Source organism: Panulirus ornatus, chromosome 17 (assembly GCF_036320965.1).
Source record: "Panulirus ornatus isolate Po-2019 chromosome 17, ASM3632096v1, whole genome shotgun sequence".
NCBI lineage: Eukaryota > Metazoa > Arthropoda > Malacostraca > Decapoda > Palinuridae > Panulirus > Panulirus ornatus.
Window position 1 is genome coordinate 1,945,046 of NC_092240.1, and position 72,089 is coordinate 2,017,134.

Genomic DNA, 72,089 nt, shown 5'->3' on the forward strand with positions numbered 1-72,089 from the left:
TGGGTAATGTCCTCCTTATTGACGGTCGTTTAAGAGAAATGTTTCACCCATACTCCTCACCACGAAGACCACCCATACTCCTCACCATGAAGACCACACATACTCCTCACCATGAAGACCACCCATACTCCTCACCATGAAGACCACCCATACTCCTCACCATGAAGACCACACATACTCCTCACCATGAAGACCACACATACTCCTCACCATGAAGACCACACATACTCCTCACCATGAAGACCACACATACTCCTCACCATGACGACCACACATACTCCTCACCATGAAGACCACACATACTCCTCACCATGAAGACCACACATACTCCTCACCATGAGGAACGACCATAAACCACAGTAAAAATCTTCATCTAAACACCTCGTTGCCAGAGAAGGTTAGTAAATGGAAGGTAAATTCTCCCATCTTCTGCCAAGAATTACATTACGGTTTAATTAACTAGTCTGCATATGCAATAAGCTGGCACTAATGGACGGGAATAAAATTACAACCTCACGTTCTGGCAAATATTCAACCAAAGTCCTAAATTTGTGAATTGAAACCTACCACATGAATATTCATTTCAAATCCATTTGTCATGAGCTACATACACGCAGCCTTTTGGAAATTAATTCTATCCGGAATGCACTTACCGAGGTCTATGTTCACTGACGTCTAAGTTCTATCCGGAATGCACTCACTGAGGTCCATGATACAGGTTGGTATCCTGGTTGGTTTCATCTTGCGTGTACATAGTCATGTTGGTGATGGATGTGTATTTGCATCCCATATTCAACAGTTGTCTGATGATGCACGATTTTCAACCTCTGGAAAAATGTTGCTCATTATCACGATGATAGGATCATCAATAATGATAATGATATTGATGATAATGATCTTTATGATTATTATCAGTACCATTACCAATACTATTATCATTCTATATTATTATTATCATTATTGTCATTATTATTATCATTATCATTATTATCATTATTATTATCATTATCATTATTACTATCATTATCATTATTATTATCATTATCATTATTATTATTACAATTATCATTATTATTATCACTATCATTATTACAATCATTATTATTGTTGTTTTTGTTACAATTATCACTATGATGATACCATGCCATCACTATCTACTAAGTAATTCGAGACATTGTACAGTACTCACTTACAAAGCCACACAAAACTCATTACAAGAAGAGAAATGAAAACTAATTTCCCTTCGGGTTCAGACATCTTCCTTATCGAATCAGCTTTTCCATCTTGTGTTTGATTGTGTGTGATTCGCTCAGTGCGTGATGACGAATCCGTAAATCTATTTCTTTTTATTCAAAGAACCAAGATCGTATGATGAGTTGTGAGAAGGTGAGGTAGTTTACATGTTTTGTTTGGCTTATGGTGCACCTGTGTTTGATGACTGCTGTTTGTGACAATATAGGTCTTGTGGTCGATATGTAATGGGCCGCTGACACAGTGTGTGAGCCACGTCGATATACGAGACAAGCGGGAAGAGCGGGGCAGGTGTGTATGAGCCACGTCGATATACGATATAGGAGGGACGAGTGAGGCAGAAGGTGTACTATATAACCAAGATTGTGGAGGTGGATGATGAAGCGTCAGTCGATATAGTAATCTGATAAATTAGCTTGGCATACTTCTCTGAATTGATTACATAATTAGTTTCCACAGAAGGACATAAAAAGCTAATCATTCTAATTTACTATCAACACTCAGAAATCTATATTGCCAACAGCCAAGGACACGAGATTCAGTTCATAGACAAAGAAGCCAAAAGAACACTTGCGAAGAGTATGCATCAATACATATAGATTATCAATCAATTACTGCTCCTTAATAAAGATTTGAGGTCATTGATTATCATGTAACAAATAGACTTTGTGAATAACTTATAGATTTTTTTATTCGTTATATCATGATTGAATATGTAACACAAGAAATATACCGACGCCTGTGTGGGAATAAATCTGTTACATCATTATTCTCAAAGTTGTTTGTTTCTCAAAGAAGAAACATGTTTCTCCTCGTTAAACTTACAACTGATACTGACTTGGTGCAACGAAGGATCATTCCAGGCCAGACGACCATACTTTGCACTGAAACCCTTGCTGGATCCAACGAAAATTCACTTAGCCACAACTCCACCAACACATCAAGTGGCGGATTTAATGAAGAACTTCGTTAAAACTTTGAAGAGGATTTCAGAATCTCGGAGAAAAAGAAAAAAAATCCCTGCATTAGTGATGTGAGGAATCACTGTCAGTCCAGAAATATAGAGAAGTGACGACACTTGATGAGTCTGACAGAACCCTGGAGGTTAAGGAGGTCAGATCCTGCCAGTCTACCTGAATAGTTTACCATAATTTTTCTTGACAAAAAAAGAAAGCTGAAAGCTTTTCTGAGATGTTGAAGACTTTACTAATTATCGTGAGCTTGGCTCTCGAATGCCTCGTACGATACATTTTCTTCATCTCCACCTGTAACTCTTTCCTGGGTGATGACAGTGAGGGACGTGGGGAGAGGCTCCACCTGGATATTGCCAAAATGGAAAACAGAGCCCGAATATGATTGCTGGACGCTTCAACAAGACGAATCTGCTGTCAGCTACAAGAGACAGTCCAGGAAAAACCATTTCTAGCTTCATTATGCCAATGTAATTGTAATGTACTTAATATCTAGTGTATCTCAGAACATTATATTATTGCTTTAAGAACATGAAACACTAAGCAGGGAAATGATGGACTTTGCTGCAGTGAACAGTTCCTGAACGAGGCTCTGCTACTTTTCATCCGTTCACAATGATACAACCTCGATAAACTTAACCTCTCATCAGCGACTCAGCCACATGCAAGCGAACTCCGGTAACATTGAATTATATATATATATATATATATATATATATATATATATATATATATATATATATATAGAGAGAGAGAGAGAGAGAGAGAGAGAGAGAGAGAGAGAGAGAGAGAGAGAGAGAGAGAGAGAGAGAGAGAGAGAGAGAGAGAGAGAGAGAGAGAGAGAGAGAGAGAGAGAGAGAGAGAGAGAGAGAGAGAGAGAGAGAGAGAGAGAGAGAGAGAGAGAGAGAGAGAGAGAGAGAGATAGACTTAGCAAGTCCCCCAGAAACAGTTGAATGACAGTTGAAAAGATGTGCATTACTAGTGAAAACGTTTTTGCCTAAAATCGTGAGTCTGGCCAGCAAGTTTAACATGATCCTCCTCATAAAACTCAACATGCAGACAGACAGCTCAACGTAAAACCCATTTTATTTAATTTCCTGCAGCAACTCCTTCAATAGGACTCACGGGAGTTAAAGTTGTCGTGTTCCAGCTTACAGCTCAGAGGAGGGGACAATGGGGGGAGGGGGTCCAGAGGAGAGGACGATGGGGGGAGGGGGGTCCAGAGGAGAGGACGATGTGGAGGGGGGGAGGTGGGGAAGGAGGGGTGTGTACAGTCTGTTGTTGTTCAGAGGAGAGGACGGTGGTGGAGGGGAGCCCTACTGTCTGTGGCTCAAAGCAGAGGATTGATGGGTGGGAGGTGGTCCTGCAGACCCTAGCTAAGAGGAGAGGAAGGTGCGGGGTGGCGAGGGTGTCCTAAAGAGCAGGAGGGAGGAAGCAGCTCCCACACGCCCCGGTGATCACAGGGACCCAGAATATGTATGAGGGATAAGAACTTGTGCGGCGCCGCCCAGCCTGAAACCTGAGGCAGGTCGTCGTGTTATGAGTGTCCTCGTCATCTTCGTCGTCGTCGTCGTCCTCATTTTCACCGTCACCTTCCTCGTCGTCACGGTCATCATCGTCGTCGTCCTGGCCGTGGTCACGCAGGACTGGGACACAGGGCTCATCCTCACAGAATGACGACCTTACAACAGCGGCTAACCTTGACCCTAAAGCGGTCGATCCTGGCCCTACACCGCTTGACCTTGATCTTACAGTGGTCGACCTTGAACTTACAGCATCCGACCTTAGTCTCACAGCGGTCGACCTTGAAATAACAGTGGTCGACCTTGACCTTGCAGCATTCAACCTTCGTCTTACAGCGGTCGACTATAACCTACAGCGGTTGACTTCGGCCTCAGAGCAGTCGACCTCAGGAACAGATTTGCTTAGATATTGTAAACAATGATATTTTCCCAGACATATCACTCCAAACATCAAACTGACCTTTAACCTTACCCTCGAGCGTGATGGTAAGATGACCGACAATGAAGGTACGACAGTTGAGCACGACGGTACGATACTTGAATACAACGGCATGACAGCTAACCAAGACAATACGATCTTCGAGCACGAAGGTACGACTGTTGAGCACAATGGTACGATTTTTAACCTTGATGGTACGAAACTTGGGTACGACAGAGCGACCCTTCTGTGTGATGGACCTGGTGTTCAACCTGACTGCTAAGGATACCGTACCGTTGTGGTCAGAGAGTTAACATTTTTGACCCAGGAATGAGAGGTGCATAGCCCGGTTATATACCAAACTGATGTTGGGGCTCATATTTGACTTTTCTAGCATCACCCGTCGTCTGTTTATGGTGTAAAGACATAGACAAACAAACATAAACCACCCGGAACCAACCCCAGCCCCACCTTACGTACGAGAACCAAAGTGGAAAATGTTTGGGTCAAAATGTTTGGGTCAAAATGTTTGGGTCAAAATGTTTGAGTCAAAATTTCAAAATTTCGTTTCTTCATGACTCGCAAATCTCGTTTTCTTTCTTAATGTTTACATAGATGACTTGTGACCCAGTGCTTCCGCCTGCCACTGGGAGAGCAGCAGGGTAACATGTGTGATAGTTGACCTTCTCAGAGTCATGTTTGCTGACCACCACCCTGTGTGGGGCGTTGTCTCCTAACGATGATAATCAACACTGGGAAATATGCTAATAACACTAACATTTACCAATTGTAATTTATAACCATAATATCATTACCGAATTACTTTGGGAAGTTTGAATTCTGAACTTGTATGCTCGAAAAATTTTGGTCAAGTTTATGAAAAGGATAAGTTTTGTAAGAGCTTAAAAGTTCAAAGACGCCTCACGGGCAAAACCGAACTGAAGGTGAGGTTCGAGGAACAGATATATTGTATCCCCAGCGTTATAGGTGTGGGCTGGCCTCAGGCAGATAGAGAGGCCCTCAGGACTGACCAGACACCACCACCAGACACGATCAAGGACGTGGCTGTGGATCCGCCCCAGCAGGAGACCTTGGCTGACTCCACCCTCAGTAAGCCAGCTCCTGGCTGTCCTTAGCCACCACCCCGGCGTATAACGACCCATCATCCAGGTCATCACGCACTCTAATGCCACACTTACAATGACAGTGGGTCAACCCAGCCACCATCGTGATCACTCGCGCTATCGCTGCACAGATAATATCGTCCCCCGAGATATCACCCATGATATAAGAAAATAAGATGACACAAACCTGGGCGTGGTGCCCTGAGAGATGGTCTTCAGTGTTTGTGTTTGGAACAAAATGCTTCGTGTTGGGTTAAGATATTTCCACTGTCAGTTGCCATGTTTATCATACAAAGGTAAGTTTGCAGAGTTCATCTAATTACTATCGTTTCCCCTCTCCTCAAGATCACCATTTCTCCTCCCCATTCCACCAACAAACCCCATAAGAGCACCCATCTCCCCCCATCACCCCATACCTTGCCCTACCACCTCCCACACACCCATCCTTTCACACAATGCTCTGTTCCTCTAACACTTTTCCTCCTCCCCTTGTCTCTGCCCCTCTCTGACTTTTACCTATCTTCCCTCTCTTCCCTCTGTAGTCCTTTCCCATCCCTCCCCGAACCCCACTCTGCCCACTCCTCCCTCCCCATCCCCATCGTTGCATGACGTCATATGATAAATGGGCGAGGATTACGCTGTCGCTTCCCGTGATGTCATGGAAACTTCCTCCCCCTCTGCGGACTGATGTCAACGTGCGTATTGGAGCGATCTACGCAGAGACATCAACGCATGCCTTACTGACATCATTCTTACATCATCATCTCACCATGTTCGCACTGTGTATCACCTGCTCGTTAACATCATCATCTATTCACGGAACATCATCTCCTGTATAATGGACATTCTTATACGAGATGACATCCCTGACAGCACAACATACTTCATCATATACGCAAGTGACATCACATACTAATGCCTTATTTCGTTATCTTATCACTGTCATTGGACATCACGTTTGTGCACTAGAACATCCTAAACATCGTCCCTCCACCAGCGACCATCAACGTGGTCAACATCGTCTGCTTACTTCATATATCCTTTCACGTGGACTTACTACCCACTGCGCACCGATAGCGGCTTCTGCGCAGATGATCGTCAGGGACAAAGGAGAGAGAGAGAGAGAGAGAGATGGGGGGGGGGGATCAGGCCCCACGCTGGGTGGGTGGGTGCAAGGTGAAGGCAGCCTCTGGGAAGGTAAAGAAAGCCAGGCAGAAGAGTTTCGCTGTAGCGGCAGCAGCGTCTTGGCCGCTCGCCAGCAACTCCCTCAGGCGGGAGAAATATAAGGCTGCAGGACGTGGGAGGGGGAGGGATACGGCGGCACACGGGGAGAGGCCAGGAGACAAAGGAAAGGGTAAGGGATGGGAGAGAGAGAGAGAGAGAGAGAGAGAGAGAGAGAGAGAGAGAGAGAGAGAGAGAGAGAGAGAGAGAGAGACAGACAGACAGACAGACAGACAGACAGACAGACAGACTGACAAAAGAGAGACGAACAAACAGAGATATATAAGCAGATGGCTAGATAAATGAATTGATCATGAATGGATAGATAGATAGACAGACATATAGATAGATGATAAACTGACAGGTAGGTAGATATAGATTGATATGAAGGATATGAAAGAAAGGAGAGATAGAGAGTGAGAGAAAAAGACGTGGGAGGAAAGAAACTTTCACAAAGACAGACACACATGCGACGCAACAGAAGACAACAGACAGGCGCATCAACCAACACAACAGAAGACAACAGGCAGGGGCATCAACACAACAGAGCCAATGACATAATCAACAAAGCCATAGAAGGAAAGGAGGAAATCCTGATCAATACAGACAGAGGGATCAGTGACTGGGTTAGAGAAATGACCTATCAGAGCAGGAGGCCCCAAGCTATGGCCACAACACCAACAGACTCACAGCCAACTCAGGAGGCGAGCTTGTCTCTGAACTGAGATCTTAAATGTGTAGAAATGAAAATATAATCATAAAGTTTTTCTCGGAATTTAATTTCAAAAGGGGAAGCCTTCTCTTCCATCTCTGAATCACTGGAAAACGTTGTTTATAAAGTTAGAACGAAGTGAGGACGGTATCTTGTATGTGGCTACCGACGAACCTTACTTGTATGTGCTGGAGGCTCTGTCCCATGATAGTACTACACTGATGTTTTATAACATATCATTACTTTGAGTGAATGGGAAATGGAAATAATGACTTGGAAACAATAAGTCATCCACGCATGACAAAAAATAACACCCAGACACTACACCTACATGTATACGAGTGCTCTCGTGGTGTAGTGGTCAGCGCCGCTGACTGAATCAATGTGGGTCACCTCTAGGCTTCGATTCTTGAACAAGTAAGTCAGCTCACAGCCAGCCCGCTGCTCAGCCTTATCTCTGGAGTGGTCTATAGAATATTACCTGGCGTGGGCTGGGATGGATATAACAAAACCCAGATGGTTATGACTCAAGCATACAATGAACCATGGCATCTCAACTACCATGAAAAGAGAATACACGTATGATATACTCACACGCTGAGACATCTACACACACATTTATACATACCTACACACACACACACACACACACACACATACACACAAACACACTTAATTAGTGATTAGGATTCAGATTCGGTGTTTTGCTTTGAAAGTTTGTGCGACGAATCAATAATGTTTCAAACATGCGTCGCAATTTATAAATTGTTTTTACATTTGTTGTTCCGTGAGAGTCTGACTTGAGCAAAATCAATGTTAACTTTCTGTTCTTGGCTTATAACTTGTCTTGGTTATTGTCATTAAAGTTTACACACATGAATGTTGTTATTTCCTGTTGACTGAAAGGAATAGTTTCTTTTCTCTGAAGTCACAGCAACATACGTGATTCCTCATTACGTTTCCATAGTTATGACATCGGGTCGAAGGTTGTTAACCCCTTGAGCACGACCGCACAACACTTCAGAACGATGGCACGGCCTTTTATCATGGTACGACCCATGAGCACGACGTTATAATCCATACGTATAGTAACGCGGCCTTTAACCTGACCCTCCTGCTCAAGGAATTGATGAGTTACAGTTCAGAGTGGTCACAGTGTGTGGGGGAAGAAGGTCTGGATACAGCAAAGGTATTTTGTCAGTGTCATTATTTACATCATCAGTTACGTTAACAAGGTGTTTGGTATTACCTACACTCCCGCCTGTCTTCCAAGCTTTTAGTTTGTCATACACGTGACCCAGGAAAGTGTCATCCAGCTCTTATGTCTGTCTTTCTTCTACCATCAGGAGAGTCTTACGCAGCCCCAAGCTTTCGTGTTACGACTGACACACAATTGTCATTCAGTCTTCCAGTGTATCTTACTTGATGACACCTGAAGAATTCTTTGGTTCTCTCCATCTCAACATGACCTGCCCCTCCTCCTCCTCCTCCCTCTCCTCCTCCTCCACAAATCCTACAGTAAAGTATACGTTCCAGGTGAGGCGTAAAGTCTTCGACATACTGACCTGGTTCCCGGCGGCCGCTGGGGACGACAACACAGTCACTGATATACCGATAGGTTCTGTGGCGGCTACTGCCGCAAGGTGAGCGCCCTCTCTCCTCTTCTTCTCTGTCATTTTCCTCTTTCCTTCCCTGCTGTTGGAAACGTTGTTTTCACCATGTTTCCTCCTTTTTCTTTCTTCCTCTTTCCAGTAATCAAATGTTTTGCCTCGTTCCTTCATTCTAGGGTTGATTGACTTGACACACGTCAGACACCTATGATGGTTGAGTGCTCCCTGATACCTACATAACCTTCTTCATGGATTTTATTGGTCAAAAGTAAAAAAGATCCAAAACGTTTATCTGGCTTTCGTGTTGCCTACAGTTACAGTGAACTGTTACATAGTTTGCATTCAGGTACTTTTCACGTCTCATTTAAGACACAGGATACATTTGTGATATGAGTAATTTCTACTGTTCTGTAGGGGTTAAAGTTCACTAAAAGGTATGATACCTTACGTCCATTACTCAACATCACTCGACCATGTTACTCGACCATGTCACTCCACTATGTAATATGATCATGTTACTCGACCATGTTACTCGACCATGTTTCAACCAGTGTTCATGAACCTTGGCAAAAAGATGTTTATCCACATAACCCACATATTGATGATGACAAATCAAGGCCTTTCACCATTCTCAGCATTCTTCAGAGGTCAAAGGTTACCAACAATTAAAGTTTTTCTGCTGGTAGTGAGACTTGACACAAGGATAATTGCAGTGTATATATAGGCAAACATACTGCCTTCCCTCACCAATGTTGGCCCCTCCTGATTATGTATATATTTATTCACTGTTTCTTTGTCTTTTGTTCATTCGTCAGTTCTTATCCGCCATTGTTTATCTGCTAAAACAAGCCAATGGTTCCCCACTTTGCAGAACTACAGTTTGTGATACCAAGCTTGACCTAAAGCTTATCTTTAAGAGTAAATAACAATAACTGAAGAATTCTGCCACCACCAAGACCAATCGTACGTCACAGCAGTCCTAGGTCATGTTAGCAGGTTCCAGGTCACGACACTTCACAAGTCACGGCAATTTTCAGGTCACAACAGCTTTCAGGATAAGGCAATTTTCAGGAATTAGTTCAGGAACTAGCAGTTCCCAGATCACGACAGTTTCCGGGTCACGACAGTATTTGGGTCACAGCATTTCCAAGATCACGACAGTTACCAGGTCACGTCACTGTAACCTGACTACGACTGAAAGGTCTCATGTCATCGTAATCTATTCTACCTACAACCAGGACCAGCTTCAGCCCCTGCACGACGTAACCTTAGTCATGGTGGGAGGAGCAACCATGTTTGTATGGTGATGTGGTTGATGGTGTGGGTAGTGATGGTGGTGTGGTGAATAGTGGTGGTAGTGATGGTGGTGTCGTGGATAGTGGTGGTAGTGATGGTGGTTGTGTGATGGGTGGTAGTGGTGGTGGTTGTGGTGGTTGTGGCAGAAAGATGGGTGGTGGTGGTGGTAGTGTGGTGGTGTTGGTGGCTGTGGTAGTTTGGTGGTGGCTGTGGTAGCGTGGTGGTGGTGGTGGTGGTGGCTGTGGTAGTGTGGTGGTGTTGGTGGCTGTGGTAGCGTGGTGGTGGTGTTGGTGGCTGTGGTAGCGTGGTGGTGGTGGTGGTGGTGGCTGTGTTAGTGTGGTGGTGTTGGTGGCTGTGGTAGTGTGGTGGTGGCTGTGGTAGTGTGGTAGTGTGGTGGTGGTTGTGGTAGTGTGGTGGTGGTGGTGGCTGTGGTAGCGTGGGTGGCGGTGGTGGTGGCTGGCAGTAATTACAGCGTCAACAAGGTAAACAGTCAGATAACAGAGGCGGGCAGAGTGGGCCGCTATATATAGCTGCTCGAGTGGTTCAACACACATACATTTTCTTCAGTTTTCGTTTTGATATTTCCCTGGGAAGGTCATTTTCCCTTCCTGTCTGGGGTACATGTGATTATGAATCTTTTCTTCCTGTATACAGAAGGTCTGCGAAGAGGAGCAATCTCAGTATCGAACCCGAGAATATAATTAGGGACTCTTAGTGGTGAAGATATATCATTAGAACTCTGGCGTTAAAAGTTAAGTATATTTTCTGTGATATGATTATGAGTTGTATCACATACTGAAATTTGTTCTTCATTCTTCAACGTAGATCCTAAATCAGTCTCTTTTCCATACCTTAATTGGGTGTTTGTATTTGGATCATAATTCCATGTCGTTGCGTGGGTCTGTTTCTGCGCTGGAAGTCATCTCCTTCAACCGGTATGTTACCCAGCAGACCCAGCCAATACGGGAAGATAAGCGCGCTATGATGGCGCAGAATGTTGCGTGGTTCGTTGCTGGGTGACACTGGTCAGGAGAGGCCCTGGGTGGTGGACGCACATAGCTTCAACGGTCGATGTCATTTCCAAGGAAGTCTATACAAATTGGATAGCTTCATTGTTGATAGAATTTGTGAACAGTTCCCTTTCTTGTCCACATGATAAATTTTATGATACTTGAACGCACCCGGGCTCCGTTCGGGTAGTCCCTTGTTTACCAAAAGGCGTCCTAACTACGTCTCTTCGTTGTATATCAGCTGACTGTTATATTGCTTTCTTGTGTCTCCACTGATGATGTGATTATCACACAAAAGTGCACTTGGGAACTTATCGTGTTTCATTTCCCTGTGTTAAGTATGGAATTTATTTGACCACGCACTCAACTGCGATCTCTTGAGGTATATATATATATATATATATATATATATATATATATATATATATATATATATATATATATATATATACATATATATATATATATATATATATATATATATATATATATATATATATATATATATATATATATATATATATATATATATATATATATATATCAAAGAGTTAGGTCTACAAGCAAAGAGAACGTCACATTATTTTCTACATTATGCATTTCACTCACACTATCTTTCCTTTCTCTCATAATGACGAAAACTGGGGATTATTCTTGACCAGGTCAGGGCGATTACTACCATGAGATAATCGCTGAGCACACGCAGGTAACAGCTAGATCTGACGCTAAAGATGTGACCTTTAAACATCGCCAGCTCTTGACGTCAAGACTTTGAACTTTAAACATCGTCAGTCCTAATGTTATGGTTCTGACCTATGAACATCATCAGCTGACGGCGTCAGCATCCCCACCTTCAGGTATCATCACGCGAAGTGTTGACCATCTGCACGTGACACCCACTACGTCATCAGTCGTCCCTATTGACACATTATACAGAGTTGCACAACTCACACAACATTATACAACACCACACAACATTATACAACAACCACACAACATTATACAACACCAGACATTATACAACACCACATAACATTATAAAACACCACAACATTATACATCGCACAACATTATACATCACAACATTTTACATCACACAACATTGCAATCACACAATATCATGCTATACACAACACTATACAACATCACACAATATTACAGAACTTTCAATAGCATTACACAGCATGTCACAAGATCATACATTATACAACATCACACAACGTCACAGAACATCACACATCACAGAACGTCACAGAACATCACACAACATCACAGAACGTCACAAAACATCACACAACATCACAGAACGTCACAGAACATCACGCAACAAGACACAACGTCACATAACATCACACATTACACAACATTATGATCCTTCCTGGTTCTCGGTCTTTGAATTTCTGAAGGATTTTGTATAAATGCTGGAGCGTTACACGTCTGCTGTGGCTGTGGTGTGCCACAACCACAGCAGGACAACTGTGAGCCATAAGCCCTCACACCAAGGCTACTGCTGCCCCTGTTAGCGAAGGATTGTCTCAGTTGCCGTGGCAACGCAGCATTTCACATCTATATATAACGTTTTCAACTGCTATTTCCAGAGAACTAATAGTTTCCTTGAGCTGTTTAGTGACGTAGTCTGACCTCATTCACAAATTGTGTAGATTCTTTCAAGTCAACGCTTCAGTAATATATATATATATATATATGGTAAAGTGTGTGGAAGAAGAAAGTTAAGAGTAAATGTGAATAAGAGCAAGGTTATTAGGTACAGTAGGGTTGAGGGTCAAGTCAATTGGGAGGTGAGTTTGAATGGAGAAAAACTGGAGGAAGTGAAGTGTTTTAGATATCTGGGAGTGGATCTGGCAGCGGATGGAACCATGGAAGCGGAAGTGGATCATAGGGTGGGGGAGGGGGCGAAAATTCTGGGGGCCTTGAAGAATGTGTGGAAGTCGAGAACATTATCTCGGAAAGCAAAAATGGGTATGTTTGAAGGAATAGTGGTTCCAACAATGTTGTATGGTTGCGAGGCGTGGGCTATGGATAGAGTTGTGCGCAGGAGGATGGATGTGCTGGAAATGAGATGTTTGAGGACAATGTGTGGTGTGAGGTGGTTTGATCGAGTGAGTAACGTAAGGGTAAGAGAGATGTGTGGAAATAAAAAGAGCGTGGTTGAGAGAGCAGAAGAGGGTGTTTTGAAGTGGTTTGGGCACATGGAGAGGATGAGTGAGGAAAGATTGACCAAGAGGATATATGTGTCGGAGGTGGAGGCAACAAGGAGAAGAGGGAGACCAAATTGGAGGTGGAAAGATGGAGTGAAAAAGATTTTGTGTGATCGGGGCCTGAACATGCAGGAGGGTGAAAGGAGGGCAAGGAATAGAGTGAATTGGAGCGATGTGGTATACCGGGGTTGACGTGCTGTCAGTGGATTGAATCAAGGCATGTGAAGCGTCTGGGGTAAGCTATGGAAAGCTGTGTAGGTATGTATATTTGCGTGTGTGGACGTATGTATATACATGTGTATTGGGGGGGTTGGGCCATTTCTTTCGTCTGTTTCCTTGCGCTACCTCGCAAGCGCGGGAGACAGCGACAAAGTATAAAAAAAAAAAAAAAAAAAAAATATATATATATATATATATATATATATATATATATATATTTTTTTTTTTTTTTTTTTTTTATACTTTGTCGCTGTCTCCCGCGTTTGCGAGGTAGCGCAAGGAAACAGACGAAAGAAATGGCCCCACCCCCCCCCCCCCATACACATGTACATACACTCGTCCACACACGCAAATATACATACCTACACAGCTTTCCATGGTTTACCCCAGACGCTTCACATGCCTTGCTTCAATCCACTGACATCACGTCAACCCCTGTATACCACATGACTCCAGTTCACTCTATTTCTTGCCCTCCTTTCACCCTCCTGCATGTTCAGGCCCCGATCACACAAAATCTTTTTCACTCCATCTTTCCACCTCCAATTTGGTCTCCCTCTTCTCCTCGTTCCCTCCACCTCCGACACATATATCCTCTTGGTCAATCTCTCCTCACTCATTCTCTCCATGTGCCCAAACCATTTCAAAACACCCTCTTCTGCTCTCTCAACCACGCTCTTTTTATTTCCACACATCTCTCTTACCCTTACGTTACTTACTCGATCAAACCACCTCACACCACACATTGTCCTCAAACATCTCATTTCCAGCACATCCATCCTCCTGCGCACATCTCTATCCATAGCCCACGCCTCGCAACCATACAACATTGTTGGAACCACTATTCCCTCAAACATACCCATTTTTGCTTTCCGAGATAATGTTCTCGACTTCCACACATTTTTCAAGGCTCCCAAAATTTTCGCCCCCTCCCCCACCCTATGATCCACTTCCGCTTCCATGGTTCCATCCGCTGACAGATCCACTCCCAGATATCTAAAACACTTCACTTCCTCCAGTTTTTCTCCATTCAAACTCACCTCCCAATTGACTTGACCCTCACCCCTACTGTACCTAATAACCTTGCTCTTATTCACATTTACTCTCAACTTTCTTCTTCCACACACTTTACCAAACTCAGTCACCAGCTTCTGCAGTTTCTCACATGAATCAGCCACCAGCGCTGTATCATCAGCGAACAACAACTGACTCACTTCCCAAGCTCTCTCATCCCCAACAGACTTCATACTTGCCCCTCTTTCCAGGACTCTTGCATTTACCTCCCTTACAACCCCATCCATAAACAAATTAAACAACCATGGAGACATCACACATCCCTGCCGCAAACCTACATTCACTGAGAACCAATCACTTTCCTCTCTTCCTACACGTACACATGCCTTACATCCTCGATAAAAACTTTTCACTGCTTCTAACAACTTTCCTCCCACACCATATATTCTTAATACCTTCCACAGAGCATCTCTATCAACTCTATCATATGCCTTCTCCAGATCCATAAATGCTACATACAAATCCATTTGCTTTTCTAAGTATTTCTCACATACATTCTTCAAAGCAAACACCTGATCCACACATCCTCTACCACTTCTGAAACCGCACTGCTCTTCCCCAATCTGATGCTCTGTACATGCCTTCACCCTCTCAATCAATACCCTCCCATATAATTTACCAGGAATACTCAACAAACTTATACCTCTGTAATTTGAGCACTCACTCTTATCCCCTTTGCCTTTGTACAATGGCACTATGCACGCATTCCGCCAATCCTCAGGCACCTCACCATGAGTCATACATACATTAAATAACCTTACCAACCAGTCAACAATACAGTCACCCCCTTTTTTAATAAATTCCACTGCAATACCATCCAAACCTGCTGCCTTGCCGGCTTTCATCTTCCGCAAAGCTTTTACTACCTCTTCTCTGTTTACCAAATCATTTTCCCTAACCCTCTCACTTTGCACACCACCTCGACCAAAACACCCTATATCTGCCACTCTGTCATCAGACACATTCAACAAACCTTCAAAATACTCATTCCATCTCCTTCTCACATCACCGCTACTTGTTATCACCTCCCCATTTACGCCCTTCACTGAAGTTCCCATTTGCTCCCTTGTCTTACGCACCCTATTTACCTCCTTCCAGAACATCTTTTTATTCTCCCTAAAATTTACTGATAGTCTCTCACCCCAACTCTCATTTGCCCTTTTTTTCACCTCTTGCACCTTTCTCTTGACCTCCTGTCTCTTTCTTTTATACATCTCCCACTCAATTGCATTTTTTCCCTGCAAAAATCGTCCAAATGCCTCTCTCTTCTCTTTCACTAATACTCTTACTTCTTCATCCCACCACTCACTACCCTTTCTAAACAGCCCACCTCCCACTCTTCTCATGCCACAAGCATCTTTTGCGCAATCCATCACTGATTCCCTAAATACATCCCATTCCTCCCCCACTCCCCTTACTTCCATTGTTCTCACCTTTTTCCATTCTGTACACAGTCTCTCCTGGTACTTCCCCACACAGGTCTCCTTCCCAAGCTCACTTACTCTCACCACCTTCTTCACCCCAACATTCACTCCTCTTTTCTGAAAACCCATACTAATCTTCACCTTAGCCTCCACAAGATAATGATCAGACATCCCTCCAGTAGCACCTCTCAGCACATTAACATCCAAAAGTCTCTCTTTCGCACGCCTGTCAATTAACACGTAATCCAATAACGCTCTCTGGCCTAAATGTGTGTGGATGTAACCAAGATGTGAAAAAAGGAGAGATAGGTAGTATGTTTGAGGAAAGGAACCTGGATGTTTTGGCTCTGAGTGAAACGAAGCTCAAGGGTAAAGGGGAAGAGTGGTTTGGAAATGTCTGGGGAGTGAAGTCAGGGGTTAGTGAGAGGACAAGAGCAAGGGAAGGAGTAGCAATACTCCTGAAACAGGAGTTGTGGGAGTATGTGATAGAATGTAAGAAAGTAAATTCTCGATTAATATGGGTAAAATTGAAAGTTGATGGAGAGAGGTGGGTGATTATTAGTGCATATGCACCTGGGCATGAGAAGAAAGTTCATGAGAGGCAAGTGTTTTGGGAGCAGCTAAATGAATGTGTTAGCGGTTTTGATGCACGAGACCGGGTTATAGTGATGGGTGATTTGAATGCAAAGGTGAGTAATGTGGCAGTTGAGGGAATAATTGGTATGCATGGGGTGTTCAGTGTTGTAAATGGAAATGGTGAAGAGCTTGTAGATTTATGTGCTGAAAAAGGACTGATGATTGGGAATACCTGGTTTAAAAAGCGAGATATACATAAGTATACTTATGTAAGTAGGAGATATATATATATATATATATATATATATATATATATATATATATATATATATATATATATATATATATATATATATATATATATATATATATATGGGCCACTCTTTCGTCTGTTTCCTTGCGCTACCTCGCTAACGTGTGTGTGTGTGTGTGTGTGTGTGTGTGTGTGTAGAGGTTACAGTTGCCTGTAACTTCTCAGCTAATACAATACCAAATTCTAATCACGGTTATCTGAGTACAGCTTTGTGGTGATTATGATACAGTGTTAGTAACTGTATGACCAGTGTAGACAGCAGTATACCTGTATACTGACTCTACTGTAAACCGAGCAGTGCACATCGAGGACTCTATGTGAGAAGAGGAAGGGCGCTGGAGGAGGAGGGAGCGCCACACAGTGTTTGCCAGACCTGGGAACTGTGTTGATGTTCAGAACATTTTCCTTCCTGAGAATCAGCTAACATTTCCCCCGTGAAAAGTTCGGCGGATCTTTACACTAAAGTCCTTCACGTGGTCTTCCCCCACCTCTCTCTCTCTCTCTCTCTTTTTCTCTCTCTCTCTCTCTCTCTCTCTCTCTCTCTCTCTCTCTCTCTCTCTCTCTCTCTCTCTCTCCAGTCAACAGTCCCGAGAATCCGAGAACAAAACCCTCTTAGAGCCGTCAATCCCACAATTCCCCTCTACAGTCAACACTTGATAATTATGGCTCTATTCCAGCTGCTCATATATATATATATATATATATATATATATATATATATATATATATATATATATATATATATATATATATATATATATATCCTAGCAGCGAGCAAATTCGTCCCATACACTGGTTATTCTGCAACAAAAGTTAGAGTAACTTGGGAAGATTGTTTACAAACCCAACACAAATATCTGACAATTGACCGACCAAGTATCTTGAAGGCGAGAGTTTCGTCTTGACTGCAAACAGCTTTTATGATACTTGCATAAAGGGAGGTGTAAACATGGTGCACCGATACATTATCTAGCATGATGACCTCTCGAAGAAACAAACTATCCTGGAGACGTGGTATACACCAACTCGTAAGCTGGGTCACATAAGTTCACGTCAGAGGTGCAAAAAAATGAAAGTTTACACACACGAAAATACATCAGTCCATTATGATGTGATAGTCATACCAGATATCCAGTGAGGTTTTGTTTATGTGAATATATAGCTTGATATCATTGTCCCATTGTACGTCCATGCGTTTGATAGCCATGCAACTAAAAATGAGAAAATCAGGCGAGAAATGTGATATAATATTATTGCAAGTGGTGAAGGGAACGCCTTTCCAAGGCAAGACGTGGGAGGAAAGATGAAGAAATCCTTTTGTAGCTGCGCAGCAGAAAGCATGAGACGGAAGCTATAAATCTGATATTGCTTCTTAACACGTGAAGAGTCAAAGGCGAGGCAAACGAGGCAGAAAGTGGACATATTCGGAAGGATTTGTTGAGGACGAGGCGAACTGAGGGAGGAAAGCAAGGAGGCAGGAGCTGAGGTATCCAGAGGGTAACAGTGAGCTGAACTATCCCAGTTTAGATCATATGTTAGAACTTCCAATGTTTTCTTTAACGAACAATAACTCATTAATCATTGTTCACCATACAACACGTAACTGCAAAATCTGAGCCGTTCAAAATGGTTCACCATGAACAAGTGGGTTCAAGGCAACATCAGCCACCACAGACAAATTACTTGTCATAGTAAAGAGAAAAATCTCCCGTCGTCCTGACCGTCTCACCCTTGCAGTCCGCCGGCCGGGCTTGCTCCTCCTCCTCACCTCGCGCTCCACCTGGTGAGTAATGAAATATTCAAGCAGGTCTCCTAGTGGTGCCCCTGCGCTCCACGAGTGGCCCGGATATTTATAGCAACACCGACACAACACCCGGACGCTGGCAAATGTTTAGGACGACGTGACACGATAACAGGAGGATGACAAACGTTAAGGACGATGTAACACGACGACTGGACGATGGAGACGATGTAAATAGAACACCTGAGCGCTGATGAACGTTAGACATGACCAAACATTCAGGACCTGGACGACGATAGACCTTTAGAACGACACTGTCTCAGAATGAGGGAAGCGACAACCTGGTTAAATTCAAGTTTGCGAAGATGCAGTTCCTACCTATGTCTGTCTCTAATTGTCAACTCTTTTCAACACTACAAAATTTGTTTCCCAAAAGTTTAGGAATGTTGAGCAGGTGTCGTGATCCTTTTTGTGAACAGTTATTCTATATCTATACTAGTCTTAATTGTTCCTATATAGAGTACTGTTCATCTCTTTGTGGAGACTCATCCTCCATCTTATTATTAGCCAGAATGGAATCAAAAGCCTTCCATCTGATAAATTTTCCAGACATCACCTCTCCCCAAGCAACCCTCTGTGGTCGTTATAATGATGCTTCCATTTCCCTATTCGATAGGAATCAAACATTTTGAATACCAAGTCTTACACCTGTGACCCACGTCTGGCTGCTGCTTCTCATAGTTTCTGTGCGGAGGCCAGCCACACGAGGACTGACCGTTATGATGTATCCTTCTTCCCTCAAACTGCGAAGATACGTCGCTCTCATCTGTCTATGATTACTGCTTCTTCATACAACCTTTCAGTATTTCACAGTCAGGTCTAGAAACACGAGAAGCCCTGAATAATTCCTGTATTATTCTCATTTTACGTTCCTTTCACTCGTGCCATGTTGGTCACGATGTATATATATATATATAAACACAACAACCTGATGCTTATGAGTATTTGCTATGGTATGTACGCACCACAATGCCGATAGTCTTTTAAAACAACGAGCACGCGACACATCGACTCTGACAAATATCTTACATCAACACGACACGAGACTTCCAGGATAATAAACATCTGGAAAGATACAAACACAACAGGTGGACGCTCTGCTTGCTCCTGTTGTCCCTCCATCTTTGACGGAGCGGCTACGATGCATGTTAATAGTGCAGCTCCCGCCCCGGGTGCTGGCACAGGTGAGGAAGGCGAAGTTTTCCCTGGTATATTGCTAAAGCAAAGGAAGGAAGGAAGGAAGAGCGAGTGGTGGGGAAAAGAGAGAGAGAGAGAGAGAGAGAGAGAGAGAGAGAGAGAGAGAGAGAGAGAGAGAGAGAGAGAGAGTGTGTGTGTGTGTGTGTTTGTGGAGGGAAGAGAAGTAAGTGGAAGTGTTGATATAAAGAAGTGAGACTGGAATGTTGGAGGAGAGGGAGTACAGAAGAATGGGGTGAAGGAATGATTAGGAAGGTGGGTGCAGAGAGTGGTTGGAGAGACGTGAGAGGGGTTAGTGGGGAGGGAAGATGAGTTAGTAATCACCAACGTGTTACCACAAAGTTAGCAGATTTAAGTAACAAACCTGATGGCCACCAAATTCAAAGACTAAGAAAAAATTTACCAAACTTTCCCGGTTTGTGTACAAGAACTTATACATAATGATTAGCGTTAAAAGTATAGTGAACTGATCTACTGCATCATCAAGTGGATCACGAATGAAAGATGATGGTGTTTCATGAATGTTTGAGTGGTATGTATTGTGGTACGGGGGCATGGTATGTGAATGAGGGGTAAGGGAGAGACTGGAGCTGGACCCGGCTGGTACCGTCACCACCAGGAGGAGGTACCAGTAAGGGAGGGAGACATGAGTGGGCCAGACAGTGTTGCAGCTTGATCACTCCCGGTACAGTGTTGCCACTTGCTACACACGGCACAATATATAGAGGCAACACGTCATCCGAGCATAGCATAGACATCAAACACCATCACATATGCTGATGTCCTCTAAGTGTTAGTAAACATCTAAATCTGAACTTATGCGACGAAATCTTAACATGACGTTTATGATAGACACTAACCATGAGGCAGCCTAGGAACTGTCACACGCATGGTAACACTATGGAGGGCGAGGAACCGCCACACACTTGAGTTAACCTGTACTGGGCCAGTGACACCACCACGTGCACCACCACGTATACCACCACGTGCACCACCACGTGCACCACCACGTATACCACCACGTGCACCACCACGTATACCACCACGTGCACCACCACGTGCACCACCACGTGCACCACCACCTCACATCAGCTACTGGCAAAATCTTAGTCTCAGACAGGCTGGTCGGTCACTTGTTTGGGCTTCAAGCGTAATAACCGCCAGGGTCATTAAGACCGTCGCCACCAAACTATATCCACCAACCACAATACTTGTAACACTTCCTCCAGTTGTTAAGGATGAGTTTACAACCACATCACACACTCTCATTATGTCTGTGGCCCTTGATGAGGCAGGTAATGATTGATTCAGGGCCGAACGAAGCTGTTGCGATTGAACTACCTGAATGCTCGTCACGTCGTTGGATCGTTTGGCGCCTACACCCCCCCCCCCCCACACACACACACACACACGACGCCATACAACCGCCACTCGTGGGCTGATCATCACAACAGACAACACATCAAAGGAAGGAAAGTCTGACATTAGAATTTAAGAACACATGAATAGTTTTATGACATTAGAGATGCCAGATATTAAGATCTTCCACAAAAACGAAACAAAAGCGCACGTGTGTGTGTGTGTGTGTGTGTGTGTGTGTGTGTTACCAGCTGTATAGCGTGTGTTGCCGCCAGAATGTGTCACACATGGGACCAGGTTGTGGCTGGAGTCCAGAAATAGTTCGTCACGCAGGTACCTTCACGGAGCAGCTGGGCTCTGGCACAGGAGGCCAGGACAAGGGAACTGTCGCACCCTGGCTGTTGTGTCATGGCCACGGAGAATCAAGAGGAGGTTATGATGATCATTATGACAGAGGACAACGTTTCTTGGGAATACATCATGAAGGGCAGTCTACCTCCCCCTTGATCAATACTTCACCAGGGGCAATCCACCTGCACGCTTGATTAATATATCAACAAGGGTGACACCACCCGCACCCTTGATCAATACATCAGCAAGGGTAATCCACCTGCATCCTTGATCAATACATCAAGAGGGGTAACACCACCTGCACCCTTGATCAATACATCATTAAGGGCAACTCACCTGCACCCTTGATCAATACAACAGCAAGGGTAACACCATCTGCACACTTGATCAATACATCATCAAGGGTATCCCACTTGCACCCTTGATCAATACATCAGCAAGGGCAACCCTCCTGCCGTTCTAATTAATATATAACTTGACAGAAACGTCCATTAATCAATCAATGTCATTAATATGTAAAACGTTGAAATGACTTTCAGGAAAAGTTATGACCTTTTACCCTGACATTAAAGAACTAATTTTAAAATGTCTGGTGACGACAGAGGGGATTACGTAAGTTGGTGGCTGGTCAATACCAGATATATATAAGAACAGAGGACTGGGCCTTTGAGGGAATATCCTCACCTGGCCCCCTTTTCTGTTCCTTCTTTTGGGGAAAAAAAAAAAAACGAGAGGGGAGGATTTCCAGTCCCCCGCTCCCTTCCCTTTTAGTCGCCTTCTACGACACACAGGGAATACGTGGGAAGTATTCTCTCTCCCCTATCCCCAGGGATATATATATATATATATATATATATATATATATATATATATATATATATATATATATATTAGTGTGTGTGTGTGTGTGTGTGTGTGTGTGTATGTGAATGGTGTGTGTAATTGCATATTTGTATTGTATGGTGAGGGAATCTTACCCTCGTGTATGCGTGTATATACATGTATGTATGCATGTATGTATATATGTATATTGTTGAGAATCTGGGGCCACAGGGTGTGAAGACTGCCCCCAGGGAGCCACCGGGTGTTGAGTCTTCTCTCCCACGTCTCCAGTGGGTCACGTTGTGGGCACCGCCCCACCACACGTGTCCCAGACAAACAGCGTTCCTCCTGGGAAAACACATCCTATCTCACGTGTTTCACTGTGACTCACGTTATGTTGATGAGGTTATCAGATGACACAGCTGCAGGATACAAAGACAGTCCCTCCGCTTTCTTCAGGTTGTAGGTTATGGCTTCCTCTTCGATGTGTAAGTTGGCGACCTGACTCACCTACGTTAGTAGCCTACATGGATTCTAATAGAATTCTTGCGGATCTTTGTTAAGCTCACGACAGTGATGAACTTAGCAAAGTTCAGAGCTATCAGTTATGTGTTTACCTTGTAACGTTCAGATCCAGTGTAGTCTACACTCTACTGGTATCAGGAGTCTAGTCTACACTCTACTGGTGTCAGGGCTGTAGTCTCCTTGGACAGCCTTGATACATCCCTCTGTGGGTCACGTTGCATCCCACACACCGCTGTGATCGACCTGGTCCTACCAGGTCCAACACACTAGCCTGGACCAACAGACTCCTGCAGCACCGCTGAAAACCTCGTGTTCCTCCTCTTCCTGCTCCTCCTCCACCAGCCCCTCATCCTCCTGCCTCTCCTCCTCTTGCCTCTCCTCCTTCTGCCCCTACTCCTCCTCCTTCTCCTCCTCTTCCACCTCTTCCTCAACCTCCTCCTCCTTCTCCTCCTCCTCCTCCTGTTGTTCCAGACTCAGGCCATCACTAGACCGGTAGCCACCCTTTATCCCTGGAAGTCTTGGAAGTTAAGAGACGCAAATACAATAGGAGTAATTACGACCCTTATCCCACTCTACCGTAGAGACGTGTATCCCGGTCAAGAGGGTTTGTTTATCACGTTCCATAATTGCAGTAGATCCTCAGCTCGGGTTAGTGACGTCACAGTCCCTCAGCTGATGGTGGTTCTTTCCTGTTATCTAGAGAGACGATAGAGACGAGGTACTCTGGCGTTATCTTATCAGACAGCTGTATCCCTAGTGATCCTATCTTTCCAGTGGAATAACTGGACTGTCCTCTTTTCCGTCTTTCTGCCCAGAATGATGCAAGTAACTTCTTACAAGTCTGATCAATTATCGGGAACTTCTGTTGTGAGGGAAAAGCTTTTATAAACATCCATTGTTTCTGATCATACAGGAAAGATGGCCTGTCTGACCTGATCCTTAACAGACCGACCGAAGAAACTAGTAATAGATAATGATAATGATGATAATGATAATGATGATAATGATATTGATAACAATAGCAATAATGATAATGTTAATGATATCAATAATAATAACAATAACAATGATAATAACAATAACAATAATGATAAAGATAATGATAGTGATGATAAAGGCAATGATAATTACACACACCTGGCTCACCTTGCTTCAGCAAGGGCCTTGACCTGATCCTCAGATTCTCAGCTGATCACCGTCGGGTTCTGGTCTTCCACCAACCTTGCCTCACCTCCATCCCTCCCACACGCAACCAGGCCACTCCCTCCCTCCCTCCCTCCCTCCCCCGCTCCCTCAACCCCTCCATCGCTCGATATGACCAAGAGTGACGTCATGGAAATCACGACGTCATGGTTGTGAAGTCACTCGTGTTTATGATGGAAGAAGGAGGAGGAACTCTCGCCTGACGTGTGGTGGTTGGTTGGTGGAGCCTGGGGCGGAGCACGCGAGCGTGAGGCGTGCTGGCGGGAGGGGGATAATGGTAGGGGAGGGGAGGACAAGAGGGTGAGGGTCAAAGGGAATCAATTTAAGAGAATGAGAGAGAGAGAGAGAGAGAGAGAGAGAGAGAGAGAGAGAGAGAGAGAGAGAGAGAGAGAGAGAGAGAGAGAGAGAGAGAGAGAGAGAGAGAAATAGAAGCTGGGAGAAGTAACAGTCATCAAACTGATACGCTCAGTTAGGAGTTATAGTTTATATATGGATTATGGTGAGGTGCCTGAGGACTGATGGAATGTATATATAGTGTTACTGTATAAAGGCAAGAGTGAGAGAGCGCAAACTGCGAAGGTATAAGCCAGTTGATTGTTCTTAATGAGCTGTGTGGGAGGGTAGTGATTGAGAGGGTAAAGGCATGTACAGAGGATCAGCCTGGGAGGAAGCACTGTGGTTCCATAAGTGGTAGAGGATGTGGGAATCAGGTGTTTGCTTTGAAGAATGTGTATGAGAAATATCTAAACAGGAAAATGTGTATGAAAAATATCTAAACAGGAAAATGTGTATGAGAAATATCTAAACAGGAAAATGTGTATGAGAAATATCTAAACAGGAAAATGTGTATGAGAAATATCTAAACAGGAAAATGTGTATGAGAAATATCTAAACAGGAAAATGTGTATGAGAAATATCTAAAGAAACAGAAGGATTTGTAGTAGCATTTATAGCTCTAGAGAAAGCATATGATAGGGGCGATAGATGTGCTTTATGGAAGGTCTGATGGATATACGGTTTTGGAGGGAAAGCAGTTAGAAGCAGTGAGTTGTTACTTGTTTATGGATGGTGTGGTGAGGAAGGTAAATGCGCTGCTCTAGGAGATGAAGGGGTCTGGGAATGAGTCATTTGTTTGTAAATGGTACAGAACTGGTGGCAGATTCGAGTGAGAATCTGCAAAAGTTGGTGACTGAGTTTGGAAGAGTGTGTGAAAGGAGGAAGTGAGAGTAAATGTGAATAAAAGCAGGATATTAGGTTCAGCAGGGTTGATGGTCAGGTTAGTTGGGTGTGAGTATGAACAGAGGAAAACTGGAGAAAGCTAGGTGTTATAAATACCTAGGAGTGAACATGGCGGTGCATGGAACAATGGAAGAAGTGAGTCATACGATGGGCAAGAGGACGAAGGTTCTAGGAGCAGTGAAGAATATGTGGAAAAAGAGGTCGTTGTCTGGGACAGCAAAAATGAATATGTTTCAAGGTTTATCGGTACCAACAATGTTATATGGATGCAGGGCATGGGCTTTACATGAGGATGTGCGGACGAGGGTGAAAGTTTTGGAAATCAAATGTATGAGAACAATGCGTGGTGAGTACGTAATAGAATGGCAAGATAGATATGTGGTGATAAAAAGAGTGTGGTTGAGAGAGTTGAAGAGGATACGTTGAAATAGTTTGGACATTTGGAGAGAATGAGTGAGGAGAGCTTGATAAAGAGGATATATGTGTCAGAAGTGAAGGGAACAAAGGAAAGGGGTTGACCAATCAAGAGGTGAAAGGATGGAGTAAAAAGATTTTGACCGATCGGGACCTGGACATGCAGGAGGGTGAAAGGCATGTAAGGGATAAAGTGAGGTGGAATGAGTGGTTTCACAGAAGTCGATGTGCTATTACTGGACTGAACCAGGGCATGTGAAGCGTCCAGAGTAAACCATGGAAAGGTCTGTGTGGCCTGGATGTGGATAGGTGGCTGTGGTTTCGGTGCATTACACATGACAGTTAGAGACTGGATGTGAGCGGATGTGACCCTCCTTCTTCTGTTCCTGGTCCTACTTCGCTAACCACGGAACAGCGATTAAGCACAAAAAATCAACAAGGAAGTTTTCCTCAAACATCTACAGACTGATTTGTGTACTTCATTTCCAGATGATTTCTCTCAGATGTCATGATAATATCCTTAGTGTACTGCTGCTGTTTCAGGCATTGCAAGGTTTTTGGTTATTCACAGTATGTAACATCCAGTTATTAAAAGTGACAAATAATTGCCCATAAAAAACAAAGACTTTGGGTATCACGTAAATCCTAATTAGCTGTTCAACTTGAAACAAACTGAATGATAAGAAGCAGAGATCATGAAATTATGGAAAACATGAGAATAACGAAAATAAGATGTATCATTGTAACAGTGAGACGTTGTGGTACACAAGAACATCCATCACTCATGTCGAAATCCATTGAAATAAAAGACGCAATTTCTAATTTTCTTTCCCTCACATCGTCTTTCTACAAATGATGGCACAGTGTTTCTTCCTCTCTTATCTCTTCTGGGACAAACTTCAGATGGACTTCTTTTCATCACGAAGGAATTTCCAGAGTTTCAAGCTTTACGTTTTCTGAGTTCCAGACCTGGATCTACAGCTCTGGAGCCTGAACATCTTCCAGCCGATGCCGTCATAGGAAAATCAAACTGAAAAAAAAATGGCCAAAGGATATAAGGTCAATAGGGTTACGTAACAGTCTCGTTTCAGTGTTATGTAACGTCAATATCTCGTATACTTGGCAAGTTAGATGTGGGGGATTGCCTGTGGCTTAGCAGAAGAGAATTATGCACAACTTCTTTACTCTCTCTCTCTCTCTCTCTCTCTCTCTCTCTCTCTCTCTCTCTCTCTCTCTCTCTCTCTCTCTCTCTCTCTCTCTCTCTCTCTCTCTCTCTCTCCCATACCTGAGTGCTACACTAGCTGTATCATCCAACAGGAGTGACACAATCAACTCCCTTAGTTTTATTGATCACCATCAAGGTTTGGGTAACTTGTGGTACTGATTTTCCCTGGGCTGGTCATCTCCTACGTCTGTGTGTGTTTACCGCCTGTCTGACACATGCTAACATATATATGTAGCATAACTGACTCATAGTGATATGATTATAGCAAATAATTAATGAAAAATGAATGGCATGCGCGTATGTGTGTGTGTGTGTGTGTGTGTGTGTGTGCGTGTGTGCGTGTGCGTCTGACACATCAACCCAAATGAGCCAATAGACTCCTGATCTTCTATTAATCTGATTAATATTTGTGATACAATGACTTCTGGAGTAAGAGTAGATGTAGAACTCACTCTTTATATTTGTGGTTCTTTGATTTCCGGGTCCATACACTCAGCATATAATGATTATAATGTGTAGCTGGAAGGTTTCTAATCTACTGAAGAAAATGTGTCCTGTGGATGACCTGGCCCTTGACCCTGACCTTGACGTGTCGGTTCTAAGATAAAGTCCTCGAGATTGGTAGCTCAGAACATATGATTTTATGTAGAACTTTCCGACCTTATAGTTTCCATTACGATTGTTTGTATTCCATGTCATTATAGATGCTATCGTGAATCTATTTACTGATTTGACTGTTGTTATGACCTTCTCTTTAGCTCTGTCTTATTTCTCCGAATCATGTTATGATTTTTTCCCCTCGTAACGTGTTCTATGACAAACAGGTTCCCTGGAGATATGAACCGCTCATAACACCCAGTACTGGCGATACCCACTGCTGGAGACACCCACTGCTGGAGACACCCACTGCTGGGGACACCCACTGCTGGAGACACCCACTGCTGGAGACACCCACTGCTAGCGACACCCATTGTTGGCAACACCCACTGCTGGAGACACCCACTGCTGGAGACACCCACTGCTGGGGACACCCACTGCTGGGGACACCCACTGCTGGAGACACCCACTGCTGGGGACACCCACTGCTGGCGACACCCACTGCTAGCGACACCAATTATTGGCAACACCCAGGGCTCTTTTGGTATCCACCTCTTCTCTCTATTCTTCTTGAGATCATTTCCATACAGAGGATATGCTTATACCAGTCTTCCCTTCACAGTGTTCACGCAAGATCGAACTTCCTGTTTACCTTCCTTGTGTCAGCTGGATCCTTACATCGCTCGGGGGAAAAATTTTATCAGCGAATCATTTTCCTGTGGTGTTAGTCTGGCTGCAAACATCATCATCTTTATCATCATAATGAGTTTCCCTTCCTGCCTCCTCGTCTGTTTTTCTCATTTATCAACTTTCATCACACTTCTCTTAATGTTATAGTTTTTCAGGCACTGTTCTTATATAACTTCTGACAGATGGTGTCCCTGGTCTGATCATACAGGTGGTCATGTGGCTCTAACAGAGTCATGATATACTAACCTCTTCATCAAGGTCGTCAACCCAAGATATGACTGCTGTATGAATCAGGAGTCCTCATGATTATGATGAACCATTCCATGATCGTGCATCATCAGCTTATATCATAGGCTTTAGCCTCATCAGCACAACGGTACGATCCCTGAGCACGACGGTACCATCCCTGAGCACAACGGTACGATCCCTGAGCACAACGGTACGATCCCTGAGCACGACGGTACGATCCCTGAGCACGACGGTACCATCCCTGAGCACAACGGTACGATCCCTGAGCACAACGTTACGATCCCTGAGCACAACGTTACGATCCCTGAGCACGACGGTACCATCCCTGAGCACAACGGTACGATCCCTGAGCACAACGGTACGATCCCTGAGCACGACGGTACGATCCCTGAGCACAACGGTACGATCCCTGAGCACAACGGTACGATCCCTGAGCACGACGGTACGATCCCTGAGCACGACTGTACGATCCCTCAGCGCGACGGTACGATCCCTCAGCACGATGGTACGATCCCTGAGCACGACTGTACGATCCCTGAGAACGACGGTACGATCCCTGAGCACGACGGTACGATCCCTGAGCACGACTGTACGATCCCTGAGCACGACGGTACGATCCCTGAGCACGATCGTACAATCTTTGAGCACGACGGTAGAAATCTGGAACAAGACTGGTACGAGCATAGCATATGATGACATAGCGTTTGGCCTGACCTTGAATGGTTAGATCAAAGGCTGTACCATCAAGGCCAGAGGTCATACCAACGTGTTCAAGGGTCGTACCGTCTCACACAAAGGTCGTAATGTCGACCTTCATGATACTGGTGGACCAAGTTACTCATGTCTTATTGTAGATGAGAAACAGATAACGTATGTACACCAGACGCAATGGCAGGAAGGGCGCAGGGGAAGTGACAGTGAGCGAGGTAAAGGCTCATAACTCAAGGTCAGAAATGGTTAAAGATTATTAGCTCAGGACTAATGACTGCGTCTTATTAAGGTTCAGTACAGTTCAGTGTTCCTACCTGTAATAATGTTACCTCACTCAAGAGAATACGAAGTCATTAAGTGATAATTGTGTTAATCAAACGATAATGATTAGATTATCTGTCATTAGATTCTCTAATCAAGAATCTGATCACACGATCTTGTACGATACTGAGTCTCCGAATCATATTGAATATTTGTTATATTATTTGATTACACCAGATGACATCTTTCAAGAGGCCGTCAGTACATTTATTTAAACTTTTCGTCATTTGATATTCTTTCCGTGTTTACTTGTCCCACCTAATTAGACCAAGTCTAACTAAGTGTTAATCAAGTTTTTGATTACACGATTTAATTAGTACTGTGATCAAGTCGTATATAAACTTCTAATGCTTCAAAGATTAAGCTTTCCACGGAGATGAAACATTTTCGTACCAAAGACTCGTCAAATATCGCACACAAGTTATGTATGTGAATATATTCGAGCCTATAGACATGAGATCACTCTTAAATGTACTTACCTTCTGCTCACAGCTGTGTTGTGGAGATGGACGTGTTGAGACCAATCGTCGTGGCCAGTGGTCGACCTCACAAAAGTAAGAATAAGAATGAAGCAGGGTTAATGGCGATCTATTTTCACAATAAAGACGATTTGTTTGTACGGTTAAGAAATCCATTTGTCTTGGAGGGTTGTAGATGGGCAGGAGGCAGAAACAAAGGATAATTCTACGAGGAAAGAAATGAGTTACTTCTGTTACACCTACTGATTCCCTTACCAAGTTCGTCACTTACTGGAAACACACAGAAATGTAATCGATTGCGTTAACGATCCGTCGATCAAGTTAATTCTCGTGTGGATCAATGAGTTTGTAACCATATACGGCGCCAGAAGTATTCAAACTTCATTTCCATCACAGACAGTGAAGGTTCTCTTCTCGAACATACTGATCTTGCGTTTGTATCTAGACCTCGTCCACCTACGTCAAGAGACCTTTACTGCAGCACTGCTGGACATAGTTACCAACAGCAACATTCAAACACACACAAAACGGATCGGGAGAAATAACAGCAAATTGCTTTTTGAGTGAACACAAACCCTCGCCCCTTCAGTAGCATATATCAGTTGAGCCAGACAATTGGCAGCAGGGACACGCCAGGACCATGGCCAGTGGCTACACTGCCGGGCGTATGATAAGGAATATGACATGTGTGACCTTCCACTTTGACCTTTTAATCTGAGAATCAATAAGGTGTGTGTCTGTGACCTGTAGGCAATACCTACACCAACTTCGGCGACAACTGAATTATTCTGACAAGAGAAATAATTTGCGGTGTGATGTGGGACGGACACACGCACACACCCATCGACCGACCGAGATGCCCTCGTCCACACCTCGGGTAAAAATGTGAGTCAATACCGCAACCTTTGACATTTCCGCCTCTCCCTTGAGTCGGTGTGCGGCGGTGGCCGGGTGTCCGCCGTGGGTACACCCTGGCCAAAATGGAAGCCTTTGAACTGCTCGTATGATACATTGGTTAAGTTCAGGTGATGTACTTCGCTGTATATATATTGATCTAACATTAACGCTTCAACTCCTCTAAAGTCAAACATGTCTCTCGGTGACGTCACTGCAGAGTGAGCTAAAGAAACTCAAGCAAACGCATCTTTCCTCGTTGTTTGCCTCATTATTATCTACAGACCCTTACCACCTCCAGTCATGATCAGCGAGACTTATTCTACACGACACTGCAACGTTAAGAAAGTCATTCGTGGAGGTAATTAGCGGGCAGAGCTTGAGGGTGGCTGGGAGGAGGAGTTGGGCAGGGAGTGAGGAAGGCTGGGAGGAGGAGTGGGCTGTTGCTGTTAGGGTGCGAAGGAAGAGTGTGGGAGACTCCCCACCAGTGTAGTAGGTCCACCATAGGTCAGGGGTCACAAGCCAGGTCGTGGCTTGGTAGTCATTGCTCAGTAACACACACACACAATATATATATATATATATATATATATATATATATATATATATATATATATATATATATATATATATATATATATATATATATATATATTACCTGGGGATAGGGGAGAAAGAATACTTTTCACGTATTCCCTGAGAACAAAAGGGCTGGAAGCGGGGGTTGGATATCCTCCATTTTTCACTTTTCCAAAAGAGGATATAGAGAAGGGGGCCAAGTGAAGATTTTCATGCTAAGGCTCAGTCCTCCGTTACTGACGCTACCTCGCAAACGCGTTAGCAAGGTAGCGTTAAGAACAGAGGACTGGGCCTTTGGGGGAATATCCTCACCTGGCCCCCTTCTCTGTTCCTTCTTTTGGAAAATTAAAAAAAAAACGAGAGGGGAGGATTTCCAGCCCCCCGCTCCCTATTTATATATATATATATATATATATATATATATATATATATATATATATATATATATATATATATATATATATATATATATATATATATATATATATATATATATATATCCTTAGACATTAAGATACTTATGTATCCTTCTACCACCCACCGTCATCACCCCCACGTCTTCTAGTGAAAGCTTCATAGGTAAGGCTCTCCCTGTAGCTGTCTGTCTGGCCTGTCTCACTCGGCTGTCTTCGTGTGGCTGTCTGTCTGGCCTGTCTCACTCGGCTGTCTTCGTGTGGCTGTCTGTCTGGTGATCACATCAAGAGCTTGACCCAGAACCTATCAAGTTTTCCGGGTAGATCTAGTACGTGATACCATGATAAGCTTTTCTTCCTTTCTTTTTTTTTTTTTTTTGATTCCTAGAAAGGTTAAAAGTTAAGGCGAAGGTCACGGGGTCAAACCACGTCCCGCCACCACAGAGTGAGTGAAACTTGTACTAGACTCGTTCGTACAAGTGAACAAGTCTAGTAACGTTTTTGTAGGTCGCTGTCTGTCAGACAATAGTTCATTCTTTTGTTTTTCTCGTCGTGTTGGCCAAACGCAAATATCATTCACCGTCACTGATTTATGGCTAGGATACTCGGCCTTTATATGCCGGGATGGTGAAGCTTTGTACACACTGTTGTACGTAATGTAAGCAGGAGTGAGGGTGTGAGCTGGGCAATATGATCCAATCCACAAAAAAGGGATAAAGGAAATATTTCTGTGATAGTACAGGAAAGACACTCAAACAGCCACATAGACAAAGACAGGCACACAACAAAGGCAGATAAACAAAGAAAGCTAACCAGACAGCCACACAGACTAGATAAGATATGGAAAACAGGCACACAGACTAAGGAAGATATAAAGAGAGAAATACAGAGTAAGAAAGACACACAGACGGGAGTAGTACAGACCGGAGGAGGAGGGGGGCGCTGGTGCTACAAGGTGGAGGACGTAGTTTAACAACCGGGTTGGGTTGGTGTAGCTTAAGTCACTAGCTTGTGCTGGAGGTTACGTCAGCGTGTAGTTCACTCGTTGTGTTGACCTCTGTACTGCTGCAGGGTCAGGAGGAGGAGGAGGAGGAGGAGGAAAGTGATCTGGTCATGACGGGAAGGGAGGAGGAGAGGAGAAGACAGCGGGGGCAAGATACATGAGCTGGGTGAGAAACTTTTCGTCCGAGCGTTTCGTGAGGAAGGTGTGAGAGAGAGAGGGAGAGGGAGGGAGGGAGAGCGAGGGAGCGTTCCTGACCTTTGACCTATGGCGGGTCGACGCTTGAGGGAGGGATATTCTCCCCATGAAAGCCTCGCTATTGCTGGAAGTTCAGCCGTGTGACCCCCCCACACATACGCCTCGACTGGACCAAGATGGTATAAAGGTCAAGTCTGAGGTTCTCAGAGCGAGTCATGGAGACTCCACGTGTGTTAAACTCCCCTGCTGTACAGTACAAGTAGGTGCTTACTAATACGTACCTACGTGCACCACTCCCTCCCTCACAGGCTCGCCACACTGGGCCCTCCAGGTCAGCAGTGGGGCGCCCACCAGCCAGTGTTGCTATGCTGACTCGCCCGTGGTCTCCACCAGTTGCCCGAGGCTGAGGCTGGCCGCCTCTCCGCTGTCTGGAACCCGCTCGATATTCCCTTTATTTCATTCTCCTTACTGATCCGTCACCCCACTCTCTCTCTCTCTCTCTCTCTCTCTCTCTCTCTCTCTCTCTCTCTCTCTCTCTCTCTCTCTCTCTATCTATCTATCTATCTATCTATCTATCTATCTATCTATCTCCTACACATACACACACATTATGTTATTCGCTCATTGAAATGCATTTATTGATGTACGTCAGCAGATTACAAAACCTGCTCATGATATTGAGAAGAGAATGAAAACGAAAATCATGTACACAGAATCAAGATTATGGAAAAGGAAGAAAGAGACATGGAGAAAGCAAGAGAGATAAAAAGGGAAAGAGAAAAATAGAAAAGAGAGGAGGGGGAGAAGAAGGAGGAAGAGAATATGGGCGCCACTTACCGTCAGTCGACAGCTGAAGCTACGCTGACGGTGGGTTGACGCCTGACAGTGGGCTGACGTTTGCCGTTGGGTAGAGAGCTGACGTTGGGCTGACAACGTCACATATGCAGTGATGAGTTATGACCAAATATTCCCTGCCAGACTCAGCGGCTACAGACGCAGTGGTAAACCTTGGCTTCCACTGTTAGAAACAGAAATATATGACTTTTGAGAAACTATAATGATAATAATTATATTGATCATAAGAAAATGTTAACTCTCATATTATTCTTATTATAATGTATCAGGAAAATTGTATTGGTTAATATCTTGACTACAACAGACGATGTGTCTTGTTACCTCCTCCCGGAAGACGATACTTGTTCTGTTCATGTTTGTCATTATGTAAACAAACCAAACACCCACTGTTGTTCGATAAACAATATCTCTAAGTTTAGATATGTTGATACATGAATAAACATTGTAAATATATCCTCTCCATGTTCATCAGTTAGAATACCAGTTACAAGGATATGTAGTGAGTGTAATATTCATAATTCTCTTATCTTTTTAGGCAAAAAGGAATTTAAATCACAAAAAAAATAACTACAGAAGAGAATAAACTTCATAAGGAACTTGATTAATGAATAAGAATAGAGAAAAAGGAGGAAGTCTGACGATGATGAAGATGGTGATTATCTTCCACAAGGACTGCAGGAGGAAAACCTTTGACACTAGGATGTGTTCTGAAGTGGACGAGAACTTTGGACTTTTAACTGAAAAGCATCCCAAAAATTCAGAGAATGACTGGGCTGTCTCCGAAGTCTAGAAATGCTAGGTATAACTACACGTGGAGATATTGGATAAAAAAAACCTGTATCTTTAAACAATGAAAAAGGAACATATTGTCCCCGGACACTGAGGCGGAACAAGAGGTCCAATGACGCCGGCAAGATTTAAAAAATGTCTCCCGACATTAAGGGAGGCAAAAGATTTCACAGGACAATGGCAGACATACAAGATGTCGTGGACATTTGAGGACATAACAGATGGTCTCGAACACACTGAAGAACTCGTAACAGATCTCCAGGCACAGAATAGAGAGGGATCAATGTATCCCTAGAAACTGCGACAGTAATAATGAATATTTTCTTTTAACACAGTCTCCGGTCTCAGTACTCCGGTTTTCAGTTACCTCCATTTTCTACGGGGAAGAGCTCATACTTAATGTATGCAACGACGCTTCGGTAATCTTGCATTAATCTCGAGTCGATTACATAATGATGTTTTCCGTTGTTTTGTCACCAAGTGAGTAGATAGAAAAGGGATTGTAGTAATTCCACCTCTCTCTCTCTCTCTCTCTCTCTCTCTCTCTCTCTCTCTCTCTCTCTCTCTCTCTCTCTCTCTCTCTCTCTCTCTCTCTCTCTCTTATACTATTTTCTCTCATCCTTTGGAAAGGAAAAATATTGGAAATGTGTGACGACGGGAAGCAAGTTGAGGGCCAGGTGTCTTATAGTGTCTGTGAGGTAAACATAACAAGACCAAGCCAGCAGCTCAGTGTTTAGTGAGACGGAGAACTAGACTAACATGGAGGGTGAGGGATGATCATCCCTCCCTGACGTCACGTGTACACTCATGAACCAGGATGATGGCAGCTTACTACATGGTGGCAACTGCTGGTAGACATACTAGAGCTCCAGGCAGGAATATTATTATCATAGTAAGCGGGAACAAACTGATCCTTCTCAATGGAGTTCTGTTCTGGCACATTTGTTCTTGATTCATGTGAAGTACTTGCCAGAAGGACTGGACATCAATCTGAACATATGTGCGAACTACACCAAGGAAATGAACCAGCGAGGAGAAGTGCAACAACCTACGAGGAAGCCAGACCGACCCAGTTCTCATGTAAGGTTGACCATGTTTATGAGAGAGACCCGTGAGTCGACATTGTCCTTAACCTGTAGCCAGAATCCCTCCTGAGGACAATAGGAATAGGAAACAAACGTCTGTACACAAATATATAAACTGTGTTCTGATAACTGGATCAGGAAATATCTAGCATGCTCCTCACGTCCAGCATCAAGTCGAATTAGAATATGTTGCTAAAGTTCGGTTACTGAACGTAACGAAGCTCAAAGTATTAACATAGTGGGTCGAGGGCGACGATCATGGTACCAGAAGTAAGAGCAGAGATACAGGAGACAGCTACTGGTCTTAACTTTATCCATCGTGGAAGTGAGACGAGCAAATGGTGATCCACCACATCGTGTAAGTCTTCAAACTAACTTGATGACGTAGACAATGAACAGGTCTTCCAAAAATGCAAGGATGAAACAAACACAGACAGTAACACACACACACACACACACACACACACACACACACACACACACACATATATATATACATATATATATATATATATATATATATATATATATATATATATATATATATATATATATATATATATATATATATATATATAGATATATATATATATATTCCTATGAGTCCACGGGGAAAAATGAAACACGAAAACTTCCCAAGTGCACTTTCGTGTAATAATCACATCATCAGGGGAGACACAAGAGAGGAATATAACAGTCAGTTGATATACATCGAAGAGACGAAGCTAGGACGCCATTTGGTAAACATGTGATTGTCCAATCACATGTGTGTGTGTGTGTATTACTGGTTGGTTCAGGTCACGTGGTGTACACACATAGTGTCTATCTTCACCTCCTTGAGATGACAATGCAGCCGCCTGCTTACCCAGCGAGTGTCGTGGATCGGATGATCAGAATCTGGCTGCTTCCTTTGTTATAGGTCACACTTGGTTATGACTTCACGGGAAATGTAATTTACGCTTCGGTGGTCCAGTACAGAGCCTGGACGACCATGAAGGGTGTGATGTTAGATCCGTTTCCGTTATGTGGGAATTTTAGAATTCACGAGAAAGAAGGAAGACGCTATTTGAGTGTTCCGTTCCAGCCCCACAGCTCCCCTTTAAGGGCATTACAAACAGGACTCTCGGGGGAATCAGGGCCAGGCCTCCCATTGACGTCAGTATCGATCTATGACGCCTCTTGGAGCACGCCACCAGTTTCCTAAAATCTGGTTGGCGGTCGGGTGATGGGGATACTCTGCCCGGACCAGGCGATTGGCTCTAAAATAATGACGTCAGCGATTGCAATGTTACCATTGGAAGGGAAACTATGACGTCACTGAGGCTTTTCCCGTGTCCTCATTGGTTCCAAGAGGTATGACGCCACACGGGGGAATGATTTTCCACCAAATGTTTTGGGAACTCCCGAGTTTTTGTTTATTCTATGTATTACCAAACTTCTGGACGAACAAATACCTTCTGAAAATTCCCCACAATACAGCATTTCCCTGAAACAATTATCGTGCAGGTATGACCTACAATAGTCATTAATGATATAAGTTTAGGCGGAATAACTTATAGTGTGTGTGTGTGTGTGTGTGTGTGTGTGTGTGTGTGTGTGTGTGTGTGTGTGTGTGTGTGTGTGCAAGCAGGACCTTGCGTTAAAGCCGAGGACACACGAGTGGGAGCCCCAGCCTCCCAGCAGGCAGCTCAGGACCCCCTCGGAGCGTGCCGGTGTACGGCAGGAGAGCAGACCCAGGGGACTGGACACACACACACACACACACACACACACACACACACACACACACACACACACACACACACACACCTCACCAGAACCGGTCCATCTGGTCCAGACGATTCGTGTGCCGCGATCTTAGGTTGTGTCCACGGTGTGTAGTGAGGACGGGACGACTGCATCAGGCTCGTAGGATCTGACACGCACGATGGATTTCAAGGTCGTGACTGTCTTCCTGACGATTGAAGTGCAGACCTTCTATCTATCAGACTTCTTTGCCGTGTCTCGCGTCAGACAGCCAGCAACAGGAAAAGACAAAGACTAGCCCGGCCCGCCACAGCCACTGTCTGGCTGGCATGTATGATGCGCCCACCCAGATCCCTCTGTACACAACCAAGCCCCGCAGACCCTCACGTGGTTTCCTCTGACCACATCATACATCCTGGCTCGGCCCGCTGACAGTACGTCGCCCCCCGCATGTATCTCCAGTCTTTTCCTCTACCCAGGGCACGCTTCTCACCCCCCTGCACGTTCAGACCCTGATGCTACAAAGACTTACGATATCCTTCCATCTCCTCCTTCGTCTTCTGCCCCCACTTCTTCCCTCTTCTTTCAACACGTATATTACCTTGGTTTATCTTTACTCATCCTTTCCATATTTTCAAAGAGTTTCAGCACAACCTGGCCAGCCCTCTCATACTCCGGTCACTACCACTCCTTCCCTCACTCTATCATCCAGAACATAATCAACAGTCCACACACTACGTATGGTCCTCAAGCACATCATTTCCATAACATCTGCCATCTTCCTTCTCTTTTTTTACATACAAATATCTTACATACAGTCTTCAAAGCAAACTCCTGGTCCACACACACACACACACACACACGAGATATGGTCACTCTGTATCATTTGTCAACAGAATATTTGTCATCTCATTCAGTCGTGTACCAAAATAGCCGCAGCTCCACCAAGTTGCTGGATGATTTATGTTACCTGGAGCGGGATCGATTCCCGCCGTGTCAGGAGCTGGGGTTCGGTGGCAACACATGCCAGGCGCTGCTGCTGCTGCTGGTGGGTGGTGGTTGTGGTGGTAAGGGTTGTTGTATGTGGTAATGATAACGACAGTGGCAAAGGTGCTGGTGGTGTGGTTGTGGGTAAGGTTGTAGTGGTGGTGGTGGTGGTGGTTGTGGGTAAGGTTGTGGTGGTAGTGGTGGTGATGGTGGTGGTGGCTGTGTTTGCGGTGTTGTGGTAATGGTACTTACTGGTGGTGGAGGAGGAGGCTGTCAGGAACCACACATCTAGCCTGGACCTGAAGCAGAGACGTCGCTGAGGTGAGAGGCCATCTGGCTGGTCCAACAGGGAGATCTCCACACGAGGGACTGGTTAGTGAGGTAGATCCTGCAGGGATGATGGAGGTGAGGGGTGGAGGTGGTCATCGTGGGGGATCATTATGAATGAAGTAGCGATGGAGGGAAGCCATCATAATTATAACCCCAATTATTCACTTTCCGTGCAGGATCTTTTTCAGTCACGAATATTCCTTAAATTAAGCTCATGAGGAAGATTACAAATAATTCATATAAAACTACCTACAATATATTTGTAGGAAAAGGCTAAATAATTAATAACTATGCACTAACAATTAAGTTGTTTTCAGCACAAGATGCCACTGTCAAAGTATAAGATCTTAATTTTCTTCATTACTTCTCTGAAATCCTACACACAAGCAACATGACGTAAACTGGGTTGAAGAACTTCTGGTATTTACCACAGTTGGTGGTCATACATATTAACTCAGACTCAGAGCTTATCTGTCTGGCAATACATCATACACTTGGGCGGTTAACTGAGCTCATAGGTTGGAACTGTCAAGGGTCATACATACAGTAATACAATCAAAAAAGCTCAAATGTCAGTTATGTAAATTAGGGCACTACATGCTAACACTGGATCCGCCAACGCCCTAGCCCCCACCCCCATCTTCCCCCCTACACACACACACACACACACAGTCACAACGACTCCAGGAACTGCAGTTAGTCAGTTCGCTTCCGTACTGCACCATCTGTACCCGTAGCCTCTCTGGCGCAGGCCTCTCCAGTGTGGCCTCCATCCAGCACTCGACCACGGAAACAATGTCAAAACACGTTACTCCGCACAATACGTGGGAGCCCAGCAAGGAGACACCACCTCTAATACAAGACAAAATGTCACACACATTTGGAGCTTTTGTTAATAAGAATTCAGTTCTTTAGTCACGTAGCCCTTTCCAAAACCCCGAGTCAAACTACCTAACTATCCACTTGCACTTTCCCAAGCGACGCGGACGCCTTCCCCCACAAACATTTATCATACAGTTCCTATTGTCACAATGTTTTCGTGACACCAGACATTATATTACGTCTTTCACAAGCAGCACATAATCCACTGACCTCCTCCGATCATACTACAACTTTCGTACCTTCTTCTACACGGGTTCATAAGTTGTTGTTGTTTTTTAACCCTTCAGCAACAATGAGAGAATGCAAGCACATTAGGACACTCCCGTGGCTGTGTTAATGGATGACCATTATGAATACAAGGGCGGGACACAGGCTCCTGAAGGACGACCTCGTATTAGGAAGACTGACTATCGAGAATGAGGTCAAGGTTTCTGCCTTCCAGAGTGACCATATCTGCGATAAGTCAGGTGCGTCCCAGACGCCCAGACGATGTTTCCAACCTTTTTTTTTCCACCGTCGGCTGGGCTGGAGGACGGCCAGGAATTTGGCGTCGTCGTTTTCCACGTAAGTGACCTCGTTCCGGCAGTCGTGTCTTATGATCATAGTGACCTCCTGCTACCCAGGCCAGACCATCACTCATCTCGGGCAACGAGATCTTGTCATTTCTTAAATATCTGTCATTGTTAACTGGTCATTTTCAATATCTTTTATTATTGTTATCATTATTATCATTATTATTATTATTATCATTACTATCATTATTATCATTATTATCATTACTACTACTACTACTACTACTACTACTACTACTACTACTACTACTACTTACTACTACTACTACTACTGTTATGACTACTATTAGTAGTAGCATTATCTTTATTTGTTTATTTGTTCGTCGACTCCCGTGCTAGCTAGATAGCGCCAGGAACAGACGAAGAAAGGCCGTACCCGCTCACATCCATTCTCCAGCTGTCATGTGCAATGCGCCGAAACCACACCCCACACACCTTGCCATGCTGTACCCCCGGCTGCTACACATGCCCTGCTTCAGTCTACTGACAGCACGTCGAACCCCGTCTGCCATAATGTTCCAATTTGATTTATCTGGTTCATAGCTTTTATGCTCTTGCATATTCAGACCCCAAGCTCTCCAAATCTTTTCATTCCATCTTTCCATTTCCAGTTATTATCATTCTTGTCATTATCATCATTATTATCATTATTGTGATCATTATCATTATTTTGTCAGCAGACGCCCCATAGAACGGGCCATTATGTTGTCCAGTGATAATATCTATAAACTTAAGTGTTAATACGCTCTTTATAGATATTATTTTCATAAATCAAAATACTAATCAAAATTCTCAAAATCTGATGTAAGTTGGAGAAACATTCCTCTGAAAGTACTCATCACCGTCTGCTCACACAGCCAACAGTAGCACAGATGGAGAGGAAAACTCAAATGTGAAATGATTGATTCTCCAGAGTCGGCATAACTCAAGGTCAAAATAGTTTCCCATCATAGATTCAGACATCAATGAACAGTATTTTGCAGGTAGAGATGCAGCACATCATCGTCTTTAAACTATCTTGAGGTTAAATTTAGATTCAATGCATATTCAATTAAGGGAACGGGAGTGCAAAATGTTCTAATTGGCAACTCTGGTGAAGTGAGTTGCTGGTTGTGACTTGTTAACTGAAGGCGGAGGAGGGGCGTAACCCACAGCCACATGTCGACCCTCCACATGGGCGTTCTTAAGACCTATAACTTTGTCATCATTATATCTGAAAAATGATAACATATTTTAATTCCTCTTTCTCTAAGGATCAATGATCAGGGAAATAATTCATTTAGGAACTGCAAAGCCAAAAGAACGACAGCTCAAATGATGTGTCATAGTTGGCTGTGTCATGTCTCAGGCTGAGGTCAGGTAGTGACGAGGCGACAGTTTGAACTAGAACACAACGTTCACACTCCGTCTCCTGCAGCAGTCATGACGATGACCAAGACCAGCTGGCACACTTGGACACTGCAATAACCACTGTCATCATCACTTCACATTATCATACTTAAGTATAATTATGGAAACAGAGAATGAACAAGAACACCAAACAATGCAGCTAGACGTGGATATGAAATGTCAGGCGGTGTGTGTACCCAGGTACAGGCAGGGGTGCGATGACGGGCGTATACAGTTAGCTGAGGTTACAACTGTACATAACTTTTTCCCTCTTTCCATCATAGTTGTGTCAGTCAAAATGACAAAGAAAAGTTGAATGTGACTGTTATTATATGTAGATGCTTAACGAACTAAGAATCATGTAGGTATTTAACGAACTAAGAATCATGTAGGTGTTTAACGAACTAAGAATCATGTAGGTGTTTAACGAACTAAGAATCATGTAGGTGTTTAACAAATTCAAGTTATAAGGGTATTAAACCATATGATTTTACATAAGATATATCATCATACACAATCTCACTTAAAAACTAGATTTTTACCTTTGATAGTGAAAGAGTTATGAACTTTTCTTCAAGGTACAGATGACACGTATATGTTATGTGGAAGACGACCACGTATCCTCTGTGGTGAAGCCTGGACGGGGTATGGGCGCTGGCAGGGGGTAGTCATGACCGAGGGGAGGCAGGGGTAGGAGGGGCTGGGGGTCACTACTACCAGGTGTTTTATAGTGGGGGTACCACATGGAGGAGGGTACCTCGTTGGGGGGGAGGAGGTACCACTGATTCTTTATAGCGGGTTTTCGTGAGGGGTTGTACCATCAGGTGTTTGCTGTGGGGGTACCACGAGGTGGGGCACCACGTTGGGGGTTGAAGCCAGCCAGCCAGCCAGCCAGACGGAGGGAGGGAGGGAGGGAGCAGGCCCAGACGGGGGAGGGAGGGTAGCCTGGGGATGGAGTCAGTGTGGTTAAAGCTGGAGTGCTGGAGGTGCTAGGAGGGGGAGGCCCTGGGGGTAAGGGAAGAAGGGGAGGAGAAGGGAGTTGCCAGGGAGAGTGAATAGAAGGGAGAGGAAGAGAAGGGAAATAAAGGGAGAAGAGACAGAAAGGATATAAATGAGAGAGTTGGGGAGGCCACTAAGGAGGGAGCGGAGCAACAGTGGTAGAACTATCAATTCACCATGATGGACGAAGTGGACCACAGGCACCAGTATGGTAGCTGGTGTCGTGTGGTGTGTTACGTGCGGGGGAAACAGTTGTATATAGCAGCGTGAGGAGATGATTCCCACGCCTCAAGTTATGACCAAGGTTATGTCCAGAGCCGGCAGAGCCATGCGTCTGGTCTGGGGATGTCTTGTTTATATGTGAGCGAAGAGGGAAAGATGTATCTGAAAAAAATAAACTGGAAAAGGACATAGAAATAACAGAACGGAAGCATTACTCAGAGTAAAGGATGAAGTAGAAGAAGCTAGTAAATAAGAAAGAATTAGGAGAAACTCAATGAAAATATAACAGGAGAAATAGGTGTAAATGAAGCATAAATATAGAGAAGTCTCCAGTGTGTATCTAATTAGGTGTGAGAGAAGCCTGGGACGTTATATGAGTATAGTGAGAGGAAGAGGAATGAGTAGTACAGAGGAGAGGAACGGTGCGTGAGAGAAAGGCAGTGACGAAACAGAAGATGGGAACTCTCAGAGAGAAGTGGACACAGATGGTGGAGGAGAATGGTGACGGAGGATGATACTCTCAGGGTGACGGAGGAGAGGACATGTGACGCTGTAGGTGGAAGTGACGGTGACGGACGAGGGATTAGATTGTGTCTGGAGAGTGAGACGACTTCTACTCTATTTGGAACGTGGCAGAGAAATGATATAAGCTATATATGGATTAGCTGATTGTTGCAACCGAAAGGATACCATCAGATCCATGTCGTACCAACACAGACCAGGTCTATGATGTTCACCAGGACCGGTGACGCCTTAAACTAGTGTAGGATGCACAGATCAGTCTGTCTCCTGATGGAGACCGAGGGTGGACGCGGACCTCCCCATCCGCCCAGGGTGGTGACTTTTAGGTTGTCTGTGTGTGTGTTTGTGTATCACAACCTACTTCATCACCACCTGTCTTATTGCCCCCCTACTACCTCCTGCCAACCAAAACCACCTCCCAGCCAACCCACCACCATCTGCACATTAACCCACTACCACCTGCCCACTAACTCACCGTCACTTGCACACCAAACGACCACCACCTGCACACAAACCCACCACCACCTGCACACCAACCCACCACCACATGCACACTAACCCACGACCACCTGTCTTGACTGAGGCACGTGACCTTACGCTCCATGCTCTTGGAATATCGATTCCCCAGGAGGGGTCAGAGGAAGCCTGGAAACCTCGCAAAGTCCCTGACACTGAGTCTGAGTTAGCCATGACCCCAAGATAGCACAGGTCACGCTGCTCAGTCTGGAAACATAAAGACACCAACACAGAGGTCATAGAGGCAAGGTCACTACTGCTGGGGTGAGAAGGGAAGGTCACATGATGGAAAGATTATAATGCTGGTGTCAGATGGTCACAGAGAGAAGGTCACAATTCATCATCATCTTCTCCCTCCAACGCCCTCATCTCCCCCTGCTCCCTCCCCCTCCCCCACTCCTCCATCAGCCACGCTTATCAACTCTAGATCTTCCCACATCTTGAGGTAACCACACGCTCATCCTAGGCCCTCCTACTCCTGATGACGGCTACACTCATATATATATTCATATATATATATATATATATATATATATATATATATATATATATATATATATATATATATATATATATAGTTTCCTTGGATTAACTTCTCTTTGTCGATGATAAGATTATCAAACATGTCAGGAATTTTGTATATAGGATTAGATTTTCTCTGAGCTTGTTGTACTAGTGATATTTTGGCTTTCTCGGTGGCGGCTCATATAAGGCGAGAGGAAACCTTATTAATGGCTGATGTGTCTGTGTCTTTGTGTCCGTCATTTCTATTTTTGTGTTACGAGAAATACACTCGTGTTGCATTGTCCTTAACCTTGTATATATGTACCATGGCTTTACTACTGTGAGTTAGGAACACGTTTATCAACCAAGTCCAAAGGAGGATTCGCGCCTGAGGTGAGTGTGGGCCGACTATATATTACTGTGTAAACCTCTGGACCTGTATAACATTATGTGAGTCTCTGGACCTGTATAACATTATGTGAGTCTCTGGACCTGTATAACATTATGTGAGTCTCTGGACCTGTATAACATTATGTGAGTCTCTGGACCTGTATAACATTATGTAAACCTCTGGACCTGTATAACATTATGTAAACCTCTGGACCTGTATAATATTATGTGTGTCTCTGGATCTGTATATCACTCTATAATTCTCTAGAAAGTAAAACACTATACGTTTTAAGAGCTGTATAGCACTGTGTGTGTGTGTGTCTGGACCTATATAGTACTGTGTGTGTGTGTCCGGACCTGTATAAACGATGCATGAGTTTCTATAGCTGTATAATACTGTATAATATCGTATACCATTATAACGTGTGCACACATACTGGAAACTCTGGAGCTATCTGGCCATAAAGCGCCCCACCTCAGGTGCGGCTCCGGTCATACGAACATTTTCTCTTTAAAATGGAATGGAGTTGTGAGGGGATTGCTGGCTGGTCCTGTAGTATGCTGCTGAAACCGAGCCTGCAAAGCACGGGTAGTAAAGACAGACAGACAGATAGACAGACAGGCAGACAGACAGACAGACAGACAGACAGACAGAGACAGTCAGACAGATAGACAACGGGACAGATAGACAGACAAACAAAGAGGAAGAGGAAGAAAGATTTACTTACGAGTACATAGACGAGGATTTGCCATATGGTAGCGCTAACTCGTAGTAGCGATCAGTGCAGGAAAATCAAGTTACAAAGAAAAAGTCAAGTGAATTATGCGTTGTCCAGTGTTGTGTGTGTGTGTGTAACAGGGAGGTTATATGTTTGGATCTCAGGAGCCCAAATGTGGGTGACACAGGAGGAAAAGACAGCAACCTGGCCCAGAGGTAGGAATGAGTCTTAACAGCAACTGCAGTGCAGGCTTTCTGCACAGCCGTCTCTAACCCTCCAGATACCGTATTGGCTGAAACCTCCCTGGTCAGTGGCTGCAGAGAGAGAGAGAGAGAGAGAGAGAGAGAGAGAGAGAGAGAGAGAGAGAGAGAGAGAGAGAGAGAGAGGGGGGGGGGGTGGGAGAGATCAGTAACCCTAGAACGTCATTGGAGAGCCTATAAGTTCCTGGACGGCTGGGGGGCAGACCCAAGTCGCCACCGTAGCCAGTAAGTCGTGTGTCACCACGGCTAACATCAGATCGACCCCAGAATTTGAATAATCTATTGAGTTAGAGCTCCACCTTCCCCGCCATACAAGTGCAGTCTTGCTCTCTTCATATTGGAGGTGATTTGTAACCACACACACGCACACAAACAGGCGCACACACACACACACACACACACACACACACACACACACACACACACACTGCTAACTGCTAACTGCCCAGTTCCTGTTACGAATTTTGGAAGAAGTGACAATCATGTCTTTTGAAATGTGTCAGGTCATAGTTACTGGGAAAGACATGAGATGATAGAGAGCTCCAAAACTTCGAGGTGTAAGGAAAGAAACAGTTATCAAAACAGCCCACCATAAAGTTACCAAATTCCACACAGTAATCATGAAACGCAGCAGCTTGCCCAGTATTACGTGGTCCAGCTAACGATGGTGGCACACAGGCAGCCAGCTCTCGGGAGCAATATCCAAAGTGATGAGTGGTCAGCGGATGAGTGCAGCTGGTTAATCGTGGAAGAATGGAAATCTTTGATCAAAAGGGGGAAAATGTAGGAGACAGGATAGAACCTTGAGGGAGACCACTGTTGATGGAGGAGAGGGAAGAGGCTAATGCATCAACAACTACGGAGATAGACCGGCCGGAGAGAAAGCTAGAGATAAGGCATTACAGTGAGGGAAGTAAGCCAAAAGAGGCAGGTTTAGAGATAAGACCCAGATGCCACACCCTGTCAACAGCTATGGATATATCAAGGACAACTACGTAGGATTCCCTAATATATCTCAGGGATGATGACTAGACATTAGCAAGATAGGAAAGAATATCACCTGTGGATCTCGCCTTACTGAAGCCATACTGGTGATCAGGGAGAAGACTGAGATTTGATATGTCTGAGAATATGGGAGCTGAGGAGGGCTTTAGCAGTTCCTTGTTCTATGTATCTATCTATATATCTAGCTGTCTATTTATAATCCCTGTGGTGGTCATGGGGCACATCATAACAACATCGTTGCAGCTTTAAAGGAACGACTGAATTTTGAATGGCACAACCTCCACGGAGGGAGATTGTTGTGGTTGTACCTTGATGGTGAGGGCGGGTCAAGGGGGCACTGGAGGTGGCCTCACAAGTGTGGGTCTGGGATACAACGATGAGTCAGTCAGCAGTGTGGAGGGCTGGTGATGCTGAGCAAACATGGTGCGTGTGTGTCAGGGAAGCACCGCAAAGAGCATATCAGTCCTGCCAGGCTTATGACTGTGTGTTTAGACACATAAACCACAGACGCGACACGACTGCATTTATGGTTCTTTCCTCAAGGTGGATGTACCGGGGGAGGCTTGTGATGTACCGGGGAGGCTGTTGATGTACCGGGGGAAGCTGGTGATGTACCGGGGGAGGCTGGTGATGTACCGGGGGAGGCTGTTGATGTAACGGGGGAAGCGGTTGATGAATTATGTAGACCTTATTGACAAGAGTTTTAAACTTTGCTGTGGTGACAGTCACGGGAAAACTGATCCTCCTGCATGCCTGACACACACACACACACACGCACACACACACACACACACACACACACACACACACACACACACACACACACACACACACACACACACAACACATATCATGCTCTCTATAACAGGAAAAAGATCATTCCATTACTGGTAATCCAATACCCTTCATCTCACGTCCATGAGTGACAGGATCTCGATCGGTCACATCTCGTCATGATCACATTACCCAGCAGCCACCAGTTTTACCGATCTCACTGTCACACGTGCAGTGTAGGAACAAGAATATAGCGCAAATGTACGCTCACTGTCATAGAACACATACAACACCTACCACACAAATGGTATGGGGTTCGAATCCTTCCTGCTGGATATAATATATATATATATATATATATATATATATATATATATATATATATATATATATATATATATATATATATATATATATATATATATATATATATATATATATATATATATATATCCCTGAGGATAGGGGAGAAAGAATACTTCCCACGTATTCCCTGTATGTCGTAGAAGGCGACTAAAAGGGGAGGGAGCGGGGGGCTGGAAATCCTCCCTTGTTTTTTTTTTTAATTTTCCAAAAGAAGGAACAGAGAAGGGAGCCAGGTGAGGATATTCCCTCTAAGGCCCAGTCCTCTGTTCTAAACGCTACCTCGCTAACGCGGGAAATGGCGAATAGTATAAGAAAAAAAAAAAAAAAATATATATATATATATATATATATATATATATATATATATATATATATATATATATATATATATATATATATATATATATATATATATCACATGTTTACCAAATGGCCAAGTGAGGATGTTCCCTCAAAGGCTCAGTCCTCTGTTCTTAACGCTACCTCGCTAATGCGGGAAATAGCGAATAGTATGAAAAAAAAAAAAAAAAAAATATCACATGTTTACCAAATGGCGTCCTAGCTTCGTCTCTTCGATGTATATCAACTGACTGTTATATTCCTCTCTTGTGTCTCCCCTAATGATGTGATTATTACACGAAAGTGCACTTGGGAACTTTTCGTGTTTCATTTTCCTCGTGGACTCATAGGAATATATATATATATGTCACATTATCGAGATAAACCTTATCACTTGGTCGAGCGTTACAAACTTTGCTGGAATTCGCAATTGGTAAAAGGTAACTACATTCATTTCTATATATTCTCAGAACAGACAGAGAGATAGACAGATACTCAAGCAGGCAGGTGGAGAAAAAGAAAGAGAAAGAGGATGGTGATAGAGCAAGAGACATGAGAGAAGGTGACATCCACACAACCATCTTTACATCATGAGTGCCTCACCAACTCATATAAAGCTCACTTCTCAGTGTCCTCTCTCGGTCTACCTCAAGGGGCATCATCGTGAGGGATGACCCACCTCCCCTTGGCCACAGTCATCCCACCTGATCATCCTCACGATCCACTACACTGTCAGTGAAATATTCATAAACTAAACATATCGACCTTTACCCCATATAGTTGGAACAACATTTTGACTCTTATGTGTCACGTTACAGGCAAGAGGTAACCTCAGTTTGGAGCCGCTAAACCACCTTGTCGTCACAGCGTTGGTCGTGATGATCTGGGCTTCATTCTGGAACATTAGTCACATAACCTGTGACACACAACAGCTGTGACATACAACAGCTGTGACACACAACAGCTGTGACACACAACAGCTGTGACACACAACAGCTGTGACACACAACAGCTGTGACACAGGAACAGGAGGAGCAACAATGAGGTTTTGTCTTCGTGTGACCTTTACAAAATACTCGAATACCAGGTCTGGTAACAGTTACCGTGTCTACTCTCATTGACGTTATCTGGAGGGGGGGTAGGTGTCTGAGTCTCGTTCCGATGATCCATCTATATACAGTGTTTTATCTCGTGCTGATGATATGTGTCATGGGTTTAAGACAACGTCGAGAGCCAAATAGGACATGTGGTGAAAAGGTCATACGTTTGCATTCATTGAAGGTCAATACTAAATACCAAAATCAGGTATTCTATTCTCAAAGGTTGGCATTTGTAACTTTGATTCAGCAAGAGAAAGAGAGAGAGAGAGAGAGAGAGAGAGAGAGAGAGAGAGAGAGAGAGAGAGAGAGAGAGAGAGAGAGAGAGAGAGAGAGAGAGAGAGAGAGAGAGAGAGAGAGAGAGAGAGAGAGAGAGAGAGAGGTGGAAGTTAAGGGTGTCACAAACTGATACATACAAATATCTTACGCCATACTGTGCTCCACCGTCATGAAGTTACACAGGGACTGAAAAGTCATTTTTATCGACGCTGTAACGCTGGATGTACAATCCCTTCAAAGAACTTCTTGCTTCAAAGATTCCATCATTCCCCTGCCACTGGAGGGAGAGCAACCATGGAGCTGCCAGGGCGTCTAAAACACGGATCCTGGGTAACACCAAGACTTTTTTCCCTGGAAAGTGACCTTGGACAATCATGAATCAATAACAGAAAATTCGTACAATTATCTTTACTAAGAGAACGCTTGGGAAATGAACGAATTATTTCATCTTTTGATATCTTTTCTTTCTCTTTTTTCCTCGGTCTAGGCCAGCAGGTCGTCCTCATCCACAGAGGAACATGACGCCGATACGTGGGTCCCTGCCTCACCTGCAGGTCATGACAACAAACAAAGGAATACCTCGTCGCTGGTCTCTGACCACTGGTCTCTGCCTCGCCTAACAAAGGTCGTCACTGGTCAGTGTGACCACTGCCCTCCGGAATATGATCTACCACCACTTCGAGTGGTATTTACTCTTCTGTGTGAAGAATGATGTCTCGCAGGTGGATCTAGAGCCATACAGAAGTCGATACGACTAAGAACAGTAAACGTGGGTGGAGGAGCACCGGGCTACATCGTCCGAACCTGTATACAGGGGCAAGACACACACAAGCCTTCGTCCTCTGTATCACCAGGAAACGTGAAAGGTCAAAGGTCAGAATACCGGGCTTGCAGGGTAAAGGTCCTCGATATAGAATTTGGACGCGCTGCAGAATATATGTCTGACCACAGCAATCATTCAGAAAACAAGTGGAGAATTTCATGTACCAAGGGAATACAGAAAATGTCAAAGTTTTTTGATATCTTAAGATTGCATCGTAAATCTAGGACGAGATTAGTGAGTGCCTCTGCTTTATCTTAGTTTGCTACCTTAATCAAGGATTGATTAACATATAGAGTTGAATGATTAAGCAGCATTATTGATATGACACGTCAGCATGAGGACCAGACTAGGTTGTCGCAACAGAAAATGCATAACGAAAATACGAGAAAATAAACACATCCTTCTCATCACATGCCCGTGACCCGATGTTGATATCACATGTCTTCACGGAAGCAGAGAGGGTAAGGTAACACTGCTAGGCCAGTCCTAACCTCTGACCTTAGCTGAGGCCTCATGATGGCTCTACTGCGGTGAGCAAATTATCCTTTAGCAGGGAGGAAAGGTCAACTTAGTCAGAGGTCACGTCACTTGATATTTCTGCCTGGCTTGTTCCATGCACGGGGTTAAGGGAAGTGTGCATCCTTATGACAGCACGGAACCCTGTGCTATTGCAGGATAATCTACGGATGTCTGATTCCTGGATCCTGACCTCTTTTATATATCTTTCTTGGGCCTTGCATGGAAATATCCAGACTCTGCGATTAAATGCACATACACTATATATATATATATATATATATATATATATATATATATATATATATATATATATATATATATATATATATATATATATATATATATATATATATATATATATATATATATATATATATATGAATTTTGAGGATGTGAAAGATGAGATTTTTGATATGGTAAAACCAGCAGATCCCTGCAAAATCACACTACAAGATCTCATAAACTGTGGTCAAGGTGATGTTGTCAGTAGCATTCTTATTGATCTCAATGGATTTTGGACATACGAAAATCGAGAAGTTCTTGTGGCAGACAGTAATGAAGAAACAGCCCAAGTTTAAATTAACTGTAAGTTGTTACATTCAACCAATTTTTTTTTTTTCCTTCTCTGCAGTCTGTCATAAGCATTACTGGAGATCCCCAACTTACGAACAGGTTACATGACTGAACCCTGTTCATAAGTTGGAAAATGTAAAGAAATGATAATTCACATAAAATTGGAGTAAATACATTTGCTTGATCATCAGTGTATTAATTATTCTATTCTGAAATAAATATATTTTTTTTATTATACTTTGTCGCTGTCTCCCGCGTTTGCGAGGTAGCGCAAGGAAACAGACGAAAGAAATAAATATAGTTAATAAAACATTATGTTCATGTTATGTATGTTTCACTGAAACTAGAGCCCCCTATCCATAAACAAGCCTCACAGACCATTCCATGGTTTCTCTCATAGAGGGGAGAAAGAATACTTCCCACGTATTCCCTGCGTGTCGTAGAAGGTGACTAAAAGGGAAAGGAGCGGGGGGCTGGAAATCCTCCCCTCTCGTTTTTAATGTTCCAAGAGAAGGAACAGACAAAGGGGGCTAAAGTGAGGATATTTCCTCAAAGGCTCAGTTCTCTGTTCTTAACGCTACCTCGCTAACGTGGGAAATGGCAAATAGTATGAAAAAAAAAAAAAATATATATATATATATATATATATATATATATATATATATATATATATATATATATATATATATCTTTTTTTTTTTTAAACTATTCGCCATTTCCCGCATTAGCGAGGTAGCGTTAAGAACAGAGGCCTGGGCCTTTGAGGGAATACCCTCACCTGGCCCAATTCTCTGTTCCTTCTTTTGGAAAATTAAAAAAAACGAGAGGGGAGGATTTCCAGCCCCTCGCTCCCTCCCCTTTTAGTCACCTTCTACGACACGCAGGGAATACGTGGGAAGTATTCTTTCTCCCCTATCCCCTATCCATATATATATATATATATATATATATATATATATATATATATATATATATATATATATATATATATATATATATATATATATATATATATATATATATATGTTGTTAAAAGTCATTGCATATTGAGTTTAGTCATGAGGAATTAGGTCAGTGTAAGACGGTGATTGTATTTGGCCGTACGTGCTCAAGTTGTGTGTAGTCGCACTCGACACACCACTCGAGACGCTGTCCAGGAACTTACTGGAGGGAGGAGGGATGTGTGTCACGAGGGAGGGACGACAACCAGTGTTGAACTACGTATTCCCGCACAGCTGAGAGGTTTTCCCCACGACTTTTGGTAAATGATATGTTATCCAGGAGATAAATAAGTGAAAGATCCGTCAATGGATGAAATGATATCTTCAGAGTAAGGAACAGTGACGTACCTCAGGGATGCATAGGAGAAAGAAACAAATGTAGTTCCGCAGAGCTCTTCCTCCGACCCACTATCGTTCCTGATCTATGTTAACGACCAGGACCAGGGGCTCGGATCATGCATATGTTTGCAAATATTGCTAAACTCATGATGTATTCAAGACTGAGTTCAACTTAAACGGTAGATGGACGAAACTGAACACTAAACTGGTGCGTGGCTGATGATATTCAACCCAAAAAGTGAAACGTTATGAGGACAAGACGCAGCGAAACGAGGTCGAACCATAACTATCAACCCACATGGTATAATGCAGCCATGTACCTGAGGGAGGGAGGCTAGCGATGGTGCACTACGCCCTCTGTCACCAGACACCCTCACTACAAGGATGGTTCAGAAGGCAAACAATCATTGGACAATGACATTATAGCCATTAAATTCCTGGTCAAAGAAATTATCAAAAAAGGAATCAAAAGAACATGTTAGCTGCAAACTTAAGGTCATAAAGATGAATATTGGTTGCAATGCTGGTGGACAACTTCCCCCCTCCCCCCCTGCTCCATCGTCCATATTGACCCTCCTCAACACAACTGTGTATATGACGCCTAAAACCTCCTTAGGAACTGGCCGTCTTGCACGTGCACCTGCCTACCATCAAAGTGGCGCGTGTCTGCCAGCTAGAAGGGCGGGTCTAATTTCTACCTCAACATTTTCACTCAGTGTTGGATGCAAATGTACCGTCCATGCAAAAAGCTTTCACGCATTCCATGAATAATGGTTCAAAAATAGACTGTTAAGCTGCTTTATTTTAGGATTCTTTCTATCCTGCGTATTGTTCTATATATACAGAGTAATACAGTGTTCCAAAGACTTTTCCTCTGATGCCGATTATTTCTATTTTCTTTATTACCCCGCCAGTAGCGGTCCTGACCCGTATAGTACAAAGGAATTATATGTGGAAACAATTACATGTATGAGGAAACTTTCCAAAAGTTTCCCTGCAACAAAGAGACTTGAGCAGGGCAGGGAACCGGTGATATCAGGCTGGCTGAGGAGGAGGAAGGTCAGGGTCAGGGTGTAGCTGGGTATGAGCTGCCAGAGTCCTGATCAGAGTGTAGCTGGGTATGAGCTGCCAGAGTCCTGGTCAGAGTGTAGCTGGGTATGAGCTGCCAGAGTCCTGGTCAGAGCTTAGGTGGGTATGAGCTGCCGGAGTCCTGATCAGAGTGTAGCTGGGTATGAGCTGCTAGAGAGCAGTGCTAAACTAAGTGTGGCAGTAGTGTGAAGGGGTCTGTCTCTACCTCATCCTGATATGTACTACCAAATGTTGCACTAGATATAGACAGAAATTTCTCTAACATTTCCCATTGTTCTTGTGTACAACTATCGTTTTATGATCACTATAGTTTTACACTCGTGTTTTCTGTGTGTATGTGTGTGTGTGTGTGTGTGTGTGTGTGTGTGTGTGTGTGTGTGTGTGTGTGTGTGTGTGTGTGTGTGTGTGTGTGTGTGTGTGTATTCTAGCAGCATGATGCAGGAGCACCCCACTGCTGCTGCAGACAGAGTATGATAACACTATGTGTTACGTGGACCAGAGGAGGAAGTACCTGATCTCACTGCCCATTACTTACTTGGGTAAGACCTGCACTAAATAAATAAGACGAATATCTTCAGTTCAACACGTACGCCACGTGTGTACAGATAGACGACAAAAAAGACGTGGTCAGGAACAATACACCAAGAAATAGGAATGATCTATTCACGAGGACTTGTCTGGCTGGAGAGAAACACTGGAAAGCAAATTTGATCAAAGGCTCAGGTTTATGTACTTTCTACAGATAACAAAACTCATTTTGACCAAACAATTATTCCAGGAAATAGTGAATGATTCTTATTCTTATTTACAACAATAAAGAACAGTAGTATCTTAAGATACACGAAAAACGGAAATTAAGACTGTCAGGTAAATACCAATTATATGAAAGGTATTTACATAGGTAAATTTCATGCAGAAACCCTCAATAAAACCGTCCAGATCTCTGAACGCCGCGATTTCTTACGAGTCTTGCGAACAGACAAAAGATTTTTACCATTTGTGTATTTCCCTGAAGAGATCATAGAAACTTCCCCAAAACTGGATCAGTTCAATAATGTTGGTTTAATGTCAGCCTCCAGCTGAGAAAAATCCATCTTGCAATAAGGTCTTATGTAAAACATAATAACATGATATCAAAGGCCCTTTGATGTTTGGTGCAGGCTTCTCTGTACGACTGAACCCTCCATTGTACTCCTATTTTTATCGTCACAAGAACAGAATAGTTCATATGGTTGTAGTCATCCAGACTGGCGATTATGAACAATATACATTGCTTAGTACCACATAATTTTCATAAAGGATTCACACTTAACAAGGGTTCCTCCCCTTCCTCTCCTTTCTTATGTTGGTTCCTAAAGGACTCACTCCCTCTAATCCTGCTTTAGGTGAATCTCTATCAAGAACCCCAGTAGAAGTGTGACATCCTTCCAACCCCAGCTTTATCGAGGCTAATGAAGGATTCACAGTGGGTTCCACGACCTCCCTAGTCAGGTATGAAGCTCCTGTAGGACGTGTATAATTCTCATACCTCGTTCTTATCTTTCATCCTCTGTTCCCTTTAGACGCAAGAAGTTTAGTTTAGTTCATGCAAGCTCTTGCTGTGACAGTGACTGTAACACGATAGCCTTGTAGCACCGCTGGCTCCGGGGGTCAAGAAATACCACATCCTTTAACACCCGACATGACCTGCCTCCCTGCTGCTTATGTGACGTGCACTCATGTGTCCACTTGACCTCCGTCCGTTGCACCCTGCGTCCGATATGACCAACCTGAAGTGGCGGATCAGGCACGATGACCCGAGACTAAAGTGACTCACAGTTTTACCTCCCAGAATGTCCCAGACCATTCCCCTCGCTGCCGCCTAAAGAGAACGCTTTTGAAGGCTTACTTTGTCTTCAGCAAGACAGCCATCGCAAGCAACCACTTCCAGACTCCAGCAGTCATGGCAAGCGCTTGTAAGCTCAGTAGGCTCATAAAGGAGTTGCCAGGCCAAGTGCCTCGCAGGTAAGTTGCATTTGTGCACAAAAGTGTTCGTATCATCATGAGGATGGGCGCCTCACAAGCATGAGGGAGAGTCTCAGGCCACAGTGTATGATAGTTCATGACCAGAGTCGATAGATGGAAAATTTCCCCGGGTTGTTGGAGCAACTGTCGACTCAAAACTGGCAGTCTCAAGGTAATGGAGATTGCTGCCATCACCTCTCTTCATTGGTGTGGTGAGACCTTCCTTGATCATGGATGATGAGGCCTTGACGTGGCGAATCATTGACATGGTAAGGCCTTGACACAGGGAAGCCTTGACATGATAAGGCCTTTGCAGCGTTTCACCAATTATCACCAATTATATCAATTATCAATCGTAATCATTGAGAATAATGCCTCAGAACCCTCGAGTGTGTGTGTGTGTGTGTGTGTGTGTGTGTGTGTGTGTGTGTGTGTGTGTGTGTGTGTGTTTTGAGGGGGAAGAGAGACAAAGCTAGCGATGGAAACAAATTTGTAATCATCTTACCCCAATAAGCAGGATTGTACGACCCTTGAGCACGACGATACGACCCTTAGCTATGATAGCATGGCACTTTGACCTCACCGTAAAAATCAGTTCAAAGGCCACTACATCATAGCCAAGGGCTGTACCGTCGCGATCAGGGATGAACACTAACCACATGGAACCATCGACGTGATCCACACACGTGTATCTCATGACTGATAACCTTTCATGACTGCACATCATGCTCATGACTGCTCACTGAGTATGCTCATGACAGTTTATTATGCTCTCGAGTCTTGGTATATTCGGCAAATTATGTCCTGCGTCTTCATTATGTTCCTGCGACAGACAGGGTCATGTATACAAGATATACATAATCTACGTTTCTTCATTTTTCTGTAACTTAATTTCTTTTTCTCTTTTGTGGAGAATTTGGCTGTTCACTTTATCCGTTTAGGACGCATGTCTCTACTGCATCTGGTGTCGACTGAAGGTCTTGCCTTAAGTTTCATTTTCCTCATATGTGAACAGATTTTCTTCAACAGATGAAGATTTCGTCGGCTGAAGTCATCACCGCAGTACACCAAGAGATCATCAGCTCAGGTTAGACAACACTGGAGGTCGTCCCATAAACATGTACTGCTGAGTCACGTACGTATTGTACACACTAGGTTAAGAGGCGGGGCTACGCCAGTATACAACTTCCCTCATAACACACAAATAGTAATCACAACAGTTGTTTATATGTTCCACTAAACTGTTTACTAATGTAACTTCTACAAAACAACAAGATATTAGAATTCTAACGTCCCTCAATTCCTTTTCGTCTTGTTAACATGAAATTCGATAAAGATATACACATGATGTAAACATTGTAAACTTAGTTGTAAATCTCCAGAGAAACTTTAGAATTACTGACATATTTTCCACAAGAAAGCTGGTCGTTTCACTTTCAGGAGAATTGTAATAACACAAGATGATGATAGTGGGTCTTAACGACCCATTGTATGTACGGCAAGATGGGTGCGCGGGCCCGCGGCTGGAGTGGGCGAGGTGATTGATGGCGGGAGAGACGTGCAGCTATTTTTAGCCGGTTAAGATATCACCCGCGGAAGACCAGAGGTAAATATAGCCACGATCGATGGCTGAATACACGGAGACCCTGTTACCCACGGCGACCTATCAGCGCACGCCCCATACACGTCGACCGTGACGGAGGAAGGAACAACGAGGGCGCGTGTTACCCTCGGCCACCAGTCTGGCCCAGCTGACACCCAACCTATACACGAAAATCCTAAGGAAGCTACATACTTAAAAGGAGAAAAGAAAGATGAGAAAAGGAGGAAATGAGATAAAAAAAATGTAATTAAAACAATAGAAATTATGAAAAAAAAGATCAGTAAGACAATGCTATTCACAGTTTCTCTCCTGCTCTCCTGTGTGGACGACACGACACACATGCTCATCAAACCAAACCAAACCACCCACCCTGGGGGCCGCCTGGCCAGCCCTCGTTAACCCAGTATTCTAAGACCTTCCACAAGAGGTGAACCACGTGACCGTGACGATGATGTTGTGTATCTGTATAAACAACTCTACCAACAACTTCCCCGTCGTCACATACAACACAACACTTCCTCCGTGTGATCACTGTCATGAAGGACCAGGCTACTGGTCCACACGTCCATGTCTGCAATAGTTTATACATGTTGTCCTGATATTCAGCAAGACATTATGACTGAAATAATCATCACTCTCTTTATCATTATAATCATTGTTTCCATAATTTCAGAACCGAAATAAATGTATAAAGAAACAGTGAAATACTCTCTAATGAGGATACACAAACACGTATATACATATATATATATATATATACATACATATATATATATATATATATATATATATATATATATATATATATATATATATATATATATATATATATATATATATATATATATATATATATATATATATATATATATATATATATATATATATATATATATATATATATATATATATATATATGTATAAAGAAGAAATGCAGAACGAGAAGACAGTGTAGCGAGTGGGTGTCCTTGTAAGAATCTAGGGCGGAGCTGAGGAGGGGAGGAGGGGAAGAGGGGGCAGGCAGGGGTAGGGAGGACCGGCACAGAGCAGAGGACTGGTCAGCACACATCTCTGGAAGGGAGAGTTGCTGGCATCATCTCTGGAAGGGAAGGAGGGAAGATGTGTACATGTGTCCTGCATGAAGACAGAATATTGCTGCTACTACTACTGTTCCTGCTGCTGTTATCGCGGTCATAATGATGGTAATGATAATTAGTAATAATGATAATGATAGTAATGATAATAATGATAATGATAATGATGCTGATAATAATTATAATGATAACTATAGTAATAATTATAATGATAATGATGCTGATAATAATTATAATGATAACTATAGTAATAATTATAATGATAATGATGATAATAATGATAGTAATGATAATAACAATGATAATAATAATAATAATAATAATAACAATAATAATAATAATAATAATAATAATAATAATAATAATAATAATAATAATGATAATAGTAATAATAATAATAATGATAGTGATATCAATGACAATGATAATATAATAATAATGATAATATGATAATGATAACGAACGTACAGGACAAGATCAAGGCCCTCAGACACAAAGAGAACATGTGTCCATAATAGAGTGAGACCAGAGAGGCCAGCCTGATGTGTGTGGTGTGTGGTGGTGACGGCTGGCTATGACGACCCACACTGATGGTCGACTGAAGGTGAGACGTTATGGGAACTGAAGCATTTCCAAGTGTGTGTTGGAGGGATCATGACAGTGTAGTGGTGATCAAGTAGAAGATGTATGAGGGTAAGAGATGTCAATTCTTCCCCGGGGTGCTCTGCCAAGGCTGTAAGGAGGTGACAAATAAGAATATAGAGTCAACAATACCATGAAGTATAGATAAAGTTTAAGAAAAGTAGGGATGATGAGGAGCTTCGTAGGCGTGGGTATGAGAAGGACATGATGGTGAAGTAGATGTGTTCAGAAATAGAATATGAGAAGGTTGTGTACAGGAGGAACTTTCAACCCAGCCAGTAACCCACCTTCTGCCCAAGGCTCAATGCACATCATATATTCATAAATCTTTACGATTCTTTTATCCTTTTCTTTATTATTCGGAAAATTTTCTCTAAACTTTACAACCACATTCACTACCCGTGGTTGTTATTCAGTCCTGGATCTGCCTCTGTTCCTTCACTATGGTCATAAACATGGAGGTCCGAGGACAGACAGACTGTCATTTTTATTTTTCTAGGAGTGAGGGAACATTGGAGAGGGGGGGGGGGGGGAAGATGGTAGTAAGATTACAGTAAATGAAATGTGGGATTACATCTCCGTAGGTTTGGTCATCTCTCTCTCTCTCTCTCTCTCTCTCTCTCTCTCTCTCTCTCTCTCTCTCTCTCTCTCTCTCTCTCTCTCTCTCTCTCTCTCTCTCTCTCTATCTATCTATCTATCTATCTATTATAGATACATAGATGATAGATAGATAGATAGACAGATAGACAGACAGATAGATCGATATTCATATGGTTATTCTTATCATTGTTATCATCATTATAATCATTATCATTATGATCAGTTCACAACCTCAGGGCCTCTTATCCAGGGCTCCCGCAGCTCCATGGCTGCACTACACTCAGTAGCAGGGACACGATGCACTTCTTTAAAACGAGATCTTTAGTAAGACTGTACTCTCTTTCCTCAACTGACTATAGTAGAGTATCGCCAGGGGTAACCCATGACCCGCGGTTTATGTGTGTGTGTGTGTGTGTGTGTGTGTGTGTGTGTGTGTGTGTGTGTGCGTGTGTGTGTGTGTGTGTGTGTGTGTGTGTGTGTGTGTGCGTGTGCTTCACTGATGAGGATATCTGTGTTCATTCCAAAATTATCAATTCAAATGTAACTATTCATACAAACATGTTATTGTATCAGGAACACCAAGTTCAGTCAGTTATTCTTAAACTATGTTTTCTTTTGATTATATACGAAGGACAGGTTTTGAAAATACGCCAGTATTGACCAGTGCAAAAGGGCGGTAAAACATTGCTCCGTTTATCTTGTCTACACAGTTTGTCGTCGGGGGTAAACACCATCCACCACTGTTTTCCTCAGATGTTCCCAGCTTCAGGGAGCAGGTAAAGCTGGCCTCAAAAACATGTCTCAGTAACTCAGTCCCATCACTTGCTCCGAATGTAGGGCATTTGTGGCGTTGAGCTGGATGATCGGTCGCCTGTGGCCTTTTCTCTTCGTCCATCAAGCAGATGATACAAATCATTTATTTCCTCACTCAAGTAAGTGATCTTCTTCGTCCTTCAGGCAGGTACTTTATTGATTATTGGATCCACGCACGTTATAATTCATGTACTAAGTGATTGACATTTCCGCAAGTGTTATTCCTGGTACCTCATCTTGTCTGTACAAACACGGGTGACTCTAGGTAAGGTAGATCTTTGGAGGTGTTCGCACGTAAGACATTACCACAGTGAGGAAGGAAGATCAGGTGTAAGTCACCCGGTGAATATTGTCTTGTTATGACTGAGGAGGAGAAGGAACAGATAGAGGAGGAGGAGGAGGAGGTGGAGGAGGAGAGTGGGAAATAATGATAGCATTGGCGAGGATGAGGAGGAGAAGGATGAAAAACAGGAGGAACGAGAGGGGAGGACGTGGACGTTCACTGTCCTCCCGACTGAAAGATGCATCAGCCCTGGATGGTCAGGATGAGCCATCAGCCTCCACATGGAACACGTACATGGACGTCTGGTTCGTGACTCACACACACAGATAACAGAGCTCGGGAAATTTTGTGAAACAAGAAAAAGATTAATTCTTGTTGAATATAGTTTGCTCTTGCGTCGGATGTACTTAGAATCTCTCTCTCTCTCTCTCTCTCTCTCTCTCTCTCTCTCTCTCTCTCTCTCTCTCTCTCTCTCTCTCTCTCTCTCTTATTCATAAATACATATTGCAAATATCGTCCTGTAATGTACAGACTCTTCCCTCACGTCTGCCATGTCAGAGCTGCAGTAGTGTGACCCGAGGCGTCCGTCCACTGGTGGGTTGGAGAGCCTACGTTAGACCCACTCAAACGTCTTTCCTGGACGACTGTGGAATCCTCCTCATCTTTAGAATACATTTGTAGCTTTGCTCTAATTCCTCCTCCAGGGAGGCCCTAAGTCCCCTTCAGGAGAAGCAGCGGAGGATCCCGGTGGTAATAAAGGCTCCGGGCCGGCCCCCTGTGTTGACAATAGCGCCACAGCAGCGCACCATGACAACGCATTAGCGGCGCGTTCCTTGGCTATTTTTACCCCAAATACGAGAGTGGCGAGGAGGGAAGAGACGAGCAGGAGGAGGAGGAGGAGGAGGGTAAGAGTGGGCAGGGGATGATGACAGACTGGTGAGAGGAGAGGATGAGTAGTTACCGTAGAAGAAAGTGAAAGAAGGGAGAGACAAAACACAAAGATGTGTAGGAACGGAGCTTTTCTGACCGACTGCTCCTTATGATGAGCCAGGGAATTCCCAGCTGTATACACACTAGGCTGTCCCCCACACCACCACCACATGTTTCACTAACATCATAACAATCTGGAAAATTTCTGTCTCAAGACTTTAATGAAGAAACTCAGGCTCGTCGTGGTTGCATTAGCTACATTTTTCGACTTATTTTCCATCTGCACAGACGACATACGTGGATATTGTCTCCACTCACGCCGCCCAGCAACCAGACACCCTGAGAAAATACTGTGTGTGTATGGCGGGTATGTAAGTACGTGTATGTGTGTGTCTTCTGTGTATGTCTGTGGATTCATGTGTTTGTAGTCAGAAAGATCTATATCAGTGGACCCCATCTTATGTGTGTGCTTGTGTGTGCATATGTAAATGAATTTGTATATCTATGCGTATAAAAGTGAGTGTGTTTGTTTTTGCATAAATGATGTGCGTGTGTGTTATACTGAGTGGTCGTTAAAGAACTGTAATAATAACTTTACCGGTCCTAACGCCCATGGGGACAAATAGAGCCATTCAGCCTAACGTATCCTCAACCAAATATATCCTAAGCCTGCTGTATCCACGACCTAATGTATCCTCAGTCTAATGTGTTCTCATACTAATGTATCTTCAGCCTAGTGTATTCTCATGCTAACTTATCCTCAGCCTACTGTATCCTCACTTGATGAAAACATCCCACAATACTGAACTGTGTGATGAAAGATCCCACGAACTTCTCTCTGGTTAACGTTATGTGTAACCTTGCCAATGTTTGCGCCAGGTCTTGTGCATTTAAATGTGGAGGAACATTTACGTCTTGGCATGGGAGGGAGTGCCATGATGACCATGGGGGAGGCATGTTTACCATGGCATCAGAGAGGCTACCATGATGACCATGGCATGTTCGTGGTTGCCATAGTGACGGCCTCGTCAGCCCCCACCACCGTCATCTCTTCATCGTACAATGATTCTCTGCAGTTCTGGTTCATGTCGTCGCCATGGTTACGCATGACTATTTGCAGTTATTTTCGGAGCTGCCTTTTGAATGTCTGTCAGCTTTTATACCTCACCATCCCAGGTAGTCCCTGGGCTGGCGAGGAATTTGTATTTTCCCATCTAGTATTAACCTATTTACCACGACGGTAAACCTTAGGGTTTGCCATGACCTGAACCTCGTAGGACAGGTCAAAGGTTAGGCACAATGGTCGTTGTCGAGGTTTATATTCGTCATGGAATATTTAGAATTATTTCAATGTTATGTGGGATCGCAGGTTGCCTCGTCACGTCGCCGCCAAAGATCTCATCATCATCGAATATCATTTATGAGATCATACTCCCACGACCAGCTCAGCCTACCTAGCCCTGATGACATCATACATCTACGGCCTAACCAACATCTTAGCCGCTGTCGTAACCCTCCCTGACCTCTCCTGTTAGCGAGCAGGAATAGCGATATGACCTGTCATTAACATCCTGGCAAACATGACCAACGCCATACAACTCTTTGATGGCACGCCAATAGAACGTAGACCTAACGCCGTTTAAGAACAGTGGGAACACGACAGTGACCCGCCACAAGCTACCGAGTCCGCCATTTCAGGACCTGGGGAACGTATCAGTGACCCCCCAGTCCTGGGCTACAAAGTCAGAGAGAATCAGACGAGCCCGACCTGACCTCAACGCCATATACCGACGATATAGGCCTCGCTTGGCCCAACTTAGTGTAATTAGTGATGGGTTTTCTATATTTGTACTTCGTTCAAGATTGTTCTTGTGTGTTTCCGCTACTGCATGTCTATACTTCTTTATTCATACTGCTGTATATAAGCTGTAGCTCAAACTATCCGCCATGACATTGTAAATCTGTATCGCTTATAGTGTTTTCCCTGACATTTCTTGTTCTATGTACTGTGATTTTTTCCGAGTTTGTTTCTTATATTCATGTTGTTTGTGTTTCACATTTCATATCCAAGTTTTGTGACAGTTTTTTCTCTCTTTTGTTGATTCCTGATGATACCTCTGACACATATATATCCTCTTTATTAATCTTCCTTCACTCATTCTCTCCATATGTCGAAACCATTTCAACACACTCTCTTCTGCTCTCTCAACCACACCTCTCTTACCGCTTCATTACTTACTCGATCAAACTACCTCACAACACATATTGTCCCCAGACATATTATCTCCAACACATCCACTCTCCTCCGTACAGTTCTATCTATACCCCATGTCTCGCAACCATACATTATTGTTAGAACTAATAATCCTTCAAACATACCCATTTTTGCTCTCCGAGATAACGTTCTCTCCTTCCAAACATTCTTCATCGCTCCCAGAACCTTCGCCCCCTCCCCCCACCCTGTGATTCACTTCCGCTTCCATGGTTCCATAATTCATATTCGTCTTCATGGTCTTCTTCTTAGTGAAGATACTTGTCAGCATTATTATAGTAGCGAGAGAAATCCCACACACACACACACACACACACACACACACACACACACACATTCAACCATGTAAGGCATTGTAGCTTCTCAATGATTTTTTGAAATCTGCTGTGGCCAGATATATGCCCCAGATGTAGAATGAAATTACGGAGAGATTCCATCTTGAGTCAATAATTGATCTAGTTAGATATGAATATCTAGATGTTGATCTAAATTATCTTGTGATATTTCTAGGTTATAGTCATCAATTGTCCTTGGATAACAAGGTCTTCCTCTGCCCTTATAAAGACTGCTGGTAGAGTTATCTTTACAAAGAATGAGGAACAATTAAGGTAGTTTCGCCTTAATAAAGTTACCAACCCCTAATTTTTTTTTGTCGAGTGTTTCCCAACACGATCCTGAAATTATCCTGAGTACTTATAGTAATTTACTGTGTAATATTACTTTGCTCCAAGGCCATATTAGTTATTTTCCTCTATAACTTCTTATAACCTTACAGCACCATGATACAACTCTTGATCACAACCATACGACTGTTCATCAAGACTCTACGACACTTAATCAGGACAGTAGGATCGTTTAGCACAACATTATGACTCTTCATCGGTACGATAACACCCTTGAACAGGTCGTTATGATTCACAAGCACGAGTGAACGATACTTGAACAGTAGCTTACGACCCTTGAGTAGGAAGTTGCGACCCTAGAGTACTACGTCATGACACTTGAACACGACAGAACGACCCATGCACATCATGACCTGGTCGCTGACCTGACCCTGAAGGGAAAGGCTTAAAGCCAAGCCATCATAGCCAGGTGTCGTGTGGTCGTGCTTGTGAGGTAGCACTGTCGTGATCAGGGGAGTTAAGAATAATGTAATCTAACATGCAACTATGTTGAACAAGGTCATTACCCAGGACCAGAACTAGGACAGAGCAGACACGTACCCACAGGGAGGTGGGATTCAGTAGGAAGACCTACATTCCAGTTTTACACATTTTGTTTTATTTCATTTTATTCTGATTCAATCTCTCGAAAGATAAATTCAGCTAAGTCTTTTCAGCTGGAGCTTCGGTCAACACAGAGAGACGATAGGACGAGGTAGACGAAGAGAGAATATCTGAATCATTTATTCCTGTGATTTTTACTATATCTTTTGACTATATCTTTAAAATGTATTTTAGAAAATGCCTTCCGCTACTTGGGACGGAGTATCTCTACCATAACTCTACATTTACTCGAAGAAAGAAAATCCTTTGAATGTCTTCATAAGTCTACACGTAATCATAGTGATGGAAGAGCTTTGAATCCTGTAACTTTGAGATAATCCAACCAAGACCTACTCCAGCGTTCAAGTGAGTTATAAGATCCCATTCCCCAGAGGGACATGTCTGGGTTGAGGACGCGACACAAAGATCATCTATCGCCTGGGTGTCGCCGGCTCTACTGACGGAACCTGTGCGGCAGAAAGAGTCGCCAATGTAGAGTATTTCCACGTTAGAGCTGCTGCTCAAGATATTGACGTGATCATGCTGTGTGTTGTGCGGCTCGAGACTTCCACTTCATAAACATAGAAAAAGGTTGGGGGGAGGGATACCTTGCACGTCAGTATTATCATCTAAAGATTATGTAGAAATCATGTGTGACCTTTGGTTATCTAGTTAAGAAAATGGAATTCTTTGACTCCAACCTGTTTTCCTGGTGCTGCCTCGCTGAAGCAGGGGGTTGCGATGCTGTCTCGTGTGGGACGGAGTTGCGCCAGGAATGAATGAAGGTCTTATCACAGAGGATCGTCACTGCAACACAGGTGCTCTGGGTATGTGAAGGCAATTTGTATTGAAGGCGTCTGGTGTTCTGTTTTTGGATGAAGTGGTACGGTAAAGGTATGTTACGAAGTGTTTACAAGGCCTGGAAACATGAAATATCAGGAGTCTTGGACTTGTTATTGTGGACCTTGTGACTTAGGGAAAGTTAAAGGTAAAAGCTCCTTGAGGTCCCGTTTAACGGAGACAATGTGTCGCTACAACAACAGAAGTTTTGGTCTGAGATCATGTAAACTTATCTCTCCAGCTGCAACGCTGGTGCAGTCGGCACGTATTGCAACCGAGCACTTTAGATATCACTGGGTCGAGGCTCTTGTGATGATCTAACATTACCATTTTTGTCCTTAACGTAATCTGACTCGACAGAGAACACGGACCTGTGCTTCTTCCTTCAGATGTGGCAACCATACCTCTCAGGGTGGCTACAATACTCCCACGAGCTTCAATGAGAACCATAAGAATATACAGACAACCCAAGAGGATCCTGAGGGAGACAACCACTTGACGTTGACGGTACGACCCATTAACACGACAGCACGACCATTGGGTGTAAAGATTTTGTTGTCTCTGGCACCACAAAGGTCAGGTCCAGTTCCAGGCATCATACCCTAAGGTCATAGCGTCGTGTCAAGGGTCGTATCGTCACTCTGAAGGACCTTACCTTCGTGGTCACGCGGCTGAAATGAAGGAGACTCATTCTCGCCCCAAGTTTCACGTCTTAGTTATGTGATGGAGCCACGTGTTGATCTGCTACTGCTGCAGCTCCTGCTATAGTAGAGGTAACAACGTAGCCTTGTTTACGTTCTTCCTCCTAAACGCCGATGATCTCAAAGAGAGCGAGAAGATGGATTAAACCTTTGGACTGTGTGAATAACACAATGATAATTTTGCTCATAATACATTTGACACATGTACTAAAATACCACATGTAAGTGACCTCCGCCATGTACTGCCGGCCCCTCAATGTGCTGGGCTGAGGCTTTGCTGGAATCAGCTACTTACTATTACATAACAAAACCCTTGCGTCATCCTGGGAAAGGTGCCGTGTACCAGAGACGAGAGTGGTCTTACCCAGCTAGACAATCGATGATGTTATGATAACAGGCCACAAGACACAGATATACTGGTTATTTTCTTCAACCTTGTTATGATAATATGGCCATTGTATCAAGGGATGGAAATAATATTGGATATTATATCTTTCAAGTTATTACGTATAATTTATGTTATATCTGGGAAGAGAAACTGTTTCTAAAGAAAAACGCATCAGTTGGAAAATGTGATCACTCTCTGTATTTGTCTCAACAGATACAAGAAAAAGTATATCATAATTAATGTTCTATACATAGCTGACCTATATCTCAAAAATTTATATATATATATAGATATATATATATATATATATCTTTTTTTTTTTTTTTTTATACTATTCGCTATTTCCCGCGATAGCGAGGTAGCGTTAAGAACAGAGGACTGGGCCTTTGAGGGAATATCCTCACCTGGCCCTCTTCTCTGTTCCTTCTTTTGGAAAATTAAAAAAAAAAAAATAAACGAGAGGGGAGGATTTCCAGCCCCCCGCTCCCTTCCCTTTTAGTCGCCTTCTACGACACGCAGGGAATACGTGGGAAGTATTCTTTCTCCCCTATCCTCAGGGAATATATATATATATATATATATATATATATATATATATATATATATATATATATATATATATATATATATATATATATATATATATATATATATATAATCAAACTATACCATTCTTGGACTTCAATATGGGTTCCTGCAGCTTCAAGTCTGCACTCGACCTCAGAGATGGATAATGTGTTCGTCTGTCTCTCTGTCTATGTCAGCAAAGCATGTGCCTGAGCCTATTTATTCATTTGCATATCTGACTCTGTTTGTTCTCTATCTATAATCATCTGAGGTATCGTCTTGAAATCTGGGACACGTGACATCTTCGTGAAGTCTGGGTACACACACAAGCTACAGCTAGGACGAAAATATCTTGAAATTCAAAAACGCCGTTTTGTGATGAGACGAAGAGGTATGGAAAATGGGCCGACCCCTTCTGGAGCAGTTAACATTCTTCACGCTTTTTTAACTCACCTGGTGAGAGGCAGCGGAGTGAGGAACCTGAGATAACTTGTGTGACGAGTCTCCTGCTTAATGTGACTTACAGAAGTACACTAACTTTACTTGTTTTATTCTTGCCTCCATCTTCCAGCCATCACTCACCTATATACATTTTTCATAACGACAAATAGTAAGAAAATTATTGAAAATCTTCGTAAACGTACCATGCGAATGTGTAGCTATTGTGAGAGAAATAAAACTTATTCACACACACACACGCACACACACAACACACACACACATAATACGCACACACACACACACACACACACACACACACACATACACACACACACACACACGCACACACACACACACACACACACAACCCAGTCATATCATCCCGTCCTTACTACTCCCAGCTGACGTACATGATCAAAGTAACGCTGGCCTCCATAATGAATGAAAACACTTACAGATGACCTTGTTGCTGACGGTGAAGACGCTGCACGTGACCCTTGTTAATAAACACCACGTGACCATCCCAGCAACCTTCAGACGATCAGCAACATAATGCTACACTCGACACCGAGGCTGAGAGAGACTCCAGACTGTAGAGTATCTATAGATGTTCATATATGTGCCAGAAGTTATGGTTATGAGCAGGGACGATAGCTGAAGTCCGTCGTAGATGCTGAGCTTGGCTTCCTTGTTGCTTATGGTGATAAATAACTATACATGTCTAACATTACTCGTATCGTAATAAACACTGACTTCCGCGCCAGAGTTGATAATCCACGATATAATCAGAAAGGGGGGGAGGGGGTTGGATAATCTTGTAGCACTAATGAAAGGATGACGTCTGTGTGGGTGGATCACGTTTATGTAGGTGGATGACGCTTGTGCAGACGGATCACGTCTGTGTGGGTGGATGACGTCTGTGAGGGTGGATGACGTCTGTGAATGAATTATATGAGCTTTGTGAATGAAATCTTATGAGCAAATGAGAAAAAAAAATGGATTCAGAGGCGGAAGTTGGAGATTTTCGTCCAATGTCTGCAGATATATGTTTAAATCATAAGGTAGTCATTTTGTCACTAAATTGTTATGACTCTTAAAGATCAACATGGAGAGTGAAGATCAACACAGGGACTAAACTTCTTGAAAACTTGCTACCAGACGACGCCAGAAGCTGCTGAAATACACTGAGGATTTGTTCAGCTCATCCTGAGACAAACACAGTGACAGAGTAGTGAACCAGAAGCGACTGTAAAGAGAACACGACAAAAGACGTCTTGACTGGACGATCCCCTCCCACAGGTAGGTAGGTAGGAGGAATCATTTATGTATGAGAGACGCTCTGACTTCATCAATGGACTGTGTGAATAATATAATGTGAACACTAACGGATCAGGAGGAGTCCACGTGTGTGTGGTGAATGTGGAGGCTGGTGGATCAGGAGGAGTCCACGTGTGTGTGATGAATGTGGAGGCTGGTGGATCAGGAGGAGTCCACGTGTGTATGATGAAGGTGGAGGCTGGTGGGTCAGGAGGAGTCCACGTGTGTATGTAGTGACGGTGGAGGCTGGTGGATCAGGAGGAGTCCACGTGTGTGTGGTGAAGGTGGAAGTTGGTGGATCAGGAGGGGTCCTCGTGTGTGTGATGAAGGTGGAGGCTGGTGGGTCAGGAGGAGTCCACATGTGTATGTGGTGACGGTGGAGGCTGGTGGATCAGGAGGAGTCCACGTGTGTGTGATGAAGGTGGAAGCTGGTGGATCAGGAGGAGTCCACGTGTGTGTGATGAAGGTAGAGGCTGGTGGGTCAGGAGGAGTCCACGTGTGTGTGTGGTGACGGTGGAGGCTGGTGGATCAGGAGGAGTCCACGTGTGTGTGATGAAGGTGGAGGCTGGTGGATCAGGAGGAGTCTACGTGTGTGTGGTGAAGGTGGAAGTTGGTGGATCAGGAGTAGTCCACGTGTGTGTGGTGAAGGTGGAGGCTGGTGGGTCAGGAGGAGTCCACGTGTGTGTGTGGTGACGGTGGAGGCTGGTGGATCAGGAGGAGTCCACGTGTGTGTGGTGACGGTGGAAGTTGGTGGATCAGGAGGAGTCCACGTGTGTGTGGTGACGGTGGAGAGTTTCGGGAAGGTCCCGGAAGGAGAGCACTGAGCTGGGCTCTGGACATATATTATGAAAGCGTTTGGGATGCCGGTCTAATGAGCTTTACTGGAATTTATATTACCTATAAGAGAGAGAGAGAGAGAGAGAGAGAGAGAGAGAGAGAGAGAGAGAGAGAGAGAGAGAGAGAGAGAGAGAGAGAGAGAGAGAGAGAGAGGAATGGGGGGTAGGGGACAGTAATGGGCTTCAGTAACATTACACGGTTAAGTGACTCACAAGTGAAGGAACTGTATGCAAAGTAGAGTATCTTTGTCTGGGAAAGAACACGTAATGAGGAAAGAAACCTGAGGTCGCTGAGGTGCACTACGGTAGAGCCACCAACGCATCTCAGACTCCAGTGACGCGCGCCAGATACGAGAGACTAAGAGGCACTTTGTAAATCTGAGGGAATAGTTTACATCCTATCTGCATAGGTTTACTTGGAGTGGACGATCGTGGCTGCAGCATTGATGGTATCTTGATGCTGGACATTGTTCCATCAAGCCCTTCTTTGAGAGTGTCACATCCTCATTACTTTCAGTTTACACAGGTTGATCATCATGCACCATGTATCAGGCCTACCTGTCTAGGTCACATCGTAAGTCGCTACTATCCCCAACACTCTTTGCTTCCCTCATGACCTTACCGCTCTCGGCAAACATATTCAGGTAAAAGTACATTCCTTCTGACAAGTCATTCGTAAGGATTAAGAAGAGTAATGGTTTCAGGACTGAACACTGCGACATAACGTTCTTTTTTTGAGGAGGATCCTCTGACATGAGTCTTTATCCCATTCCAATATGGTCATTCTTAATTCATGGAAGCGTGTATCCCTAGCTCGTCCCTGAAGATCTAGCTTCTTGACCAACGTCCTGTGTCTGTAAATTCAACCTTCTCTTTTGCCGAAGATAGAACTCACTTTCTCATGGAAGTCTAAAAGTCTTGTTACACATGTTTTATTTTCATGTTTTCATGTTTCTCCCACACACGCAGTTCCCCTGTTGCTTGTAGTCATCGATCAGTTCTCTGTTCCTCTTTTCCAGCATTTTTCAGACTTGTCTGTAGTTTAACACAATTTTTCGGTCTTCTTCTTAAATATAGTTCCGACATTTACCACCTTCCACTCTCTTGGTACTTTACCTTCCTCCAATGATGTTTTTTCACATTAGGAATAGTCCGTCAAGCGTATCTGTGCAGCCCTTCGCCACAAACGAAGAAACTTCATTAGAATCATGAGCCCTTACTTAGTATGCTCATTCCTTTCCCTGTATTTCAACGCTTTCCAAGACCTCCTCCCCATCTTACCTCACTGGTGTTGAGG